At 44.2% G+C, this 60,948-nt stretch overlaps 1 protein-coding gene across 1 annotated transcript; it reads left to right on the top strand.

The window, feature by feature from the left end:
• The first annotated feature begins 5,009 nt into the window (after nucleotides 1-5,009).
• Nucleotides 5,010-45,989, top strand: zc4h2 (zinc finger, C4H2 domain containing). Its single transcript, XM_078210348.1, has 5 exons — nucleotides 5,010-5,175; nucleotides 25,752-25,923; nucleotides 32,764-32,936; nucleotides 35,614-35,776; nucleotides 44,464-45,989. The coding sequence occupies exons 1-5, from the start codon at nucleotides 5,123-5,125 to the stop codon at nucleotides 44,575-44,577; spliced, it is 675 nt and encodes a 224-aa protein (XP_078066474.1). The 5' UTR covers nucleotides 5,010-5,122; the 3' UTR covers nucleotides 44,578-45,989.
• The last annotated feature ends 14,959 nt before the right edge of the window (nucleotides 45,990-60,948 follow it).

Raw genomic sequence — 60,948 nt, 5'->3', positions numbered from 1 at the left:
AGGAAGGTGTGTAGAGCTCACTGAGCCGGGAATTCTAGGGGGGATGGGACCCCAACGGGAGGAGACACATGGGAACTACCCACAATGTTTTAAGGGAGAGGGATGGGGGTGCGTGCATGCCTTTGTCCCTAAAAATGATTCGTGCGCTGAGGCACATTGTGCTCTCCAGGAGTGCCGGGTCCGGGAAGGACACTTCACTTGTGACTGCAAGCAACAAAAATGCATTGCAGTCACTGCGGGTAGGCAGCTTATGTGTGGCAAGTGCAACGGCACCCACGTAAGCTCAGCCTCGGGGACATACCCATTTGATTCCCACCAAGAGGTACAATCAAGTGGACAGTCCCGGGGGAGGGAAGGTTCCACAACATGGGACCATGTGGTCAAACGACCCCGGGGTAATGCATGTTATCGGGTTAAAGAAGGTTATGTGTTTTTATTCAAAAATGTATACATGACGGCCACAGACAGGCCTCCAAGGTTCTTTTCTGTAGGGACAATCAGACCTCTCATGGTTCCGTGCCCAAGCGAAGGGCATGTCCAGAAACGCATAGTGACCAGGGCCATCAGCGCCGACTGGCAGGCCCCTGTCACATTAGGATCTTCTTTGGGGTATGGATTTCTGGGGACACTATCCCTAGGGGGCGCCGCAGGGGTGATCAGTGCCAGTAATAGGAATTTCTTCATATGTGGACTTACCATCTTAGGAAACAACACCCTACAAGCACTGGGTGCAATTGACCAAGAACTCGCAGAACTCAGACTATACACACAGCAAACGAGATATGCAGTAGACTATCAGCTAGCCAGACAAGGAGGGGTATGCACCATCGTCAAAGGAAAATGCATCACATATGTACACGACGAGACATTAAACATAACAGCAGCCATGTCCGGGATACAAAAGCAATTGGATAGCTTTAAACAGGGATTTACAGGGACTGATGGGTGGTTAGGGCGGCTGTTTAACACAGTTTGGGGAGCATACATTATGAAGGGATTAATTTTAGTAGTAGCCATCCTGTTCACACTCTGCCTGGGCCTAACCTGTATTAAAGTGATATGTGCAAATATTGCATCAAGAATGCTACCCACTGCCAGTATCCAGATGCAAGAATTTAACCACACCACAGAGGAAGAGGAACAACGGCAAGGACGACATATGTACAAGTCACTGTACCTCTGAAGATCGTCCATGGGGGGTCAGCCATGAATGGGACCCCCTGGACGAAAGGAGGGACTGAAGTAGGCCATTTTCCAAAAGCCATATTTTTATTATCTCATCAATATTCACCTCATTAAACATATTCATTTATTGGACTGATTGGCACCATTCATAACGTGCCCACAATGCAGAGGGGAACACCCGAATGGACATTCATTTAAATCCCCCTCTGCACAGCTGAGAGACCTTTAATTTCAAAGCCGACAAAAGATCCTTATTCTGCCCAGCAACAGCACGAAGCTGCATTTTAAACTGGCCTTTGGCCAGAAGATCGGGATATCTGCGAGTCAAGACCTGGAGTGGGTTATATGGCATAACCGGACTGTCAATAAAATATTACAGGAATAAAATGGCCAAGGCAGGCAAAGAAACTTAATAAACTAGGATAAAAAGAATAAAAGATTAGATTAAATCCCCCTACACACAGCAGGACAAAATGACATTAACACCTAATCTCGCAAGCATAGAATACAGACACAAAACAGTAGAGGTCGATGTAGATAAGGGGACACATCGAGAGGATAATGGGAAACACATTAAAACACCGGGGCAAGAACAGGCAGTCCCATTAACACGGACACACACCATACAGATGCAAATTGACAAGTCTCTCAGGGAACTTCCTGACCAGACAGGCCACTTTATAAGTATTGTAAAAATGTATGAGCAATTGTTCCCGCTCGAATTTGGATCCCTATAAATATCCAGAGCAAATGTATAACTATTGAGATCAACGTGGCCAAGCACTGTTTCTAAGCGGGTTACGCGGTTCTCCCTGGGATCCCAGTAATTGTACAATAAAGAAAAACGCTTTGAACATTGCCTTGCGACTCGACTTCCTTGAATGCACTGGTACAAGGGATTTTTCCCTACAACAAAAACAATCAAAGCACTTAAAATGATTAAAGAATTTGATAGGGTAGGAACACAGAAACTGGTTCATCTGGCTGGGGAGTTCAGAAGATTAGGCTGCAATCTCAAAATTAGAGGTAGGTCATTTAGGAATAAAATCAGGAAACATTTTTACTCACATGGGTCATGGAAGTGTCTAAAACATGCTCTCCCAAAAGTCGTGGATGCTAAGTAAATTGAAATTTTCAAGACTCAGATTGATAAACCTTTGTTAGTTATGTCTATGAGGGGATATGGAACAAAGTTAGGTCAATCGAATTGAGTTACAGATCAGCCACAATATAACTAAATGGCAGAACAGGGAGTTTGAGGGGCTGAATGCCTACACCTTCCTATATTCAATCACAAGTGAGCACAATTATATAAAATTATCCTAAATTATTCTTTCATTAATTAAAGTCTGTCATCAGTTACAGTCAAGAGCTCCCTGAGCTATGTCCATTATGTCCAAAGTTTTCAAACGGTTCTGTGAGTCATACTTGGGTCTATACTGTTTTGGTGTTTAACCAAAAAGTGCATAGTAAAGAACCATCGGGAATATGGACAGCCCATGGAAAGTGATGGTCAGACTGAGGCTTAATCAATCAGTTTGATGGGAGGAATTGTACTATTTGGCAAATAGTCGCATTGCTGGTATATATTCATGCTGAATTCCTAAAAGCTGCTTTAGGAAAGTGGGGGTGGAAGGAAAGAGGACAATATTAGAGAACAATGCCAAGAAACATTGACCTATCTTGCAGGACTCTTCTGAGGTTTGATGTACACATACACTCAGTGTTGTAGAGCACAATGTGCCTTCTACCTGGAAGTAGGAAGATCTCAAAACTATTAAGAATCTTGCTGATATCATTGGCACTAAGTTGAATCTTTTTTGGTTGCTAAAGATCAGAAATTCAGAATCATGGTCAGTCAAATTAAGCAGTAACTGGAATTGCTGGACTTACAATAGTCACATCAACAGCAAGAGGACAGTAACTTTGGAATAAATCATAAACAAACTAATACTTGTGACCTATACGATAGTTGCAGCTCACCATTTCCAATCCCTTTTGGTGTAAGGTGTCTCACTGGGCTAAATTTTCAACTTTATTTCAAAGCAAATGAAAACCAGATAGTGTCTATAATGGGTTGCTGTTCTACAATTCTGGATTAATGCCCGAGTTGGAAGTCCACTCTTGTTTAGGCAGCTGACTTTGTTACTGGAAAAATCTTAGGCCCAGGATTGTTTCTAGTCATCTCTTGTTTTATGGGCTCCTATAAAATTAGATATAATTCCCCCCAATGCCATAGTATTCCAAATCCCAGAAGGGAAACTTGAAACACCTGCCCTCAACTGTATTTTACAATTTGATAAACTGTGAAAAAAGATTTGAAAACCAGAGAACAATATCCCGAATGTTTTATTGATGATTGTAAATAAAAATGTTTATTAAATAATGAAATAAACATGAGGCCGTCCTCATGTGTGTCATGTCCTCATAGTTCCGCACACATGAGGACGGCCTAAACCGGGATGTTGGATTTATGTCACATTATCAGTAACCCCCACAGCTTGCCCCTGGTCTTGCATAATCTCACCAGCTGTTCTGTCTGGAGACAATACACATCTCTTTAACCTGTGTTTAATGTTCCCTCCAACCACATTATCTGTACCTTTTAAGACCTGGCTGGCTTTAGAGATTTGCATTCTAATTAGTATTCTGTAACTTGATTTCTGTGTCTGTGCACTGTTGGAGAACAGATAACCACTCCATCTGACGAAGGAGCAGCGCTCCGAAAGCTTATGGTATTTGCTACCAAATAAACCTGTTGGACTTTAACCTGGTGTTGTGAGACTTCTTCCTGTCATTATAAACAGCCTTCATTTTAAATAATTTTTAGGAATATATAACCAACAGAACACATCCAATTTACTAGATTTCCTTGATTTTTCATGCTATCATGATTTTTGCTGACACCTGTTACACATTTACTAATTAGAGCTGCTAAATTCAAAAACATGCTATGGAAAAGATTTATGACCAAAAAGTGTGAGATAACCACAAACCCATTCAAACCCGTACACAAAATCAAAACTGTACATACAAATATTGCCATCATCTGAAAGGACAGCATAATTGAGGAGTCCACGCACCCCGGACATTCTCTCTTCCACCTTCTTCTGTCGGGAAAAAGATACAAAAGTCTGAAATCATGTACCAACCGACTTAAGAACAGCTTCTTCTCTGCTCCATCAGACTTTTGAATGGACCAATCTCGCATTAAGTTTATATTTCTCTACACCCCAGCTATAACTGTAACACTACATTCCGCACTCTCTCCTTTCCTTCTCTATGAACGTTATGCTTTGTCTGTATAGCATGCAACAAACAATACTTTTCACTGTATACTAATACATGTGACAATAATAAATCAAATCAAATCAAAAAGACATGTTAAGATTTTGGAGGTAGACTTTTCAGATGAAAAGGCTACACTCAAAATGTTAACCTGTATGTTGTCTAGACACCGACAGCCCAGTTTTCTTTTTCTGGTATTTTCCGTCTTTTGCGATTTATTTTTTCAAATCTAATGTGAAACATATGTGGCTTCTCTTTTAAAAGAACGGGAAACACCATTAGTAATTTCTAATCTAAAATAAGAGGCCTCACTTCAAATCGGTTCCACTTTATTGATGAGCGGTTTATAAATAAGGGCTGGAAATGAAATGCAAGAAATTCACTTATAAAAAAAGCAGAGAGCTTCATTATCCCCGCTTTCCGCGTGAAGTCCTGAAGGACAGGAAGTGAGTGAGGGGATTGTATGGAGCCTGCCGGGACTGGTAGTTTATACTCGGGGGTTTTCTTTCTGTTTTCTGCGGAAAAAACTGCAACTCCCGGCTTCCTGCGCCTTGCGCTCACTCGCTGCTTGATGTATGAAACAGCACAGGGAGAGGAGTTCTTTTGTTAGCATTTTTCAGATTCTTACTGCACATCAGCTGGAAGCAACATGACCGACGAGCAAGAGATCATGTGCAAACTGGAGAGCATTAAAGAAATAAGGTGAGGGTGAAGTATTTAAATGCTCCTTTAAAGCATTTCTTTAGCACCGAGAATGCGATCCAGACAATATTGTGGGGCTTTATAAACCCATTCGCAATGGTGGTATTCACTCTCGATTCTCCTCTTTTAAGAAGTCTGTACACATTATTCAGTAGATGCACTTGCACCCCGACTCGAATGGATTTGCGGACCTGTCAGATTTCGCTCAGAGTAAATATTAAGCTTATTTTGAACAATCTCACTCTCAAACAGAACTCAGCCTGTTTCAAGTGAAGTCACTGATCTGTTTCGCTCTCTCATCACATCTCTGGACAGGTCCCAGATGTTGACAGTTCTGAGCCTAGATGTTATGTAGCATACAGCAACCACATTGCAACCGCTTATTGTTACCACATCGAATCCAGCCGGAGAATGGTGCTTTCTACCAGAACCTTTCGGCGCTAGTCTGTGTATCCTGCCACGCATACTGATTCCGTTACACAATAGAGCTACAGAAACAACAGATGTTGCAGATTTGTTTTAAAAGTCCCCGTTATTGAAATGTGTTTACCATTCGGGGGCGGGGGGGAAGGGGGTGGGTGACGATCCTAAGGCAGGTGGTATACTCTGAGTCACCTGGAAGATGTAAAAATTGGCAGTGAACTTTTAATATCTTGCATTGAGTAGTTAAAATAAGATCCTACCAAATCAGTTTTCAGGCCCGCAGGAGGCTGTTGGGCAGTTTTAAAGTATATAGTGATGTTGTTGTGGAGTGCAATGTAAAACTGGACATTGCATTTTTAATGCAGATTGGTCTGGTGCTATAGAGATGAAAGTAGTGTCTTTAGTTGACGGGTAGGGGAGTAACACTGACAAAACAAAATCTAGAATGGAGCCCAAAGATGGACTGATGCCTAAACATGTCACCTTTCTTGCAACAATTTCGATTTAATCAGTACAAGATGTAGTGCATTGCATTTCTTTGGAGATTGAGAGGGGGACGCTGGTATTTGGGCTGCTTAGGGTCTCCATAAATTTTGCCCAGGCTTGTGCTCTGGAGAGGGCATTCCAGTTTTCACTCTGAAGCATTAATACAATGTGGGACACAGCAGTTGTGAGTAATAAGCCAAACTCAATTGGTATAGAGTGTGGTTGTTACAAACTGACTCTGACAGTGGGAGGGGTTCTCATGTCCCACTGGCCAGCCACAGTCAACCTCAAGTTAGACAGTCCTCCGACTATTAAGGTGCTTAATGGCCCATGTTCCCCCTTCTTCAGTAGGTGTTTGGAGTTTAGAGTCTTTGCTCAACAAGTGGGCAGAATCCATTGCACCAGATAAATACATGAAAGAAGATCCCAACTCTTTGTTTCGCAATCTGGAGCATCTGGGCCATGTGCTTGAGACTGACAGATGACTTGCAGATAGTCAATAATGCACACAAGACAGCCATGATCAACATGGAACTTGATAGATTGAATATTGACATAGTTTTCCTACAAAAGACAAGGCTCACCAAAGGCTGATACTGAAAGAAAAACATTACAAGTTAATCTAGCAGGGGAAGATTTCAGAGGAAATGAATGAGCAAGGTGTAGGCTTTGCTGTATGGAACTCACCATTCTCAATGATAGAACCCCCACAAATGTTTCAGAACATGCTCTCTGCAACAACTCTCAACTCAAACAGTTAACTTCATGGTTATCTATTCTCCAACACTGTGCTCCACTACAGAGGGCAAAAGACCACTCCGATGAGGAACTTGTCATTGCTATTAGCAGAATCCCTAAGGCAGAATTTCTTTATCTACTAAGGGATTTCAACACGGGTGTGGATATAGACCATGAGGCATGGCTCTCTTGCCTTGGACATCATGGATTGGGAAAGATAAATGAGAACAGATAGCTTTGTGTAATTCAGAAGAAACCATGCCGAAAAGTGTCCTGGAGGCATCCAAGATTAGGGCAGTGGATCTGATCAGCACCAACTATGACTCTCCATAGAGTATTCTGAACACCTACAGCCACCACAGCACCCACTGTGATACAGGTCACTCCCAGGATTAGGATGCAACCTTTGAAGATTTTTCGTTCAAAGCAGATATGTTGTCCTTGTATCAACGTCAGCATAATACCAACCCAGATAAAAAAAAACAATAGTTCTTCTGCTTGATTGAACAGACATTCTCTGATATTCCCTAACCGAGTGTAGAGTGAAATGGAACATACTTCAAGACACCATCTACACCACCACACACTCAACATATGGGAAGCAGAAAAAAGCTGAGGATAACATCACTGTGATAGAACTGTCATTGAAGCCAAGCAGTCCACCCTCATTAATTACAAGAGAAATCCAAACGAGAAGACTCTGAATGCACAAAGAGCCATTTGAAGTACAGTCCAACACATTGCTAGGCACCAATGACTATTGGTTAGAACTTTTCCAGAATATCCAGATGTCCTTTGACAGAGGGAATGTCATGAGCATGCGTGAAAGCATCATAAAGGCAACGGGGGTGGGGGGAGTGCAGAGAACGGCTGTGTTTCCGTGAGCTCTGACATCCTGAGGCACAGCCCGTAAGCACCTAATCTTGGAGTGAAAACTGAGTATCATTTTCCTGGAAGATTTCTGGTTAAATTTGGAGACAAAGTGCTGAGTAAAGTCTTGAAAACCTTCGCTAGAAAGAAGCAGTTGGAAGTAGCCAGGGTGGAGCTGAGCCCTCCATATGGTAATTTGTCAGTGAGCAGAGCGGCTCTTGACCCGATGACATTGAAAGTGTTGTAAATGATGACGGTCTTTATGATTAAAGTTAGAGATGACAAACTCAGCTTTTTGGCACAGACGTTCAGTGCTCATATTGCTGAACTGCAGAGTAACAGTAAGCAGTTTGATGAAGTGGAGGAAAGAATCCTTATTGTCGTGAATGCTACTTCCTCAGTTGGGGCCTTCTTTCAGTTCTTGGAAGATCCGCTACATGGTATGTCAGATATCCTCATTGATCTGGAGAGCTGGGGTTGGAAGAGGCATGTCTGTGTGATGGGCTCTCCACAAGGATCTGAGGGTGAGCTTCTAGCTAAATGTTTTGAGAATTGGCCATGTTTTTTTAATCTCAACATGAAAGCTGGGTGAATTAATCTTAAAGGGGGCATGTCGTATCCTGTTTTCAAGGCCTGACCCCTGGCCGGTTATCATATGTTTTGATAGCTTCATTTGCAGACGTTTCGATAAAGCTGGAAAGCATCTGGAAGCTATCTGACTGCAGTGTGCTCTGTTTTATCCAACTACCCTGAAGATGATATCTGATGGATCCTTAAGGCTGTTCGACAATCTTACTGAGGCTTTGGCCTCTCTAAACTCTGTGGATAGTAATAATTTGAATGCACAATCTGCAGTTCATTACTAATCCTGGAGTTTATCCTTTGTTGTTAAATTATTTTTTTGATTTTGTGACATTATCATGCTGACAGGGCTGATCGAGTACATGAGGATTGCGGCAAATTTTGCCTGCTATCCTTTGAAAACCAGGGACATCCATTTGTTTACAATAGAGTGCATCCATCAGCATGTTCCTTTAATTACTCCAAGTTTAAGACAAAGATGTGATCTTACTATATCCTCATTATGCCAGGGATGCAAGGTGGCACACGGGAACAACCTGCATTGCTTCTGGTCCTGTGTCAAAATTGAACCCTAGTGGTTTAATATCCTTAAAAAGCTTGAGAGTGTTGCGGAGTGTGCTAGGTCGGATGTATGGCACTAGGGCTGTGCGATACTTATCTGTCTTTTCTTATAATCCTTGTATTTATAATGGTGGTATATATTATGTGGTATCCTTTACTGTTGTCATAGCTAATATGACCAGCGCTACTGTGGGGAGATGGATGGGTGGTTTGATGAAGAGGTTGCGAATATGGCCCAAGAAGTCCTCACAGCTGGTGAGTAAAACCCCCTTAGAACTATTGGTGTCATGTAGTTTGTTCTTGTATTTTTGGAGTCAGAAAGAACCTCGGATGGACTCCTGTACAAGTGCAAACAGAGTGCATATCCTGGGAAAGTACATTGTTTTCTATCAGTGGTGCCCGTGATATAGGTGGAGAAGAGGGAAATATGCTTTGGTGCGTACCTTAGCGTGGTGTGAGAATCTTTGACCGATCAGCCTTTTCTATACTTGTATCAATATCCTATATTCTCCTTGGCTGAATACACAATGGCAGTCACTACTTTGAAAATCCTGGAATGTAAGTTACGTGGCTCCGTCTCTTGTATCCTGTAAGTGAGGGATGCACTTTTATGCCACGTACTCATGGATTTATCTTGTTCTTCCCAATCTTTGAAACATCTTTGTTGTTTGTATCTTTGAAGGCACCATTTGTAAAGAATAATCCAAACCAACTCTGTTGGTCCTCTCTTGTCTCTTTCTGTATGCATATGTGGAAAAAAAATCATGTTCTACTGTATCAATCCTTGAAGATTGGTTATGTTGGTTGGGATTCTCCAGCCACATTCGCCCTAAAACCGAAGAATCCTGCCCGAGGTCAATGGACCTCTGCGTGGTCCGTCCCCCTGCCCGCTACAATTCCCGGGACAGGAGAATTCCAGCTGTTTATAAAAATGGCAAAATTCTTCAATAAAAATATATTTGAAAAAAAGGCAATAGGTCCATCACCAAAGAAGACTGCTCCCTAGAAAACAAAGACAGGGGAGATCATCACTAAACAGTTGGAGAAATGGGTGGAACACTAATTCTACTCTAGGGAGAACACTCACCGTGGAAGCTCTGGACACCCATAAAAAGCCTGTCTGTCATGACAGAGCTGAAGAGTAAACTTACAATGCAACCACAAAGCTACTGATGCGCTTGCCATGGGCAAAGCTCCAGGTGCTGATGTCATTCCACCCGAGCTCATAAGCACTTGTAGCATCTGCCCAAACTTCTCTGTGCTGCTGGAGGGAATGGGCAGTGCATGAGGTTCTGTGTTTTGCAAAGATTGTGATCCTGTACAAGAGCAAGGGTGACTGCAGAGAATGCAACAATTGTGGAGGCATTTCCCTGCTGATGGGAAAAGTATTTGCCCATGTTGCCATTGTCAGACTGCAGATCTTGGCTGAATGCATCTATCCCAGATCGGCAATTGACATCATCTTCCCAGTCCGACAGTTGCAAGAGAAATGCTGTGAACAAAGGGGATCACTGTGTATTGCATTCATCAATCTCACTAAGACATTTGACCATGTGGGTCTATTTAAGCTGCTGGAGACAATTGTCTGCCAGCTGAAGCTGCTCATTGTGATCTCCTCTTTCCGTGATATGGTGGGTAAAGTCAGCCATGACGCAATATCCGAATCCTTTGAGATCCTCAGTGGGGTCAGAGGGTTGTGTTCTAGCACGAATATTCTGTGCCATATTAATTTTGCTGCTGTCATATCCCTCCAAGTCATCTACAGAAAGTGTCTACTTATTTACTGCAGCTGACAGAAAGTTGATCAGCTTTGCTCAACTGAGATCCAAGACAAAGGTACACCAAAGCCTCATCAGAAAGTTGCCCTATGCTTGGAGTGCCATAGTAGCATTCCATAACAAAGAACATCTTCAGCACCTAATAGATGGATTATCTCATGCCTGTAAGGTGATTGCTTTGATCATCAGCATCAGGAAGACAGAAGTCATGGTCCAAGATGTTCCCATTCACCATCTATCATAATTGGCAATGTAAGACTGGAAGGTGTTGATCGTTTCACATATCTAGATGCCGCAATCACCAGCAATCTGTTTCTCGATGATGAAATAAATACACACGCCACAAAAGTTGAAGCTGTTATGTCCAAGCTGAGTAAGAGAGTGTGGGCCAACAGCAACCTGACTGAGAATACTATACTGCAAATCATCTATGCCTGTGTCCTTCATGTACTCCTGTACAACAGAGAGACTTGGACAACATATGCAAGGCAGGAGAAAAGGCTGAATAGTTTAAAAATTCACTGTCTCAGATGTCTCCTCAGCATCTCTCGTTAGGATAGACTCACCAACTCTGAGGCCCTGGAGTATCCTAATTCCATCAGCATAAGCTCATAGTTAAACTATCGCTGCTGATCTATGCTCCTTCGGCCATGTTTGTTGTTGAAATGAAAGTCATATACCCAATGATCTTCCGCATGGTGAACTGACCACTGGGTTAACAGCTCCTGGGCTTCCATACTTCTGCTACAAGGACACCTGGAAGCAATGTTAAAATATTAAAATGGCAGACATTGGCTCTGACAACTGGGAGACAGTCACTGACAGCCATGACATTGAAAGCTGACTTTTTGGAAAGATTTTGTTGGAAACAAAATGCACAGCTGGCCGAGAAGAGGGCCCAGAGAGAACAGGGAGCAGCGGATCATGCACCTTCTCAGCCACTGCCTTCCTCTACAGAAAATGTGGCAGAGATTGCCATGGCAGAGTGGGGCTCCTGAGCCTTACGAAGCAATGGTTAACACAGAATTGACCACCATGGAGCAAACCATTGTCTTTTGAGATGTAAGGCTGCCACTGAGGTAATATCTTTAGTAATACCTCGCTATAGAAAGGTTATCACTGATAAGTTGACGAGGCAAAACATGTCAGACAAGTTAACTGATTGAATATGATTGGTAATTTGGTCAAGTTTTAGTAAGTCAAACATGGGTGGCATTGACCATGAGTAACTTGGGACAGAGTGCATTTTCTGTTGTTGTCTGAGTATGATTGTCATCCTGATACAGTACATTTGCCTGAATATGAAAAGACTTTTTCTTCCACAATGAATTTAAGATTCTGATGCTGTCACAGCGCAATAAACAAGAGATGTTTTTCCCTTTTGTTGAAAGTTTAACCAGGTGATTATTTGTCATGGCCCAAGGCAGGTCAACAAGCTGACTAACCTCCATTATGATGCCCAAGGGTGGCATCGGAGCACCTCGTAAATGAATCCTAGGCACAAAATGTCTCTTTCTCAGTAATATTAAAGAATCCACAAACCAAACAGTACCATTAACTCAGAATTTCTATTTAATGGCTTAAACTGAAAACATTGAAATAATTGAAATCATTTTTTTTTCCATTGCCATTTATATTTCATAGTTAGTATTTTCAAATTCTTCTGCCAGGTCACGGTCGTCTGCGTATTTTCACAGGAGCCAGAAGAAAAATTAGACTCCCTGGAACTCCTTATAGAAGGGTAGTTTTATAGGAGGAAGCTTGTTAGAGGCATTTCTAACATTAAATGACCTTTGTGCCAGAATTTTGTAACTTTTTATCTGTTCATATTATAAAAATAATCTTGTGTTAAGTGAAGAGAGGAAATGGCTAATGAGAGTAACCAATCACAATGACTTTCAGGATATGGTGAATGAGAGTAACCAATCACAATGACTTTCAGGATATGGTGAATGAGAGTAACCAATCACAATGACCTTCGGTTTCATTAATGTGTGACACCCCTGTGGTCATTCTTCCAGCTGCAGTTCCTTCGAGGGGTGTGATGCAAAAAACACGTATTTGCCTTAAAGTTACCATTTTTTCTTTTAATGACCTAGAATCATAGAAACCCTACAGTGCAAAAAGAGGCCATTTGGCCCATCGAGTCTGCACTGACCACAATCCCACCCAGGCACCAGCCCCATATCCCTACATATTTACCTGCTAATCCCTCTAACCGACGCATCTCAGGACCCTAAGGGGCAATTTTTGGCATGGCCAATCAACCTAACCCGCACATCTTTGGACTGTGGGAGGAAACCGGAGCACCCGGAGGAAACCCACGCAGACACAAGGAGAATGTGCAAACTCCACACAGACAGTGACCCGAGCCGGGAATCGAACCCAGGTCCCTGGAGCTGTGAAGCAGCAGTGCTAACCACTGTGCTACCGTGCCGCCAAACCTGCTTGGCAAATTTTCATTTTCATGTCAAAATGGGGTCTGTTGGAAAGAAAGGTGCAAATCCGAGATTCTAAAAAGAAAATTGATTTGGTGCCCCAATGATGAAAAAGTAAAGCCACCAGCAGCCTCAGTAAAAGAAAAGGACAATGCCATTCAGATGAGAAGGTGCAAGATGCAATTCCTGCAATAATAGGATTTGCGTGCCAGCATTTGCTGTCTTGACTCGTATCCGCTTGGTTCAGGGACTGAGGGTTTGGCTATCAGCATCAGGAGAAGATGGAAAAAAATTGGAACAAAAGAAAACTTAAGAAATAACTTTGCATTCTCCCTGTTTTCCTCAATGTAAAAACCACCAGCATCTGTAAAACCTTAATTTATGCCAGAAGCAGGCTCTATTGCAATACTTTTCCACTTTCATCAGCTGATACAAGCTGAAGTTACCATGCAAAGCATGGCCACTTCAAACAGGTGCCAGAGGGAGTCCAGTACTTTGGAACTAAACTCTCAGGAGAGGTGCGAACGAGGCATGTAATTCCAATAGTATGACATTTATGTAGCGCCTTTTAATCACCACAGCACATCCCAAAGTGCTTTACAGGCAGTAAAATACTTCTGAAAAGCAGTCACTGTTGTAATGTAGGAAACAGCAAACTTTCTTTAACACAGTAATTTCCTGCAAACAGCAATGCAAAATGATCAGATTATCTATTTTGGTTAATTGAGGAATTAATATTGACCAGGGCACTAGGGCAAAGTCATGGAGCAATTTGAGAACAAGGAAGAGAATTTTAAATCAGGACTTTGCTTTAACAGGAACCAATGCAGGTCAGTGGGCACAGGGGAGTGGGACTTGTTGCAGGAGAAGGCACAGGAAGCAGAGTTTAGATTAATTCAAATTTACATAGGGTAGGATGTGGGAGACCAGCTAGCTGTGCATTAGAATGGCTAGAGGTAGCAAAGGCATGAATGAGCATTTCAGCAGCAGATGAACTGAAATAGATGCAAAGTTGGGCCATGTTATGGTGGTAGAAATAGGCTGTCTTGATGATGGCACAAATATATAGTTGGAAGCTCATTATGGGATCAGTTGTGACACCAAAGTTGTGATCGTTAATCACATACTTAGTCACAGGCCTTTTCCAGGGAGAAGGATGGAATTGGTAGTAAGGGAAGAGAGTTTGGAGTGGATTGGAAGACGATGGCTTCAGTCTTCCCAATACTTAATTGGAGGAAATTTCTGCTCATCCAGGACTGGATGTTGTATATCAGAATGACAATCCAGCGACAGTAGAGGAGCTGCGAGAGGTGGTATTGAAGTAGAGCTGGGGGTCATCAGCATGCATGTGAAAACTAACCCCTTGCCTTTGGATGATGTCACCAAGAGGCAGCATATAGATAAGGAATAGGTTCCAGGGATAGATCCTTCGGGGACACCAGAGGCAATCATGCAGGAGCAGGAAGAGAAGCCATTGCAAGTGATACTCTACCTATGATTAGATAAGAATGGAAACACGTAAGAGCAGTCCCATCCAGCTGAATGACAGTGGAAAGGGGGCTGCAAGGAACAAGGAGAGAAAATTGTCAGCTCAAATAGAAATATGTATGATCAGATAGTTATTTCAGAGACATGGTTGCAAGATGACAGGCTGGGACCTGAATATTCAAGGTCACATGGCATTTTGGAAGCACTAGGAGTTAGGAAAAGGTAAAGGGATAGCTCTGTTAACTGAAGATAATGTTAGCACAAGAAAGAGAGATGACTTTCGTTCCACAGATCAAGATGTAGATTCAGTTCGGGTAGAAATAATAAATCTCAAAGGTAAGAAGTCACTTGTGGGAGTAGTTTGTAGGACCCCTAACAGTAACCACACTGTTTGGATGTGATATACAGGAAGAACTAATGGGAGCTTATGAAAACAGTATGGTGATAATCATGAGTGGTTTTAATCTACATATAGATTAGATGAATCAGATTGGCAAAGGCAATCTTAAAATAAACCCATAGTGTTGGGACAGTATCTTAGAGCAGCACAATCTATAACCAACCAGAGAGTAGGCTATTCTAGATCTGGTAATGTGCAATGCGATAGAATTAATGACCTCATAGTAAAGGTGCCCCTAGATAGTAATGACCATAACATGATTGAATTTTATATCCAGTTTGAGGGAGAGAAGAGTGAGTCTAAAACTGGTGTTTTATACTTAAATAGGGGCAAATATCAGTACATGAAGTCAGAACTAGCTGAAGTGAACCTTGGAAATAGGTTAAGGGATAGGTCAGTGGATGTGGAGTAGCAGAGGCAGACACTTAAGGAATTATTTCAAAACCTTCAGCAAAGATACATTGCAGTGAGAAAGAAGAGAGGAAGGGTGCACCGTCTGTGGCTAACTAAGGAGGGTAAAGTTAATATCAAATTGAATGAAAAAGCATACAGTTCCATAATTCAGAGGATTGAACGGAAAATAATAAAAAAAGCAAAGAATGACTAAATAAGTAAGTATGAAAGAAAGCTAGCTAGAAATATAAAAACATTGGATGGAATTTTCTGGCCAATGGCGCACCTCCACTAGAAATGGCAAAACCCATTGACTGATTTGCTTTATTATTGTCACATGTATTAACATACAGTGAAAAGGATTGTTTCTTGCGTGCTATACAAAGCATACCATTCATAGAGAAGGAAACGAGAGAGTGCAGAATGTAGTGTTACAGTTAGAGCTAGGTTGTAGAGAAAGATCAATTTAATGCAAGGTAGGTCCATTCAGAAGTCTGATGGCAGCAGGGAAAAAGCTGTTCTTCAGTCATTTGGTACGTGACCTCAGACTTTTGTCTTTTTCCTGACGGAAGAAAGTAGAAGAGAGAATGTCCGGGATGCGTGGGGTCCTTAATTATGCTGGCTGCTTTGCTGAGGCAGCGGGAAGTGTAGACGGAGTCAATGGATGGGAGGCTGGTTTGTGTGATGGATTGGGCTACACTCATGACCTTTTGTAGTTTCTTGTGGTCTTGGGCAAAGCAGGAGCCATACCAAGCTGTGATACAACCAGAAAGAATGCTTTCTATGGTGCATCTGTAAAAGTTGGTGAGAGTCGGAGTTGACATGCCAAATTTCCTTAGTCTTCTGAGAAAGTAGAGGCGTTGGTGGGCTTTCTTAACTATAGTGTCGGCATGGGGGGACCAGGTTGTTGGTGATCTGGACACCTAAAACTTGAAGCTCTGAACCCTTTCTACTTTGGCCCCATTGATGTAGGCGGGCATGTTCTCCTTTACGTTTCCTGAAGTCGATGACAATCTCCTTCATTTTGTGGACATCCAGGGAGAGATTATTGGCACCGCACCAGTTCACCAGATTCTCTGTCTCATTCCTGTACTCTGTCTTGTCATTGTTTGAGATCCGACCCACTACGGTGGTATCATCAGCAAACTTGAAAATCGAGTTGGAGGGGAATTTGGCCGCACAGTCATGGGTATATAAGGAGTATAGTGGGGGCTAAGAACACAGCCTTGTGGGGCACCGTTGTTGAGGATGATCATGGAGGAGATGTTGTTGCCTATCCTTACTGATTGTGGTCTGTGAGTTAGGAAGTTCAGGATCCAGTCGCAGAGGGAGGAGCTGAGGCCCAGGCCACGGAGTGACAGACGATCCCACTGCTGGCGAATGGCATGCTGCTTCCCACTGTGAGAAACACACTATAGGGAGGCCAGGAAAGTGAGACCAGAAACAATTGCAGGCACCATGGAAAGGACCCAGAGAAAACGTATTAGAACTACATGCACAGGTATTAGAAATAAGAGAAGTTAGAGTCCAAGGGAGAGGATGAAAGCGAGCAGCCCACAGGTTGTTTCATCTGCTGAAGGCTTTCTGGACATTGCCAGTGTCACTTGCAGTGGTTTCAATGAGTGTCTGGATTAAAGGAAATGTTTCTCTCTTCACATTTCCCTGAGGGTGATTTGTTTATTTCTCATCTTCACAATGGAATGCAGCTTTGCATTTTTAAGCAGTTTGCTCTCAGTTTAAACTGCAAAAGTTGTAGTCAGTTGAAAGATCATATTTTCAAAAATTAAGGAGGGTGGCACAGTGGTTAGTACTGCTGCCTCACAGTGCCAGGGTCCCAGGTTCAATTCTGGTCACGGGTCACTGTCTGTGTGAAGTCTGCACGTTCTCCCCATGTCTGCATGGGTTTCCTCCGGGTGCTCCGGTTTCCTCTCACAGCCCAAAGATGTGCAGGTTAGGTGGATTGGCCATGCTAAATTGCCCCTTAGTGTCCAAAGATTATGCAGGTTAGGGGGATTAGTGGAATAAATGTATGGGATTTTGGAGATAGGGCAAGAGGTGGGCCTGGGTCATATGATCTGTTGGAGAGTTGGTGCAGACTCAATGGGCCAAATGGCCTTCTTTTACACTGAGGGATTATATGATAGCCTCATTACACCTTTTAAATCGGCCATATTCAACCTACTCAATGTCTCCTGCTGCTTTTTACTTACTCATTCTAATATAACTTTTTCCAATGAAGGCTCTGATTTTTTTTGGTAGAAGTCGATCCACAGGAGCAGAATTCTTTACTCGCCAGATCATTTGTGAGACTATTCTTCATGACATGTATTACAGTTGAGGCAAATTGAAAACAGAAAGTACTCTACAGATCATTAGACACATCAAAAAGAAAATAAGGATGTCAGGAGACTGAGTGAGTGCCAGATTGAACAGGGACCAATTGTAATAAAAATATAATGAGGAATGATGCAAATTATTTGCATCTGCTCTGTTGCATTGCCAGAATCGGTTTTAGGATAAATCCTTGGAAAATGAGAATACAAGTCTGTATAAAATGAGAGAAAGCACTCAAATCTGTTCTGTTCAGAGTCCTGACATTGTTTATAATCTTCATTTAGTGTTTTGTGATTGCTTAGTCTTTGTTTGTTTCTCATAAACTCGTTTCCCCACTCCCCACAGCCACTCTTCCATCAATCCCTGTCATGTCCAAATAGTGAAATTACATGCCTTGTTCTCTCCTCAATTTAGAGTTTAGCTCCAAAGTATTGGATGTCTTCTAGCACCCATCTGAAGTGGCCATTGTATCTTCGGCTTGTATCGTCTGACGAAGGTGGAAAAGTGTTGCGATTGAACCTGATCCTAAGTCTAGGTTTTACAGATGCTGGTTGATCATTACAGCTGCATTCAGTTTTTTACATTGAGGAAAGAAAGGAGTCATAATACAGGCCACAAATTTATTTTCTTTAATTTTCTATTGTTCCAATTTTTCCCCATCTTCTTCTGATGCTGACAGACAAACCCTTCAGTTCCTGAACCAAGCAGCTGTGAGTCGAGTCAGTAAATGTTGGCAGACAAATCCTATTATTGCAGGAATTGCAACTTGCATCTTTGCATCCGTACTTGATTTGATTTATTATTGTCATATGTATTGGGATACAGTGGAGAGTATTGTTTCTTGAGCGCGAGACAGACAGACATACCGGTCATAGAGTAAAGTTTATTTATTAGTGTCACAAGTAGGCTTACAGTAACACTTAATGAAGTTACTGTGAAAATCCCCTCATCACCACAGCCCGGCGCCTGTTCGGGCTCACTGAGGGAGAATTTAGCATGGCCAATGCACCTAATCAGCACGTCTTTCGGACTGTGGGAAGAAACCTGAGCACCCGGAGGAAACCCACCCGGACACAGGGAGAACGTGCAGACTGCATAGACAGTGACCTAAGTTGGGAATCAAACCCGGGTCCCTGGTGCTGTGAGGCAGTAGTGCTTGCCACTGTGTCGTCCTAGTATATAGAACATAGAACATAGAACATTACAGCGCAGTACAGGCCCTTCGGCCCTCGATGTTGCGTCGACCAGTGAAACCAATCTAAAGCCTCTCTAATCTACACTATTCCAATATCATCCATATGTTTATCCAATAACCATTTGAATGCTCTAAATGTTGACGAGTCCACTACTGCTGCAGGCAGGGCATTCCACCCCCTTACTACTCTCTGAGTAAAGAACCTACCTCTAACATCTGTCCTATATCTCTCACCCCTCAATTTAAAGCTATGTCCCCTCGTGTTAGCCATCACCATCCGAGGAAAAAGGCTCTCACTACCCTATCTAATCCTCTGATCATCTTATATGCCTCTATTAAGTGACCTCCTAACCTTCTTCTCTCTAACGAAAACAACCTCAAGCCCCTCAGCCTTTCCTCATACGATTTTCCCACCATACCAGGCAACATCCTGGTAAATCTCCTCTGCACCCTTGCCAACACTTCCACATCCTTCCTATAATGTGGCGACCAGAACTGTACGCAATACTCCAAGTGCGGCTGCACCAGAGTTTTGTACAGTTGCAGCATAACCTCCTGGCTCCGAAACTCAATCCCTCTACCAATAAAAGCTAACACACCGTACGCCTTCTTAACAATCCTATCAACCTGGGTGCCAACTTTCAGGGATCTATGCACATGGACACCCAGATCCCTCTGTTCATCCACACAACCAAGTATCTTACCATTAGTCCAGTACTCTGTATTCCTGTTACTCCTTCCAAAGTGAATCACTTCACACTTTTCCGCATTAAACTCCATTTGCCACCTCTCAGCCCAGCTCTGCAGCTTATCTATGTCCCTCTGTAACCTGCCACTTCCCTCCGCACTGTCTACAACTCCACCGACTTTAGTGTCATCCGCAAATTTACTAATCCATCCTTCTATGCCCTCATCCAGGTCATTAATAAAAATGACAAACAGCAGTTGCCCTAAAACAGATCCTTGCGGTACACCACTAGTAACTGAACTCCAGGATGAATATTTCCCATCAACCACCACCCTCTGTTTTATTCCAGCGAGCCAATTCCTGATCCAAACCACTAAATCACCCTCAATCCCATGTGTCCGTATTTTCTGCAAAAGCTTACCATGGGGAACCTTATCAAACGCTTTGCTGAAATCCATATACACCACATCAACCGCTTTACCCTCATCCACCTCTTTGGTCACCTTCTCAAAGAACTCAATAAGGTTTGTGAGGCACGACCTACCCTTCATAAAACCGTGCTGACTATCCCTAATCAAATTATTCCTTTCCAAGTGATTATAAATCCTATCTCTTGTAATCCTTTCCAATACTTTGCCCACAACAGAAGTAAGGCTCACCGGTCTATAATTACCAGGGTTGTCCCTAAGGGGACAACATTTGCTATCCTCCAGTCTTCTGGCACTGTTCCTGTAGACAATGACGACCCAAAGATCAAAGCCAAGGGCTCTGCAATCTCCTCTCTAGCCTCCCAGAGAATCCTGGGATAAATCCCATCCAGCCCAGGGACTTATCTATTTTTACCCTTTCCAGAATTGCTAACACCTCCTCCTTATGAACCTCAATCCCATCCAGTCCAACAGCCTGCATCTCAGTACTCCCCTCAACAACACTGTCCCTCTCCAGTGTGAATACCGACGAAAAATATTCATTTAGTGCCTCTCCTATCTCTTCAGACTCCACGCACAACTTCCCACTCCTGTCCTTGACTGGCCCTAATCTTACCCTAGTCATTCTTTTACTCCTGACATACCTATAGAAAGCTTTAGGGTTTTCCTTGATCCTACCTGCCAAAGACTTCTCATGTCCCCTCCTGGCTCTTCTTAACTCTTTCTTTAGGTCCTTCCTGGCTAACTTGTAACTCTCAAGTGCCCTAACTGAGCCTTCACGTCTCATCTTAACATAAGTCTCCTTTTTCCTCTTCACAAGAGATTCAACCTCTTCAACCATAGGGGAGAAGGAAAGGAGAGGGTGCTGAATATAGTGTTACAGTTATAGCTAAGGTGCAGAGAAAGATCAGCTTAATATATGGTGGGTCCATTCAAAAGTCTGATGGCAGCAGGGAAGAAGCTATTCTTGAGTTGGTTAGCACATGATCTCAGAGTTTTGTATCTTGCTGCTGATGGAAGAAGGTGGAATGGTTTTGTCTTTTTTAAGATAACTGCTTTCCAAAAATGCTGCATATTTTCAAATATATAAAAATGATATCAGTCTACATAATGAAAACTCCTTGCATCCAGTACGTTCATGATAGCTTACTTTTTCAAAGGCAACACAGCTGGAAGTATAGCCTCAAAACATTCACCTACCAAAGTTCAAATTAAAAGAATTATGTGATTTACCAAACAACTAAACGTGAGCATGTCAGAAACTACCCAGAGGAATAGGTAACCTGCAAGAACTAAGCAATCAAATCTCGGAGTCAGCTTTGGCTCAATGTTAACGCTGTCCCCTCTGGATCCAAACCCCACTGTAATGGCTTGAGGGCATAAATTTAGGCTGATGCTTCAGTTCTGTAGAGAGGGCTTACCTTGTTGGAGGTGCTGCCTTTTAGATGAGACTGCAATCAGCAAGGATAGGCAACAACAACACCTCCATGATCATCCTCAATACTGGTGCCCCACAAGGCTCTGTCCTCAGCCCTCTGCTATACTCCTTATAGACCTATGACTGTAGCCAAATTCCCCATCAATTTGATTTTCAAGTTTGCTGACGACACCACTGTAGTGGGTCGGATCTCAAACAATGATGGGACAGAGTATAGGAATGAGATAGAGAATCTGGTGAACTGGTGTGGCAATAATAATCTCTCCCCCAATGTCAAAAAAATGAAGCAGATTGTCATCGACTTCAGGAAGCATAAAGGAGAACATGCCCCAGTCTACATCCAAGGGGACGAAGTAGAAAGGGTCGAGAACTTCAAGTTTTTAGGGGTCCAGATCACCAACAACCTGTCCTGGTCCCCCCATGCCGACACTATAGTTAAGAAAGCCCACCAACGCCTCTACTTTCTCAGAAGACTAAGGCAATTTGGCATGTCAGCTGCGACTCTCACCAACTTTTACAGATGCACCATAGAAAGCATTCTTTCTGGTTGTATCATAGCTTGGTATGGCTCCTGCTCTGTCCAAGACAGCAAGGAACTACAAAAGGTCGTGAATGTAGCCCAATCCATCATGCAAACCAGCCTCCCATCCATTGACTCTGTCTACACTTCCCGCTGCCTTGGCAAAGAAGCCGGCATAATTAAGGACCCCACGCACCCCGGACATTCTCTCTTCTACCACCTTCTGTCGCTAAAAAGATACAAAAGTATACTAAGAACAGCTTCTTCCCTGCTGCAGTCAAACTTTTGAATGGACTTACCTTGCATTAAGTTGATCTTTCTCTACACCCTAGCTATGACTGTAGCACTACATTCTGCACTCTCTCCTTTCCTTCTCTATGAACGGTATGCTTTGTCTGCAGAGTGCGCAAGAAACAATACTTTTCACTGTATGTTAATACACATGACAATAATAAATCAAATGTTATAGAGGCTCTGTCTGCTCCTCAGATAAACGTGAAAGATCCCACACCATTGATCGGAAGCAGAGGAGGGGAATTCTTCCAGTGTTTGCCCATTATTTATTCCTCAATTGACACTATTAAAGCAGATTATTTAGAAATTTACTTCATTGTTGTTTGATAAATGGGCTGGTCAACTTTCCTTTATATTGCAACAGTGCCTGCACTTCAAAATACTTCATTAACTACGTAGTGTTTAGTAATGTCCTGAAAGGTGTTCCACATGTACCTTTTCCTTATTTTCTCTTTTTGTAATTACCATGATATGCAATGCAGACAGTCCTCAGACTTGTGACACAGTTGGTTCCTGAAACCAAGTTGAAGTTGAAACGTTGTAAGTCGGAATGAGTTTTCCCATAGGGAAAATGTTCTAAATGGGGGATTGGTTCTTGAACCCTATTTTCACTGAAAAATAATGTTCCCTTGCTATCAACATATGGCTGTGACACTATGAACAGAGGTATAGAATCACCCCTTATTTGATTTTTTTGTAGTTTTGAAGAGAAAACCAATTTATAATGAATGTTAAGTGAGCTCGTAATACCATTTGTCAGAACTCAAATGTCGTAAATGCGAGGACTGCCTGTACAGAAAGTTTTACAACATCAATTAACCATATTCTCCAAACAACTCTTGTTCAGCCACCGTTTTCCCACTTTACCCAAGTCAGTTCACATAGAATAACATGGAATATACAGCACTTCAGACCCAAGGATGGCATGGAGGCACAGTGGTTAGCTCTGCTACCTCACAGCGCCAAGAGTCCAGGTTCAATTCTGGCCTCGGATCACTGTCTGTGTGGAGTTTGCACTTTCTCCCCGTGTCTGCGTGGGTTTCCTCCGGGTGCTCCGGTTTCCTCCCACAGTCCAAAGATGTGCGGGTTAGGTTGATTGGCCATGCTAAATTGATCTTAGTGTCAGGGGGATTAGCAGGGTAAATGTATGTGGTTACAGGGATGGGGCCTGGGTAGGATGTGGTCAGTACAGATCTGATGGGCTGAATGGCCTCCTTCCGACCTGTAGGGATGCTGTGAACTGGCCTATGCCTATATTTATGTTCACTTTTTAGTCTCATCTAACCTCATTAAGATTTACTTATTCTTTCCTGCCTCAGGTACCCATTTAGACTCCTCTTACATGCGTTATGCTATTTGCCCAACCACTCCCCATGGTAGCAAGTTTCATTTTCTAACTGTGCTCTAGGTAAATAAGTTTATCTGGAATTCCTTAATAAATTTATCAGTTTATGTAACCAGAAATTACATTTATTTAGGTACATATTAAATGAAATAATCCATGCCTATAAAATTGGTTATTTAATATTAGAACTGCTGGTAAAAGTTTCTGCAATATTGTCCTACTTTTCTTTCAGGGATTGGGAATCTGTTAGAAATTCATCTGAGTTTTGGAAGTTCCAGCTCCTGTTGACAAGTGCAGTCTGTGTGAGAGAGAGATGCAACATGGCAATGTACTTACACTTCATATCAAAGGACCATGACTGCATGTTGGAACATTGACAAATAACTGAACATTGGTGGCAGAAAAAAATTAATAATTAAGATTTAATATATTTCCAATGCCTGGTATACTTTAAACTATTAATTGAAAACTTTCAAATTAACTGCATTGTGTGACTTTTTTTGCGTCTCTAAGAGAGGTTGATTATTGCACCAGGACCATGCTATTCGTGAGCAGGTCTTGATGATACAAATAGCTTGGCCTATGAACAAAGATAATTGGTGAATGGTATCCTTTTTCTTTTAAAATTAAATCAGCTCATGTAGCATTGACCAAAAGAATGATTTGCTGATATTAATTTACCTTTAGTAATGAGCAGGTAACCCATCACAGCATAGTGTGACTGGAGAGGTGAAAGTTTATTTATTAGTCACAAGTAGGCTTACATTAACACTGCAATGAAGTTACTGTGAAAATCCCCTAGTCGCCACACTCCGCCGCCTGTTCGGGTACATTGAGGGAGAATTTAGCATGGCCAATGCACCTAACCAGCACGTCTTTCAGACTGGGAGGAAACTGGAGCACCCGGAGGAAACCCACGCAAACATGGGGAGAACGTGCAAACTCCACACAGACAGTTATCCAAGCCAGGAATTGAACCCGGGACCCTAGTGCTGTGAGGCAGCAGTGCTAACCACTGTGCCTCCCGAAGTGTTTAGGAAGTTAAAATTAGACGAGCAGTCATGTGGAATTCTTTCACTCAACAGAGCAGAGGGTTGTGGAATGAAGCAGTGAAGGCTGCTCGCTTTTACTCTAGGAGGTCACATATTTCAGCATTGTTTTCATCGAACCAGCCTTGCTGGTGTTGACAGTGCTCTGGGCACATAAGTCTAATACAGCTGACTTTATTTGATCCGGTTATTCTGGAATTGAGTTGGATGTGTGAGGATTTTTTGCATTGGTTGCTAGCTGATTTAGGGCTGAGATATTGATATCTTTCCTCTTGGACTGTTTAGGTCTTCGGTGATGTCTTGCTGGTAGGTACATGTTCTTCACCAATTGAGCAATTCAGGGCTTGGTAACTGGACCCTGGTCAAAGCCTGTGCTTGACTTCGTTTAATGTGGGGGCTTTGGGACGTTGTTTTGTTCACATGATCTTGATGACTTGTGGTCATATTCTGAACAACAATGACCGAGATCAGCTTGCCCCTGCACCTTGCCCCTTTGTGGCCAGGGAGACGCACGATCTTCCTTCACCCATTCTACCATTGAGGACTTTTTGGATGCGCTCTGTCTGGCACTTCCCCTGACCTTGCTGGCATTGGATGGCCTGACCAGGAGCAAGGAGCCACTTACAGTCTCACTGAAGGGATCGTTGGAATACACAAACTTCTCCACTTTGACAAAGTGATGACCCACGAAGGTTTGTCTGTTACATCTAAGTTAAGGTGTTCAAACTCTCCTCCAGGATATGAACCTATTAGGCTGATGTACCACAAGGCTGGAAATGCTGTTCTTCAGATAGGACATTAAGCTGTGGCCTCATTTATCCCTTTTCGACTAGAGCAGATGAATTTCAAAGATCGATTTAAAGATGCATTTCTATTTTACAGAATTTTTCTCATCTGAATGTGTTGATGATGGGATGTTATGATTCTACAGGTGCTGACAGCCTTCTAACGCCACGGTCATTGAACAGTCATTGTGATCTCTTGATAAAATTGAATTGCTTCAATGTAATAAATAGTAATGATCTCATATCATGTGAAACACGACGATGGAGTGTATGTCTGAAAGCAAGTCTTTGGAGCTCTGCATCATGCTGCTTTAAACTTGTTTGTATGGAATTGACATTGCAGAGCTAAGACGGTGCAAATGGAAAAGATTAAAACCCGGTTGAAGGCAGAATTTGATGCACTGGAGTCTGAGGAAAGACACCTGAAAGATTACAAACACGAAATGGATCTATTGCTCCAAGAGAAGATGGCTCATGTAGAAGAATTGCGACTGATCCATGCTGATATCAATGTGGTATGTTGATAGCATATTGCATATAATTGATTTTTAGCCTCAAGAAAGGGGACTGTGACAAAAATGGTCATTAAGAGTTAGTGTTGCAATCGATTTATTCAATTTTGGTGCCAAACAGGTCCAAGCTTATTCTGGGTACAGCTATAAAAGTGGTCTTTTTCATAGCCTGGTGTTCAAGAAAGTATTCAGGTCATTCAGTTTTAAGTGTCTAATTGAAAAAAGCAAAATACAGCAGGTGCTGGAAATCTGAACTAAAAACAGAAAACACTGGAAACAGTTAGCAGGTCAGGCAGTGCCTGTGTAGAGAAGCAAAGTTAATGTTTTGGGTCAATGACCTTTTCCCCCACCGTTCTGCTGGAAGGCCATCCACCTGAAACTATGGGGGCGATTCTCCCAAAAGTGCTGAATTGGTTGGAGAAATGTTCTAGATCACGACTGTTTTCTCAGTTCAACTTCTTACTCGAATCTCCACACTCTGTGCATTGCAAAGATCTCAATCGTGAACCTCATTAAAAACCCAGGGGCGCGGGGCCTATTCACGCCAGAGTCTGACAGATCTGGAACTCTGTGCATGCGCAGTGGCCCCGATCTGTCAATCTCCCCGTTTGCTGGCCAGCTCGATCGCTGGCCAGCCTGGGACCCCTGCAGTGCTGCCCCTCCAATCCCCCCACGGCCCGATCGTGGCCCACACAACAATTCCCGGGCAAGCCCTGCCCTGGAGTGCCGTACTGTCCAGCTCGTCCCCCCCGCCCCCCCAGCAGCGGCGATCCCCACACACCCCTCACCCTGGCACAGCCCCCCGGGAGACAGGCCCCCCCCCTCCCCCCCCCCCCCCAAATGGGCAGGCCACCCCCCCGAGCTCGCCCCAATCGCTGCCCTCCCTCCATCCCAAACCGATCCCCATGCAGAGTGGCAGTGGGATCACCCCACCCCCACCGATCACCCCAAGGCCCTGTCCACAGTAAATGCAGTTTGCATGCACCGAGAGAGAGAGATGTCTTTGAGTCAATGTTAATAAGCCAAACGAACAGATTTCCACAGGGATTGGTACATTAATCAATTTTCAATCTTACCTCAGGTGGCCTAACAAACATCCATGGCCGAGGTTCTCCCACAACAAAACTAAGTGCCCAATACCCCCGTTTTCCCGCCACTTTTTGGGCGTATTTACAAGAACAAATCTTCAACGCTCTGGGCAATACTGTTTGAATAACAATGCCCTACTTAGAATATCATAAAACTGTCAATCAACAAACAGCCATTGAAACGTTCCTTTAAGAAACTCTTCCCGTGCTCATTAATCTGCAAAAATAAACAAACAACCATTGAAAAACTTTTCAAAACGTACAATCCCACTCTCTGCTTATAAGCTTGTCAAACAAGCAATGCACACAGTCCCCTCCACAGCTGTGTCAACATTCTCTGCTGAGCTGCTATGAGTTTAAAGGCCACAGGCGGTTGGTTTCCTCCCACTTCACATTGTGCAAGCTCTTGCAAGGTCTGGCAGAGGTGGTCCATTGTCCCTGGAGTGGCTGTTTAGCCAAGTGTCATCCTCCAATGGCCTAGAGGTATAGGTCACTGAACTGGTAAATCGCAAACCTGGAGCAATCATCTGGGGCTCCAGATTTGAATCTCATGATGGTAGACTTTGAATTCTGAAATAAACCACTTGTGACAGACGAGCCATAGCTGATTGTGTGAGGAAAGAATTAGTATGTCCAGTGCATTCATGGATGGCACCAGCCCCCCACTGCCTGATGGCCTGGGGGGGGCCCCGATTGCCCCCCCTTCATTCCGGCGGGATCTCCCGTTAGTTCCCCAAATGTGGGGAGCTACTCTAAACCCTGCCAGAATGAAGGACTCCTGGCGGGTGGGAGATTCGATCAGGACTGGCATGTTCCTGATAATGACATTGAAAACATATTTAAACTACATTAAAAACAGATTCAAATGACTTACCTGCGTTCCAGCGTGGCTTGGTCTCCGACTGTTCTCCGTCTCTGGGAGATGTACATGTGTTCCCGGCGCATGTGCAAATCTCGGAACAAAGTCGACGACGCGCATCTCCCAACCCGACCCGCCAGAAAAGTTGCGGGTCGTGATGGGAGAATCGTCGCCCATAACTCTTTTTCTCTTCTCCCCAGATGCTGCCTGATCTGCTGAGCATTTCCAGCATTTTCTGCTTTTATTTCAGGTTAACAATCTTGTGGGGTTTGTTTAAAACTGTCTTTCCTAACCTCTATTTGAATTTAACAAAAAAATTGATTTGTTTGGTCCTGGTGTATTTTGTTCTCTATCTAACTTGTTCAAAGGGGCAAGTCTGTCTGAAGCCTTCAGAGGGTGAAATTAGGCAAATAGCTTCCTGGAAATTGTGAAAAAGAAAGTGTCCGTGTAAGAACATAGTGTTGGTGTAGCTATTGCGATTTTATTTTCTAATTTTTACAGGAAATATTAAAATCTAGTTAGTACTGCAAAATTTATGTTGTTTTATTAGTATTTTTCAATTATTCCATTACTGTTTCATGTTGTTTGGGATTTGAAACCTAAATTACAGTTCACTGTTGTGTTATTTTCCACCGTTTTCCTCAATTAATCTTCTGCGACTATCTAAATCAGTAAGCCAAAACAAAGCGAAGAAGTTTCCCTGGTTGCTCCCATGTTAAACTTTGCTATCAGGGCAACTGAAAGTATTCTCTGGGGCATAACTGATAGTTCATCCTGTGAGAGTGGCTGATAGTGAAACCAAAAAAAAACTGGAGAAGAAGAACATTGAAAACAAAAGCGCAGATTGGAGCTGGAACTTCAGAATTTCAGGGTTTTATTTTTGTCCACCTATAGGATTTAATTATTTGTTAAATTTAAGTGTTGTATTTTGAAACAATGAATTTGCACAGGTTTAAAAAGCAACAGTTTGCATGCACCGAGAGAGAGAGATGTCTTTGAGCCAATGTTAATAAGCCAAACGAACAGATTTCCACAGGGATTGGTACATTAATCAATTTTCAATCTTACCTCAGGTGGCCTAACAAACATCCATGGCCGAGGTTCTCCCACAACAAAACTAAGTGCCCAATACCCCCGTTTTCCCGCCACTTTTTGGGCGTATTTACAAGAACAAATCTTCAACGCTCTGGGCAATACTGTTTGAATAACAATGCCCTACTTAGAATATCATAAAACTGTCAATCAACAAACAGCCATTGAAACGTTCCTTTAAGAAACTCTTCCCGTGCTCATTAATCTGCAAAAATAAACAAACAACCATTGGAAAACTTTTCAAAACATACAATCCCACTCTCTGCTTATAAGCTTGTCAAACAAGCAATGCACACAGTCCCCTCCACAGCTGTGTCAACATTCTCTGCTGAGCTGCTATGAGTTTAAAGGCCACAGGCGGTTGGTTTCCTCCCACTTCACATTGTGCAAGCTCTTGCAAGGTCTGGCAGAGGTGGTCCATTGTCCCTGGAGTGGCTGTTTAGCCAAGTGTCATCCTCCAATGGCCTAGAGGTATAGGTCACTGAACTGGTAAATCGCAAACCTGGAGCAATCATCTGGGGCTCCAGATTTGAATCTCATGATGGTAGACTTTGAATTCTGAAATAAACCACTTGTGACAGACGAGCCATAGCTGATTGTGTGAGGAAAGAATTAGTATGTCCAGTGCATTCATGGATGGCACCAGCCCCCCACTGCCTGATGGCCTGGGGGGGGGCCCGGTTGCCCCCCCTTCATTCCGGCGGGATCTCCCGTTAGTTCCCCAAATGTGGGGAGCTACTCTAAACCCTGCCAGAATGAAGGACTCCTGGCGGGTGGGAGATTCGATCAGGACTGGCATGTTCCTGATAATGACATTGAAAACATATTTAAACTACATTAAAAACAGATTCAAATGACTTACCTGCGTTCCAGCGTGGCTTGGTCTCCGACTGTTCTCCGTCTCTGGGAGATGTACATGCGTTCCCGGCGCATGTGCAAATCCCGGAACAAAGTCGACGACGCGCATCTCCCAACCCGACCCGCCAGAAAAGTTGCGGGTCGTGATGGGAGAATCGTCGCCCATAACTCTTTTTCTCTTCTCCCCAGATGCTGCCTGATCTGCTGAGTATTTCCAGCATTTTCTGCTTTTATTTCAGGTTAACAATCTTGTGGGGTTTGTTTAAAACTGTCTTTCCTAACCTCTATTTGAATTTAACAAAAAAATTGATTTGTTTGGTCCTGGTGTAGTTTGTTCTCTATCTAACTTGTTCAAAGGGGCAAGTCTGTCTGAAGCCTTCAGAGGGTGAAATTAGGCAAATAGCTTCCTGGAAATTGTGAAAAAGAAAGTGTCCGTGTAAGAACATAGTGTTGGTGTAGCTATTGCGATTTTATTTTCTAATTTTCAAACAAGCAATGCACACAGTCCCCTCCACAGCTGTGTCAACATTCTCTGCTGAGCTGCTATGAGTTTAAAGGCCACAGGCAGTTGGTTTCCTCCCACTTCATATTGTGCAAGCTCTTGCAAGGTCTGGCAGAGGTAGTCCATTGTCCCTGGAGTGGCTGTTTAGCCAAGTGTCATCCTCCAATGGCCTAGAGGTATAGGTCACTGAACTGGTAAATCGCAAACCTGGAGCAATCATCTGGGGCTCCAGATTTGAATCTCATGATGGTAGAATTTGAATTCTGAAATAAACCACTTGTGACAGACGAGCCACAGCTGAATTGTGTGAGGAAAGAATTAGTATGTCCAGTGCATTCATGGATGGCATCCTGTTTCTCCCAGGTTGCAAGAGGTGCAGATTTGAGCAGCCTTCCATGACCCATTGAGATCTACCATTACACGCAAGCACCCCTGACAATTGGTTTTGGACTGCCGGGCAGTTTCTCCTCTTTGTTGTCACACTGCTGCCTGAGTGTGGCTTCCAATCACACTATAAACTATAGTCATCCTCCCCCGGGTGCAAAGCCCTTCAGGTCGCATGAGGAGAGACGCAGCCCATTCCTGATTCCCGTACTCTGCCCTGACAGCCCGGTCTCTTATGGGACCCCATCTGTGTAACTCACAGTTGCCCCAGTGCTTAGTCTCTTATTTTCAAGCCCTCTCACAATCTGGCCAGTCTCACCCATGAAGGGAAATCCCTCAGCTGTGATACAGACAGGAATCCAGGAAGGAGGATACAGGAAGTACTACCTGCATAGCAGTCTGCACAACCCCTTTAAAGCAAGGGGCACCCCGAAACGATTAAAATTGTTCATAATTATTGCAGTACCTTTCTACAAGCCCTCATTATTCCTTGACTTGTACTCAGACCTATAATGTAGCTACTGTTAGGGGTCTATAAACTACTCCCACTAGTGAGCTCCTTCTTTTGCTATTTCTTACCTTCACCCAAACTGATTCCACATCTTGATCTTCTGAACCCACAGAATTCAAAACATTGGAATCTTTGAAGTTACCTGACTAGATGTTAGTCATCTGTTGCTTTTTCAAAGGCTCCAAGGAGTTTCAGTTCAATAAATTTGGCATCAGGCCAGAGTTTTTCAAAGTCTCAACAAATTCCTGGACTTTAAATCAATGTAAAACTCAAAACATAGTGCCCAGATGATACATTTTAATCAAGTCCCAAGTTCTATTGAATGCATAAGAATACTTTATTTGCTGAATAAAGTACTCGAATGAGCGTGAACATAACACTGGCCAATTTAATGGTCACCTACTATTTATGGCGAGAATCCAATGATCAATCACTGCATCCAAAGCATAATTTAGTCTTCATGCACCATTACATTATGACTTTTGGAGTTGGTAAGACCTTTTAAACCAACCTGTCAGAAGGCTCCTTACTCACTTGCAGGTTTTCCCCAATGTTCATGTGTTAACTTACCTGGCGTTGTTCACATAGCCTTTTGGAACCCACCTCCTTGTTGAAAATACAAATATCAGGGAAAATTGTTTTTGCAGTAGGCATTTAAATGGCAATCCCGACGTCACTTCACCTGGGTATTAGGTCACGACCTACCAAATTTCCTACACTGGGCATCCATCAAAATTTGCCTGGTAAGTTTATATTTGTGGCCCCACATATCTCCAGTTTGAGCCTGCCAATGTGGCTTCCCTCTGGATGTGGGAGAGGAAAATCTGGCCAAGCTCTTGCACCTGATTTTCAAAAATAGATAACCTCCTGGCTCCTGTGTTGGAAATGATGATGCTGTATGGCTCATGCCAAATCAACAAATTAGCACAGATTCCCATTCCTGATGGCTATCTAATAATCCTGCTGGAAAAGATGTGTTTAGATGGCAGGAGAAGGCACAGCTATCACACAGGAGGTATCGGCATGGTGGCACAGTGGTGGGGCGGCAAGGTGGCACAGTGGTTAGCACTACTGCCTCACAGCATCAGGGACCCGGGTTCAATTCTGGCCTCGGGTGACTGTCAGTGTGGCGTTTGCACATTCTCCCGTGTTTGCGTGGGTTTCCTCCGAGTGTTCCGGTTTCCTCCCACAGTCCAAAGACGTGTGGGTTAGGTTGATCGGCCATGCTAAATTGACTCTAGTGTCAGGGTGTTTGGCAGGGTAAGTGTGTGGGGTTGTGGGAATAAGGCCTAGGTGGGATTGTGTTCGGTGCAGACTCAATGGACTGAATGGCCTTCTGCACTGTAGGGATTCAATGATTCTATGAGGTATATTTCCCACCAACGTCCATTAATCTCAGACTGAAGTGTCGATACCTAGATAAAGCTTTGTACGCCTCCCACAGCATGTGGAACCATATCCCACTGCCCACTAGCAGAAAGCGCTGGGGGTGGAAGGAAAGAACTTGATTCGTTTGCTTCAGTTAATAGAGATTTCCCCCCCTCTGTAGATGGAAAACACAATAAAACAATCTGAAAATGACTTAAATAAGCTGCTTGAATCTACAAGACGCCTGCATGAGGAATACAAACCTCTTAAGGAACATGTGGATGCTTTGAGAATGACTCTGGGTTTGCAAAGGTTACCGGAGTTGTGCGAGGAAGAAGAAAAGCTTTCCCTTGAGTAAGTATCTTTGATTTGATGATGCACAATTTTTTTGGCATCTACTGTTTCATCCTCTTATTGAAAGTTCAAAGCACAATTCTAATGTGAAATAGGTTTGGGCAGTTAGTAGGGAAACTGTCACAGTGGTAATGTCGCTTGTCTGGTAATCCAAAGGTCCAGGTTGGTGTGGTGAGGACATAGGTTCAAATCCAATCCGGGCAGCTGGTTGAATGTAAATTTAACTAATAAAATCTGGAATTGAACGTTAGATTCAAGATCATCATTGAAGACTATCAGTGTCACAAAAAACCATCTGGTTCATTAATGTCCTTTAGGGAATGAAATCAGCCTTCTGGAATGGCTTAGCATGCCACTGAAGTCAAGGACAATTAGATATGGGCAACAAATGCTGGCCTTGTCAGCGATACCCACATCCCACGAAATAATTCCGAAGAAGAATCATAGACTCCCCATAGTGTAGAAGGAGGCCATTCGGCCCATTAAGCCTGCACTGACAATCCCACCCAGGCCCTATTCCCGTAACCCCACATATTTACCCTGCTGATCTCCCTGACACTAAGGGACAATTTATCATGGCCAATCAACTTATCCTGCACATCTTTGGAGTGTAGGAGGAAACCGGAGCACCTGGAGGAGACCCACGCAGACACGGGGAGAACATGCAGACTCACACGGGCAGTGACCCAAGGCCAGAATTGAGCCCGGATCCCTGTGAGGCAGCAGTGCTAACCACTATGCCACTATGCTGCTCCTCTGTCCTTCTTTATGAACGGTATTCTTTTTTATAGCATGCAAGAAACAATACTTTTCAATGTATACCAATGCATGTGACAATAATAAATCAAATCAAATTAAATAAAATGTGTCCTGGAGTGACCCAGCTCCCAACTTCCAAGCCTCTTTGGGGCTACATGGTTTCTGATCTCGAGAATGCTCTATCTTACGGGCCACCTGATTCTATTCTTAAAAATAAAACTTTGACACATGCTAATGTAATGTAAGTATTTGTGTATATACATAGATTGCACATTTAGTTGAGGCTGAATTTATTTGGTTACACAGCTTACATTTGTCTGCTTTTGCTTTTGTGCTGCAAGTTTTGTTCGTAGTGCAGCAGGTGCACAGACTGAGTCTTATCCCTTACAGGAAGATGTGCTGTCTTGGAACTGTTGGTCATATGTCGAGATAAATTTATAATTCCCTTTCGTCCATATTGCTCTCATAATACAAAGCTAAGTGAAAGGAGGCTGGGATAACTTAATTAACTCAATCAGCTTAAGGTATTTGAACTGTTGGTGTGAGAAATGGAAAATGTGATCTTGCTGGAGAAGGTGGAACTGTTTTTCCGAAGGTAGGATAGAAACCGTTGTTGAGATGAATCTCTCTCTGCCCTGTCTGTGTTGTCAGATTGCATGTCCAAAAAACACTCTCAAATGATCCTCAAGTTCCCTCAGTTGAATATTGGGAGGACCAAAGGTGTTAGGAAGAATCTTATCAGCTGCAGAGATGGCTTTGGAGGTGAGAGTGAGGGGAATTTTAGAAAGGTATTCGACCCCACCTCTGAGAGCTCTTGCTGGCAGTGGCTGATAGCCAATGAGTGGCAAATATGTTGACCACTGGGGCAGATGTTTTATTACACTGTGCCAAACATGTAAACATTGGCCCATGTCCACAATCCTTCTCAAATGCTTCTTGATAGCTCAGTATGCAGAGACATTGCTCAATATAATATTAAGACATACAGATTAGAAACTCCATTTCTAGACCTGTGTTGAACAGCTGATCTCAGGCAGGACAGCAGTTGGACATTATAATTGGCCTCAGTGCACTTGGCATATTGAAGGGATAATCAAGGTCTCTGCTTCTGAGTGCGACTCGTGCAAGTAAGTACACATGTGGATTACAGACAAGGACAGGATCAGGCTCAATTATTATGCTCTATGAATAGCTTCTCAATGTTCACTTTGTAGCCTTGCCTTGAGATATGTTTTACTCCATAAAAGGCAAATTATATATTATTTGTGGGCAGCATGGTGGCACAGTGGTTGGCACTGCTGCCTCACCGCACCAGGGACCCGCGTTCAATTCCGGCCTGGGGTCACTGTCCGTGTGGAGTTTGCATGTTCTCCCCGTGCCTGCGTGGGTTTCCTCCAGGTGCTCCGGTTTCTTCCCATACTCCAAAGATGTGCGCATTAGGTTGATTGGCCATGCTATATTGCCCCTTAGTGTCAGGGGAATAAGCGGGGTAAATGCGTGGGATTGCGGGGATAGGGCCTGGGTGGGATTGTGGTCGGTGCGGACTCGATGGGCCAAATGGTCTCCTCCTGCACTCAAGGGAATCGATATATACATATGCAAGTTGTTTTGGGGAAGGGCCTCATGAATAAAGTCCTGGAAGGTTGCCAGCAGCCATAGAAATATATCCCAACCAGAATTGCCTTTAGGTTAAAGTGTATGAATTAGGCTTTTGGTTATGTACCCAGTGCTTTTGGATTTTCAGAGTGTGGAAGATGAAATACTAAACACTGCAGGATCGCCCTACTGGAATTGTTATTAATAACTGCCTGAATATCTAGGTGATTGTGAATATTTTAATCTTGCATTGACCTCTGAAAATACCTGAGGACTTTTGACGATGCCAGTCAGTATGAATTTCAATGTTTTTGCTGTTTAGTTACTTTGAGAAACAGAAAGCAGAGTGGCAGACAGAGCCTCAGGAACCGCCTATCCCAGAATCACTTGCAGCAGCAGCAGCTGCTGCCCAGCAACTTCAGGTGGCCAGGAAACAGGACGCTCGGCAAACGGCCACATTCCGACAACAACCACCTCCTATGAAGGTAAAAGTTTGTCATGATTGTTTAATAAATTGTCTAAATCCATTGTTCAAATGCTGCCTCGTAGTGAATCGGTCCCGTCGCTATTTTATATAGTGAAAAGCAAAAATGTATCCTCAAGTTTCAGGTCAAGACTGGATACCCATGTGCATCAAAGACAAACCACGTGTGATCTTCTGTCTCTGCAAAGCCACATTTTAAATCCACCAAGGCTGTGCATTGAATTGTCTGGACATTGTAACACTTATTTTGTTTGGGCGAATACTTCCACTGTTCTTTCCTAATGTCCGGGATGAATTTCCCCGTTCCACCTGCCACAGGAATCGTAGCAGACGAAGGGCGGACCATGGAAAGGTCCATTGACCTCAGGTGGAATTTTCCGGTTTTGGGACGAGTGCGGCTGGAAAATCCCACCCATTAACCATTAGTAGTAATAAGGCATTTATTGTCACATTTTATATGTGGAATGTGAATTAAATGGTTAAACATTGGTAGTGAAATGGCATCTTAATCGACATCTTGGTGCGCAGTGATTCATTGACCCATTGCAACTCCGGGTGCTCCGGTTTCCTCCCACAGTCTGAAAGATGTGCCGCTTAGGTGCATTGGCCGTGCTAAATTGTTCCTCAGTGTACCCGAACAGGTGCCGGAGTGTGGCGACTAGGGGATTTTCACAGTAACTTCATTGCAGTGTTAATGTAAGCCTACATGTGACACTAATAAATAAACTAAAAGTGTTCGGAACATGCAATCCACCAAATAAAGACAAATTAACCATTTATTAATTTATCTCCCCTTCTCCTAACTAATTTGAGGGTTTGGAAAGAGGCATACATTAAGTACATAGACAGCAGAGGGGCACGTTATGAGAGAATACAAAGAGATTTCAAGAATACAATGAGGAAGACAAAGGGGAACTGTGATATTTAATTATCAAGGAACACAAAACAAAAAAAAGGTGGAATATTTTGCAGGCACTTCAATGAAGAAAGGAAGCCTGTATGGTAGTTGGACCATCAAAGGTTAGACAGAATAATACCACAGTGGTGCAATAATTTCTTCACTGGACTGCGGTTTGACTAAAGACTGCTTAACAGGCCATTTAGACACCAAACTGTAACAATGATGTATTGTAAATGTACAGTAAATGGTGCTATTTTCTGAATTAAATCACAATTGAATCAGACACAATTCTTTGTATATTCACCTTTACATAGGGATTTATTGGTGATCACTGAGTCTCTGGTCTCTCAATCTCTCCCTGACTGCAGACTGACTGCTTAATTTAAGCAATGCAGTATGAGAAATACATTCCAAAGTAAAGGAATGGATGAGATTTAAGTAAGGTTCCCTTAAACTCAAACAGTTGCCAATTGAGCATATATGTTAATGTAACCACAGGATACTTCTATTCAATAAAATATTTAGCAACACTGGCCCCTCCATTGACACTTTTTTTATTTGTTCAGCGGATATGGACTTCACTAGCAAGGCCAGAAATTATTACCCATCTCTAATTGCCCTTGAGAAGGTGGCGCTGAACTGGTCAGACATAACCATTGATTGATGAAAGAAAGCACTCTTGGGCACACCTAATCCATCAATTTTTTCAAGTTGGGACTTGTCATCCAGAAGAGAGAAATCCTGGATAGGTTTTGTGGTCTGTTGGAACCGGAACATGTGGAATTGTACCAATGGAATATCTGAGCGTTGGCAGTGACCAGAGGAGGAACATCCCGAGCCTGAATTAAGAAAGGAAGTGGGCTTTTTCTTTCTGAGACTTTCAAACTTGGACTAACAAAGGAATCAGGACTCTAATGAAGCACGGAGAAGATACACAAGCAACAAAACATATTGAATATCCACCTTTAGTGGTTTAGGAGAAACTGCCTGAGGAGACATCTTTTGCAAATTAATATGGTACAACAAAACAAGAGCATGCTGAAAATTGGAGCTGTTGATGAAAGCTGAATGCAGAGAAGGTCTTGTGTTTGATCATCGGAATTGCAACACCAACGCAACACAGATCAACTTTTTTGGATTCATCTATTCTGACACAGGTACAAGTCCTGACCCTAGCAAGCTGGAAGATGTTAGTGCAATGCTCAGACCACCAGATGCAAATGATCCGCAGTGTTGCCTAGGTTTGTTTAATTTATTTCAATCTATATGCCTAACTTTTCCCAAAACGCCTCATTGCTTCATGAACTTTTGTAGAAAGAAGTACCTGTTGTATTTGCAAGTGGATCATCGACGCATATTTTTAATTACCTTAAAGTCATTAACTGATGGACCATCAACTCTACTGTTTTGTCATCTGGCTGAGGAGACCACACTTGAGAGGTTGATGCATTCCAAAAAGAACTTGGAGCATGCCTTCTCCAGAAAGTGAAGCCTATTGCCTTTATCTCCCATGAGTTTGTCCTCTGGCAAAGCTAATTACTCAGATATAGAACTTAAAATCTTGCCACTGCTGCTTGGTATCCAGTGACGCCACAGCTACTAATTTGGAAAGACGTTAGTTGTGGAAACGAACCATAGGCCACTTGCAGTGATCTGGTGCAAACCACTGATTTGTGCACCACCAAGATTACAGTATTTACTGTTTAAAAGCTATGATTGTGACGTAAACTACACACTGGGTAAATCCACGTTCACATCTAACACCCCAAGCCATCTACCTAACCAGTCAAAAACTGCAGACACCTCCCTAAATCTTATGCATTTTTGGCAATCTTCGTGCCAACCATTACAATAGGAAAACTCCAATGATCCTGTATTTTTGAAGACAATGACTGGGGGATGGCTAAAGCGCTTCAAGAACATTGCAGGGGTTGTAAGCTAATTTTGGCGCTATAAAGACGAACTTGGATTATCTCTAGAAGTCATCGTCCGAGGATCCATGCGGTCTGAAATCCTCCAATCGTTGCACCAGGCGCACTTGAGAATCGATTGAATCAGAAGATTGGCCGGAGAGATGGTATATTGGCCAGAAATCCATCAAGATATTGAAAAGGCCATGAGGGAATGGGTAGCATGTCAAACCTTCCTGCCAAACAACCAGGGAGAGCCACGATTGCCTTATGAGATACCCACACCTCAATGGACCAGACTTGTAAGCCGTGGAGATGATTTTTTGATTGTAATAGATTACTTTCCAAATTACACTTTGTCTCTCAGTTACATGATACATCTAGTGCAACCATTGCAGACACATTAGTTTGATCTTCGGTCTATTTGGGGCGCCACAGGAAGTTGTTTCTGATAATGGAACCCAATATACTTGTTCTGACCTGGTGGGAGGGATAAACTGGTTTACCTCTTTTCCCATGCTCCCTTTAGTTTTGATGTGGAGATGCCAGCGTTGGACTGGGGTAAACACAGTAAGAAGTTTAACAACACCAGGTTAAAGTCCAACATGTTTATTTGGTAGCAAAAGCCACACAAGCTTTTGGAGCTCCAAGCCCCTTCTTCAGGTGAGTGGGAATTCTGTTCATAAACAGAGCATATAAAGACACAAACTCAATTTACATGAATAATGGTTGGAATGCGAATACTTACAACTAATCAAGTCTTTAAGAAACAAAACAATGTGAGTGGAGAGAGCATCAAGACAGGCTAAAAAGATGTGTATTGTCTCCAGACAAGACAGCCAGTGAAACTCTGCAAGTCCAGGCAACTGTGGGGGTTACAAATAGTGTGACATGAACCCAATATCTCGGTTGAGGCCGTCCTCGTGTGTGCGGAACTTGGCTATCAGTTTCTGCTCAGCGACTCTGCGCTGTCGTGTGTCGCGAAGGCCGCCTTGGAGAACACTTACCCGAATATCAGAGGCCGAATGCCCGTGACCGCTGAAGTGCTCCCCAACAGGAAGAGAACAGTCTTGCCTGGTGATTGTCGAGTGGTGTTCATTCATCCGTTGTCGCAGCGTCTGCATAGTTTCCCCAATGTACCAGTTGTATTAGTTGTAAGTATTCGCATTCCAACCATTATTCATGTAAATTGAGTTTGTGTCTTTATATGCTCTGTTTATGAACAGAATTCCCACTCACCTGAAGAAGGGGCTTGGAGCTCCGAAAGCTTGTGTGGCTTTTGCTACCAAATAAACCTGTTGGACTTTAACCTGGTGTTGTTAAACTTCTTACTCCCTTTAGTTTTGGCAGAGGCTTTGAATTTAAAAGGATGCAAGATTGCCAATCAGTACGTACCTGATTGTGCAGTTTGTAAGACTTAAGCCAGACAGGTATTCTTATGTTAAATATGTAACGGGTTAGCTTTATTCTGCTGAAACCCATTCGGGCAATAAATACTAAAGAATGTACAATATTTTTTAACTTGCCACCAATGTGCACAAACACATACTCAAACCCCAAGAATACTGAGAAAATACCACATTACAAATGTTAAACTTGGCCAAGTTAAAGTGCAGATTGCTAAAAAAAGAAAGCCAATAACGCTTCAGTGATTGTATCCAGAGCATTGGTTCTTCAGTTGAGGCAGTTGGTTTAAAGTTGTGGTTGGTTTATCCCTTTTCTCCTCAAAAGAATGGCTTTCAGTAGAGAGTCTCTGTCTGCTGCAGGAATGTAGACACACTTTTAACTCAGCAGAACAGGTTTCAAAGATTGGATGGAATATTGCTGAGTGAGGGTGAGATACATCCACTCACTCCAGCAGCTAGAATATCTCTGCCAAATCCCAAATTCAAATATTCACACGAAAGGTTGCAAAGCATGACCTCTCCATGTCGGTTGTATATTCTAAAAGGAAGTTAATCAGCTCATGTCTGGCGCAGATCCGCTTTGCCATTGTGATACCGGGGCTGATTCACTTTTAACATTCCAGCAATTAAGCCCTGAATGCTTCATTCTTCCATTTTGATAAGATGGGAAGAAAGCTTTTCCAGTCTTTCTTTCTGAGGCCTCCATGGATCATACAACTCCACAAAATGTACTCTGGCTACAAAGATGCAAATTGGCAGCATTCTAAGTCTATGTCCCTTTTTACAATGTTTAATATGGGAAACCAGCCGATGAGATATCAAAATAATTCCATTTAGCACATCTTTGTGACACACTGGATGACCCTTTACGGTGACGTGTGAAACGTGGGGAGTCAACCATATCACTTCATCACTGTATTACACCAGATCCAACGGAATAGCGCAGTGCCATCAAACAGAAGACGATCTGAACATGATCACATTGCATCTTAGAGTGACAGCACCCCATGCAACCCTTCCCTCACCTGTGGAATTGGTATGTGGCAGACAAGTAGGGACAATCCTCCCAGTTATCACTCATTGATACTTGAGTACATGACGCTGGGATCAAAAAACAGGGGAAGGTGAAAGAAACCCACAACCAGCATGTAGATAATAAATTACCCAATCTGAACATCAGACAGAAAGTTCAAGTATAACACCCAACTGGTGGCATATGGAATACAGCAGAAATTGTCAGTATATGACCAGAAATGATTGTAGCAATTCAAACACTAAGTGGCATGATAGTGTGACAAAACAGATGTCAAATCAGAATAATACTACAATCAAACTCTGAACAGTCCTATTGTGAAGAGAACACTGTCTAAGATGCAACACAAACAAGGCAATCCTAAATAGCATTTTGAATACATACAACAGTCTCTAATCAAGATCACACTGTCTAAATCTGGATGGGTAAGCTAACAGCTGGTGTGTTTCAGAGACTTGTGAATTTATTGTTTTGTATAATCATTTGTTCAGTGCTACAATCTCATTTAATATTGGACAAGTCAGATCCCAGAGTGAAACCTGACTTGATACTTCCTAAGTTTCTTTTCAAATTCACAGGAGTCTGCTGATGAATGTTTAACGCCAAGAATAAAATATTTATTAAACAGGAAAAAAACTATTACAGGAGACAAAAAGGTTAGAAAGTTCCCAATACACAGGAAGAAGCTACAAATTCACACTATTCCTTGACCCTAGCAATAGCTGTATCACCTGAACCACTGAAGGGTTGTCACTAGTTTGACACCAAAGCTTTTTGTTTGGGACCGGCACCATTGCAAACGGTCCACTTCTGGAGAATTCCTGAGCATTCACCCGATATCTTCACCCCACTGATTCTCTCCCCGGATATCCAAAACCACACTATAAACTCCGTCTCCCAATAGCACGTCTACTAAAGCGAATTCTGCAAATGATGTTTCATTCAACTACTGTCCCTATAGTCTTGTAATGTTTTCTTCTCAAGAGAGCTGAACATCCCTGCCTTCACTCTCTGACACACTCTAAACTCTCACTTCTGTCTTTTTTCTATGACTGTGTCACTTGACCTCTGTCACTCGGCAACAATAAAGTTTTTTTCGACTTTGTGCTTTCCTCCTACAGTCACAGGACCTGACCTTTCAGTCAGGAGTTCATCCAGACATCCAGGCACCAAGGTTCATACGTAAAACCTAAATGAAACTGGAATCCTTTTTACCTTATTTAACACACAAATACATATATTCAACTTGAAAATTATACTGAAAATGTTATCTTTGTTGTCGTATAAATAGCTTGATTCTTTAAAGGCAAAGCTTTAGCTTCGAAAAAAGGGAATGTTATGATATATGATACACTTCCTTAAAGGTACATGTATATCTTAAACTGCTGCCAATCACTACCACCTTGAGAGGATGTGATGTATTAGTCCCATGACTTCTGTTCAGTTCACTGCAGCAGATGGTAGGAGTAAGACGTGTACTTAGCCTCTGAGTTAACATTATTTGGATATAGTCTTATTTCCAAATAAAGAAGCCACATTATTGTTTTACCGATCTTTGCTACATTTACGTTGAAGAGAATGTAACAGCTGGGATGGGTAGAGTGAGGATGACAGCAAGTTGCAGTTCTGGAGAAAATGAACTGATTGATTACCTTTTTATAGAAAGGCAGGCAAGCCATCACATATTGACAGCTTCGCCATTATGATCTTCCAGTTGCCTAAGTGATACTCTAGGATCAATAGCACAAGTGATAAGATTCTTGCCGTGATTGTGTGTAGAATACAGAATGAAGAAGATTGGAGAGAGTGAACACACTTCAACTGTAAAAGTCCCATCTATACCATTATAAGATTGGTTTCTTGATACTTGTGTTATGTCTGAGAGAGCATTTAGACCTGATTGCACTGAAATGTTTGTGATTACAGGCCTATGGCAAATGGTAGCAAAGGTAGGGTTAGTTTGAGGTGAGTATTGGATTCATTGCATCATGTAGTTTGAAATTATACTAGGAACATAGGACTTAGGAGTAGGCCATCCGTCCCTTTGAGCCTGCTCTGCCATTCAATAAATCATGGCTGATCTGGTTGTGATCACAACTTCACTTTCCTGTTTGCCCCCCAATAACCCTTGAGCCCTTTGTCTATCAAATATCGAATTAACTCTTCCTTGGATGAATTCAATGACCCAGCCTCCACTGTTTTGTGGGGAAAGAGAATTCCACATATGAATGATCCTCTGAGGGAAAAAAATTCTCCCCATCTCAGTCTTAAAGGGGAAAACTTATATTCTTCAATTGTACTCTTCTGGTCTCCCTCATAAGTGGGAATATCCTCCCACTATCTTCCATATCAAGTCCTCTCAGGATCCTATGGGGTGAATTTTCCCATTCTGCCTGCCACGGGAATCGACACGTGACTTGTAGCGGGCGAGGGATGGACCATGGAAAGACCTGTTGACCTCGGGCGGGATTTTCCGGTTTCGGAGCGAGCGCGGCCGGAAAGTCCCACCCATCATATTTCAATCAGTTCACCTCTCATTCTTTTAAACTCTAATCTGTATAGGCCCAACATGTTCAACCATTCTGCATAGGGTAAGCCATTCATCCCAGGGATGAGACAGTGAACCTTCTCTGTACTGCTTGTCGGAATTCTACTGCCTCGCCTGCCATGGAATCGGAGTGAGCGAGGGGCAGACAACGGAAATCTCTGTTGACCTTGGACGGGAATTTCCGATCTCACTCGAGCGAGGTCGTAAAATCCCGCCCTATATATAGAATATATATAGAAACCCTACAGTGCAGAAGGAGGCCATTCGGCCCATCGAGTCTGCACCGACCACAATCCCACCCAGGCCCCACCCCCACATATTTACCCGCTAATCCCTCTAACCTACGCATCTCAGGACTCTAAGGGACAATTTTTAACCTGGCCAATCAACCTAACCCGCACATCTTTGGACTGTGGGAGGAAACCAGAGCACCCGGAGGAAACCCACGCAGACACGAGGAGAATGTGCAAATTCCACACAGACAGTGACCCAAGCCGGGAATCGAACCCAGGTCCCTGGAGCTGTGAAGCAGCAATGCTAACCACTGTGCTACCGTGCCGCCCTATATCTTTTTTAAATTAAGGGGATCAAAGTGGTACACAAATTCCAGATGTGGTTTCACCAAGGCCCTGAAAAACTGCAGTAAAATTTCCTTACTTTTATATTTCATTCCATTTGCCTGCATACTAACCTTTGGTGATTCATGTACCAGGACACCAAATCCTTCTGCACCACTGAATTCTGCAATATTCCTCCATTTGAATATATTGCGTTCCATTCTTCCTGTCCAAGTGGTCAGGCTCACGTTTTCCCTATTAGTTACAGCTGAGCAATCAATATCTGTGTTGCTCTATGTAGAGACATTAACTGTTTTGTCTTTGTGCCCACAGGCTTGCTTGTCTTGTCATCAACAAATCCATCGGAACGCACCCATCTGCCCTCTTTGCAAAGCAAAAAGCAGGTCTCGTAATCCCAAAAAACCCAAGAGGAAGCAAGACGAATAATAACTCCTTTGAAATGTACACAAATTAACTAAAGTTTAAATGTGGCAATGTTACTCAAGCGCAAAATGAAGTGTTATGTAGTTGTTTTATATTTTCATGTGTTGTAAGCACAAAGCTGTATTTTGCTTTTAGAAAAAAGAAATCTTTCTTGTGCCAATAGCAACTTATCCAAAAATTGTATTTCAGATAATATAGAATAGAATTTGTCAAATTGTTTAAATATGAATGCTCACGGATATTTAATTAACAGAAGGGAAAATACTGAAAGTAGCGTATGGAATATTACTTGGGCTGAAGTGTAGGAAAACAGTCCGCGTGGATGTATTGAGTTTGTAGATGTACATTAAGCCATACCATGGTTGTACAATTTGCTGAAACGCAAGTCTTACTGAATTAATCAAATTTAAAAGCTGTGCATTAGTTACCATTTTGGAAGAACAAGCATTTGTTACTTGGACATAGCCTAGAAATTATACAATGCCATATTGACAAATGACTGCTTAATGTAATTGTATGAAATTAACATGTTAGTCATGGTTTAGTGATGTAACATGAGCCTCTCTGTGGATCAAACTCCATGCAAAGACTTTGAGCACATTACCTGGACAGTGTTGGTAAAGCCGTCTTTTTAAGTTGAGACATTAAACGAAGGCTAATTTCAGGTGGATTCGAGCAATTCTAAAGATAGTGGGCGCGATCTCACTGGCCGTTCATGCCACACTCCTGCTGCAGCAAAGTCAGAGAATTTGGCGGCCAGCCAAATCTCCGTTCCCTGCAGCAGGATGGGAAAATCATTCCGGCCGTTATTTGAAGAGGAGTCGGGGAGTTTTCCTGGTCTCCTGACCAATTTTTATTCCTGAACCAACATCACCAAAAGAGGTCATGATCTCACTGCTATTTGTGGGACCTTGCAGTATCCAAATTGCATTACATTTCATACATTACAACAGTGGCTACGCTCCAAAAATATTTCATTTTCAGTGAAGCACTTTGGGGAATTCTGAGTTTGTGAAAGTTGCTATATAAATACATTTTTTAAACCAAATTTGGATAGCAAGCAGGAGAATTTCATATGAATACTATTAAGTAATTTTATATAATATTGCAAACAGTACAGTTTCTAGGCTTATTAGAGTAGAAAAAATAGATTAATTGTCTCAATAGTCCAACTAAATGTGAGAAATTATTCCAAAATTTGTAATTGCTTTGTGCCTTTTTATTAATTTGCAGAGAAACAACGTTTATCTGAATTTTGAAGGCATTTGTCTAAATTCCATTCTACATCCTCACTTGTACATAATAATCTGTGGTATAAAATAGCCTGGGTTTTTCATGAAATAAAACAAGAAGATTCAATTGTAATAAGATAAGAAGTTTGTTATTCTTTTAGTCAATAAACCGACCCTCTCTACAGTTCTGTTTTATGGTCCCCTTTCACAAGATAGCTACAGACAAAGAAACACATTTGTTAATTTTAGCTCAATCATCCATGAAAACATTGGGTTGGATTTTCTGACCTCTCCCACAGCTGGGATTCTCTGGTCCCACTGCAGTGAACGGGGATCTGGCGAGCGCCAAATTCTCCGTTCTCGCTGGAAGTGGCGGCAGGGCGTGAACGGCCGGAGAATTCCGGCCATAATCTACATTGCAGGTTCTGATTTACCATCGCTTTTAAGTACTTATACCATATGGGTCCAGATAGGTGAGATCGCAGCTGACAGAAGACAGACCGTGTCGGTGGAATTCTCCCATGCCCCTGCCGGCGGGTTCAATGGCAGCAGTGGGGGGGGGGGAAGCATTTGGCGGGAGACCCAAAAAATTGGTTTTACACCAACGTGAATGTCCCACGGGATCTTGCAGTGCTGCCTGCCATGGTGGATTAGAAAGCCACTGGAGGCAAGTCAGGAACTGATTTATCTCCTGCTAATAAGATGCAGAAGAAAGCCCGGCTACTCACACCCAATTTTTTGCGACACCAGCAGAAACATTCGCCAACGCAAAACATGCCAGGAACAACGTGGCGTACAGATTTCGGGACTCAACTGCACAGTGCCTGGGGCTGCATCTGGAATTTGCAATGGAGGCTCCCAGCAACCCTGGAATAACACAGCAGTGGGTGGGGGAACAGCTGCAAGTGGACCTTCCAGGCAGCACGGTGGCACAGTGGTTAGCTCTGCTGCCTCACAATGCCGGGGACCCTGATTCAATTCTGGCCTTGGGTGACTGTTGGGAGTTTGCATGTTCTCCCGTGCTCCGGTTTCCTCCCAGTCCAAAGATGTGTGGGTTAGGTTGATTGACCATGTTAAATTAGTGTCAGGGTGATGAGCGTAAATATGTGGGGTTACGGGGATAGGGTCTGGGTGGGATTGTTGTCGGTGCAAACTCGATGGGCCAAATGGCCTCCTGCGCTGTAGGGATTCTATGATTCTATGAATCGATGTCCTGGTGGGGGGTCCATCTTTCAGCCTCAGAATGTTCCCGGAGATCTATCTTCTTTCTTAGGAGATTCACCTTCCAGCCTGAGTTCTCCCAGAGATCCATCATCATTTTCAGAAGGTCCGACTTCTTTCTTCAGGAAGGGATCAGTGATGTTGGGCCCTTTTCAATTTGGCGTCAGGATACAATGGTAAACAGTGTGCCATCAGGCCTGTCCCACCACAGAAGACGGCGCCAAACACCCAGTTACATAATGAATGAGGTCAGGGCCAGAAGATTTGGTGAGTTTTCCTGCCAGCCTCCACAATGGGAAATTCTCCACCTTCTTGCTCCCATCATGGAACCTAATCCCAGAGAGGAGAATTCCCTTCTGTTTTAATACCATTAGGATTGGCAGATCAATCCACCTTAACAACAATAATCCTGACTCGAACAGCTGATTTCCGCTGGTTCAATTTTAGCATCACCTCTGTTCTGAGAAAATTTGAAGGTGGCTAATTGTGTCTTAGCTTAAACAATTCAAAACTTGCAAAGCCGTAACAAAATTTATTTAACAAATAAGACATAGAACAAACTAACGTACAGCCGACCGGAGACTTCCAAAGGATTAAATAGTTCTGGGAATAGAGCTACAGAACCTCTCCAAAAGATTTGATGTACATAGTGAAATACAGATCAACTATAGTTTTTTCGAATCAATAATTCCACCTTTCATTAACTTAAAATCAATTTCATTTAGTAGCCATTCCTCAATACAAATCTCTGTCAAGTACCTCAGCCAACTGTATGATATTTAATAACATGGTGATCTCATTCATCCAGCTAATACGGACGTACTCTGACTATTTCCCTGTTGCCTGGTGACAGCAGATGCTACTGTAAGGTCAAAATGGATGTTCCCACTGGCTCACCGACAAGTTGAATAGACTTGTGTTCCTGCGTCCGGAGACACATCTATCCTTGTGTTTGGGCAGTGAATGCATCTATTCATTAATGTTGCAACATATGTTCCCTTATAGACATGACTACTGTCCTCTGGATTTAAACCAGACCTCTGGATTTAAACTATTGACATTTACCACAATGTCTTTCGGTAACCCTGCTTGGCTAAAGTGAACAATACTTTAAAATACATTTAAAATATCAGTATATATGTTTTGAAATCATAACTACTTGTTTTGATTGTCTTACTGCATTCACATATGTGTAAAACTGTTTGTGTTAACTGGTCTAAGAATCATTTAACTCCTTACTGATCTCTCGTCCTCTGAAAGACTGCATTCTGCCTATGAATCTTATTAGCTGGTTCTTCAACCTCTATTAATCAGCATTGGCAATACAGCATTATCTTAAGTAATAAAAACAGATGCAAAGTAAGCATCTAATATCTGCCATATCCTGGGACTTTACCCAAATTTGCTCTGCACAATCTTTCAAAGGTTCTATGTGGTTCTTGGTCATTCTTTGAATGCTAACATAACTAAAAAAGGCCACACCCATCATAACCTTTCTCATTGCTTTTTTGGTCAATCTGAAAGCAGATTTTATTACTCATATCTTTGTCTCATACCCATCCCTAATCTCTTGAGAGAGGTTTTGCTTATATATAGGAAAATATTTCCAGCATTATCATTAAGCTATTCCGCTTTTGTTTTACGATGCACTGTCCTTCCAATCTGAAGGACCGACATGGCTCCCTTGTCCCTAAAATAGGCTTTAAAAGCACTCAATTTTTACACTTAGTAGAGTAATCTCCACTTGATATAATCATCCAATCAGCCAGGGCGGCACGATGGCACAGTGGTTAGCACTACTGCCTCACAGCGCCAGTGACCCGGGTTCGATTCCCGGCTTGGGTCACTGTCTGTGTGGAGTTTGCACATTCTCCCTGTGTCTGCATGGGAGAATTCCTCTGGATGCTCTGGTTTCCTCCCACAATATGAAGATGTGCAGGTTAGGTGGATTGGCCATGCTAAATTTTCCCTTAGTGTCAGGGGGACTAGCAAGGATAATAGAATAATTGTGGGGATGGTGCCTGGGTGGGATTGTGATTGGTGCAGACTGGATGGGCCGAATGGCCTCCTTCTGCACTATAGGATTCTATGAACCATCTCCAAATCATTTTCTTATTTTCATAAATTTGTCTTCCTGTAATCTGGTAAAGATTAAGGGCAGAATTTTCCATTCTGGAGATGAAGTCCAGTGTCAATGGGAAAGGCAGCGGGATTCCCAATGCGTGGCAGGACGAATGAATGTGTGCAAACTTCTGCAAGTTAGCTCATTAATTATGCATCTACGTGGAGCTTGGCAAATCACGTGGCAGGGTGGGCAGGATGTTGTCCACCCCACTCTGCCCGAGCCCTCAGATGTGCCCACCTCCACCCGATGTGTAGCAGCGGCTATGATGTGCTCACCAGTGGGTGACCCAGGTGCCTCAGCACAGAACATGACCCACTGTCGTGATAGTCTGTGTGTTGGTGGGTTGTGTTGTTGCCTGTGCCAATTCACTGGTGCTGTCCTCAGACGATTCTTCAGGGCCTTCCTCCACGGTGTTGTCCGAGGTGTCCTGGGGAGTTTATTCGGGAAGAAGTCTAACAACACCAGGTTAAAGTCCAACAGGTTTATTTGGTAGCAAAAGCCACTAGCTTTCGGAACAGGCTGTTCCGAAAGCTAGTGGTTTTTGCTACCAAATAAACACCTGTTGGACTTTAACCTGGTGTTGTTAGACTTCTTACTGTGTTTATCCCAGTCCAACGCCGGCATCTCCACATTGAGTTTATTCAGGAGCAGAAGAGGGGGTGGGGGGGGGGGGGGAAGGGGGGGCGCCGACATCCGAAGGACCTTGAGTATCAGGGTCCAGCACTGTAAGAAAGAACACACATTAGGGGAAGGGAGGGGAAACAGCCCACACAGCAGGGTATTTACTTTAAAGAAGACTTAGGAATAGGGTTCAGCTGATGCTCACTTGCTTGCTGGACGCCGATCTGTCTGTCCATGACCATTCTATGCTCCACGCCTCCCCCCCTCCCCTCCCCGGCCAGATCCAGGGCGCTCTGCTCAGACACCATCAGCAGTCGCAGCTCGGGGGTGCACCACCATCATGAGTTTTCTCCCTCCCTCAGTGATTATGTGCGTTTTTCCTCTTTGGGGACATAAGGGGGATTGAAAGGATGATGATGTATGGAAGGGGACGGAGTGCAATGTATGTCGGGGGTGGGGTGCTCGTGTGGGCCATTTCGGGACTATGCTTCCCCTGGGTGTGTGCTGTTGGGGGGGGGTGCCACACGGGTTGGAGTCAGTACTGGGGAAGGGGGGGGGGCGCAGTTGGTGGTTGCCCTTGAGGTTTCTGTGGATGGTTTCACATTGTAAGCACAGCACATGTACTGGTTTCAGAATGGATTGCACACTCACCTTGCTGCCTGAAGAAGGTCATTCATCTTTTTCCGGCACTGGTCTGCAGTCCGACATGCCAGTGTGTGGTGACCCACTGTAATTACATGTTGTATGCCTGGACACACCTATGCTGCACCTGGCCTGAGACTCCTCCCTTTCCACCTGAGACTCCTCCCTTTCCACCAGAGCGAGGTATAAAGGTGATGGTTCCTCCTCCTCGCCTCAGTCTGGGCCAGGTCAGCTACAAGGGTGTGCTCCTGTTTTTTGCAAATAAAAGCCTGTTAATTCACTCACTCACTAGAGTCCTCGTATCGTGATTGATAGTGCATCAATTTTATTCGCAAAGAGAAAAAAAAACAGAATGGAGCAACTTCGAAAGCCCGATACTTTAAACCTGGATCCGCAAGCGCCCGGGGCCGCCAACAGCTTCAATCACTGGCTGAAGTGCTTCGAAGCCTTCCTCGGAGCCTCCACTGCCATCCAGTCCGATTCAGACAAGCTGCACGTGCTCCACGCCCGGGTAAGCGATGCGGTTAATGCCACCATCTGTGACGCAGAGACGTACAGGGACGCGCTAGAGCTCCTAAAGAGTCAATACAGCCAATAGACAAACGAAGTCTACGCCAGACACCTTCTGGCTACCCGAAAACAGCAGCCGGGAGAATCAAACGCACAGTTTCTCTGCGAACTACGTGCGCTCAGCAGGGCCTGTAACTGCAAGGCTGTATCTGCTGCGCAGTATACGGAGGACTTAATCCGCGATGCCTACGTTACGGGCATCGCATCCAACTATATTCGGCAGCGCCTGCTAGAACAAGGTGGGCTAGAGCTACCAAAAACTGTGGCACTCGTTGAATCCCTAGAAGTGGTATCCCGTAACCTCGAAGCGTACACACCCGATCACGCGACATCGTGGGCCTCACGGCCACTACCACCCACTAGGAGGGCCACAGACTTACGCCACACCGCGCCCCACCAACGACTCGACTGCTGCGGCTGTTGCAGGCCCAAAGTGCTATTTTTGCGGTCTAGGGAAGCACCCCCGACAACGCTGCCCGGCAAGGGAGGTGTTCTGCTCTGGGTGCGGAAAGAAAGGCCACTACGCTAAAGTCTGCAGGGCAAAGTCGGCCTCGAAGCCAAACAGCGCAGCGTGCGACCCGAGGGAACTGAAAATCCGAACGCCATCAGCTGCGTGTGAGTCAAGGGAGCTGCCATGTTGGACACCATCGACCACGTGTGAGTCAAGGGAGCCGCCATTTTGGATGCCATCGGCCGCGTGGGAGTCACGGGAGCCGCCACCTTGGACGCCGTCGGCCGCGCGCGAGACAAGGGAGCCGCCATTTTGGACGCCGGTCGAGAATTCTCCAGGATCCACGGTGGCAGCGGTCCAGCTGGACCAGTCTCGTCCGCATCAGCGCGCCAGTTCCATGATGGACATCCAGGTAAACGGCCACATGGGAAATTGTTTGTTTGACTGTGGGAGTACGGAGAGCTTCATCCACCCCGATGGATGTGCGCCGCTACGCCCTTTCAGTGCGGCCAGTCAAGCAAACCATTTCCTTGGCCTCAAAGTCCCGCTCGGTGGATGTCCTCGGGTACTGTGTGGTGACCCTTACGGTTCGGGGGACCGACTACGCAAATTTTAAGCTCCTGGTACTGCCACACCTCTGCGCTCCCGTACTCCTAGGGCTCGATTTCATGACCCATCTTAGGAGTGTCACATTGCAGTACAATGGGCCTCTTCCCCCAATCTCCATCTGCAACCCACAGTTCCTAGACTGCCCACCGCGCACCACTTGCGGCCTTTCAACCCTCCAAGTCACCCCTCCACCGCTATTCGAACACCTCACCCCCGAGTGTAAGCCCATTGCCACTAAGAGCAGGCGGTACAGTGCGGGGGACAGGACCTTCATTAGGTCCGAGGTCCAGCGGCTCCTGAAGGAAGGGATCATTGAGGCTAGCACCAGCCCCTGGAGAGCGCAGGTGGTAGTGGTCAAAACTGGGGAGAAACACCGGATGGTCATCGATTACAGTCAGACCATCAATCGGTACACGCAGCTGGATGCGTATCCCCTTCCGCGCATATCCGACATGGTCAATCAGATTGCGCAATACCGGGTGTGCTCCACGATTGACCTCAAATCGGCTTACCACCAGCTCCCCATCCGCCCGGAGGACCGCAAATATACGGCTTTCGAGGCGGATGGCCGCCTCTATCACTTTCTTAGGGTTCCCTTCGGAGTCACCAATGGGGTCTCGGTCTTCCAGCGTGAAATGAACCGAATGGTGGACCAGAACGGGCTGCGGGCCACCTTCCCGTACCTGGATAACGTCACCATCTGCGGCCATGATCAGCAGGACCACGACGCCAACCTTAATAAATTCCTTCGTACGGCCGCTCTCCTAAATCTGACCTACAATAAGGAGAAGTGTGTCTTCCGCACTCACCGCCTCGCCATCCTGGGGTATGTAGTGGAGAACGGGGTCATCGGCCCCGATCCTGACCGCATGCGCCCCCTCATGGAACTTCCCCTTCCCACCACTCTTAAAGCACTGAGGAGATGCCTGGGCTTCTTCTCATACTACGCCCAGTGGGTCACTAATTACGCGGATAAGGCCCGTCCGCTTATCAAATCCACCCTTTTTCCCCTGTCGGGAGAGGCCCGCTCGGCCTCTGACCGCATCAAAGCGGACATCGCGAAGGCCACGATGCACGCTGTGGACGAGTCAATCCCCTTCCAGGTGGAGAGTGACGCGTCTGACTTCGCCCTGGCCGCCACCCTTAACCAGGTGGGCAGACCCGTAGCCTTCTTCTCACAAACCCTTCAAGGCTCGGAAATTCACACTCCTCTGTCGAGAAGGAGGCTCAGGCCATCGTCGAAGCAGTGCGACACTGGCGCCACTACCTAGCTGGCCGACCTTGCTCACGGACCAACGTTCGGTGGCTTTCATGTTCAACAACGTGCAGAGGGGCAAGATTAAGAATGATAAGATACTGAGGTGGAGGATTGAGCTCTCCACCTACAATTATGATATCTTATACCGGCCCGGGAAGCTCAATGAGCCTCCGGATGCTCTGTCTCGCGGAACATGTGCCAGCGCACAAGTGAACCAGCTATAGACTCTCCACAATGACCTCTGTCACCCGGGAGTCACCAGGCTCTACCACTTTATTAAGGCCCGTAACCTGCCCTATTCTGTTGAGGACGTCCGGTCTATAACCAGACACTGCCCGGTCTGCGCGGAGTGTAAGCCGCATTTCTATCGGCCGGACAGGGCACACCTCATAAAAGCCACCCGCCCCTTTGAACGCCTCAGCGTCGATTTCAAAGGGCCCCTTCCTTCTTTTGACCGCAACATCTATTTCCTCAACGTTATAGATGAGTACTCCCGATTCCCTTTTGCCATTCCCTGCTCAGACATGACCTCAACCATGGTCGTCAAGGTCCTGCACGGCCTCTTCACCCTGTTCGGTTACCCTAACTACATCCACAGCGACCGGGGATCCTCATTCGTGAGTGATGAGCTGCGTCAGTACCTGCTCTCTAAGGGCATAGCCTCGAGTAGGACTACCAGCTATAACCCCAGGGGTAACGGGCAGGTAGAGAGGGAGAACACGACAGTCTGGAAGGCCGTTTTACTAGCGCTACGGTCTAAAGGTCTTCCAGTCACCCGCTGGCAAGAAGTCCTCCCCGATGCACTGCACTCAATTAGGTCCCTCCTGTGTACGGCTACCAGTGCCACGCCCATGAGCGGATGTTTGCTTTCCCTCGGAAGTCCTCCTCGGGAATCTCACTACCGTCGTGGCTGGCGTACACAGGCCCCGTTCTGCTCCGGAGGCATGTACGACCCCATAAGTCGTACCCCCTGGTTGAAAAGGTCCAGCTCCTCCACGCCAACCCCCAATATGCCATGTGGCATACCCCGATGGGCGGGAGGACATGCTCTCTATCCGGGACCTGGCGCCTGTGGGTGCCCCGGAGCCCACTATGACCCCCCACCCCTTATCCCTAGGCCCCTCTGTTCAGGTAGCACCAGGTTCGCATACATCTTTGCCCCTTGTATGCAGCTCGCCTGAGCCCCCGGAGTCACCACGCAGGACCCGACCAGAAGGGACGACGGCGGACTCGAGCGGTTCCACCCTGCCATCGGAAAAACACCTCAACCGGTACTGCGGCGGTTGCAGCGACTGATCAAGCCGCCCGAGAGGCTGAACCTGTGAGGGGACGACGCCTTACTTCAGTTTCGTGACTCATGTATATATATCTTCATACCTCTGTACATATTGTTCCACCCACTCCCGCCGGACTCTTTTTTTAAAGAGGGAGTGAATGTGGTGAACCACTGTAATTACATGTTGTATGCCTGGACACACCCATGCTGCACCTGGCCCGAGATTCCTCCCTTTCCACCTGAGACTCCTCCCTTTCCACCAGAGCGAGGTATAAAGGCGATGGTTCCTCCTCCTCGCCTCAGTCTGGGCCAGGTCAGCTACAAGGGTGTGCCCCTGTTCTCCGCAGATGCTGTCAGACCTGCTGAGATTTTCCAGCATTTTCTGTTTTTGGTTCAGATTCTGCATCTGCAGTAATTTGCTTTTATCTTTGTGTTTCAAAGTAATTTTTTAGAAATCTTAGAAACCCTACAGCACAGAAAGAGGCCATTCGGCCCATCAAGTCTGCACCGACCACAATCCCACCCAGGCCCTACCTCCATATCCATCCATATTTACCCACTAATCCCTCTAACCTATGCAATCCAGGACACTAAGGGCAATTTTAGCATGGCCAATCAACCTAACCCGCACATCTTTGGACTGTGGGAGGAAACCGGAGCACCCGGAGGAAACCCACGCAGACACGAGGAGAATGTGCAAACTCCACACAGACAGTGACCCAAGCCGGGAATCGAACCCAGGTCCCTGGAGCTGTGAAGCAGCAGTGCTAATCACTGTGCTACCGTGCCGCCCTTAAAAAAAGCATATTATGCTTTGTTTAAAGCATAATATGTCAAGATGATTAAAAGTTGTAGCTAGTAATGCTATCGCTAATAGATAGTAAGTAAAAGTTTGCTGAGTGAGCAACTTAAATAAATTCTGACAGGTTGGTCTCCTTTTCCTCCATGAATTACTTATCCTTTATGCTATCTTTGCAGTTCATCATTTTCACCAATAAGGGGCACCTTTGAGCTTTTAAATCCTGTACAGACAAGAAACAATCTGACTTAAACAATGTCTGGTCTGAGCAGAATTCTTACAAACTGATAGATAAAAGAGCTTTCACAACTTATTTAAGAGGTGCTGGGGTTAAACTGGATAATTCTGGGATACAAGCACAGAAATTGCCGTTTTGCAATTAAGTTGTGCCGTTAATTGAAATGCAAGCAGGATAGCAACTTCGTACTGTCCGCATGTTACCTTGAGAGCATGCAGCCAGTGGTGCCTGCTGTTTTCATGTATTAACCTCATGTTACCCTTCATTTTGTACCTGGATTCAGCATTGTACGCACAGCACCATGCCTATGAACATCTTTACCCAATTCCCCTCATTACCCAGTCCTGGCTACATAACTTCCATTATAGACTGGAATTCTAAAACTCAGCCAAGGCCAGCATAAGCTCACAATGTTGCAAACAGCTGGGCTTCAGAGGCAATAATCTTGTGTCTGCCTTTGCTTAACATTGGCTGAGATCTTGAATGCTGACTTGAAGGAACTTCTAAGATTGCAGCGTTCATAATAGTCAACTGTACCTTTGAAGCTTCTGTCATTGTATTGGCGTTGAAAATACTACTTATTAGTTTTCTTACACCAAAAAATGTACCTGACAGAGAGGAAATTGTAAGATTTAGTGTTGTGGTGGTGTACTTCTTGATCAATTTCACTTAAATCTAGCCTTAAAAAAGAGGTGTATTGCAGTTACTAAAGGTTCTGAGATCATTGGGAATACTGCTGTGCAACAGTCAATAACTGCTGACCTTGGGAAAGTGTGGGCACCAAGGTTTTTAGATATTGCACTGGAGATCTTGGTTGGAGAGGTGTACAGAGGAATGATATCTTGTACTCTAAGAGGGCCAGAGATTCTTCCAGATTTATTAAGAGAAAGCAGTGGCAAGAGATAGAGGAGAGGGTCAATGCTATCAGTAAAACTGCAGGAATATAAAGTAAAGTTTATTTATTAGTCACAAGTAGGCTTGCATTAACAATGCAATGAAGTTACTGTGAAAATCCCCTAGTTGCCACACTCTGGCGCCTGTTTGGGTACATTGAGAGAGAATTTAGCATGGCCAATACACCTAGCCAGCATGTCTTTTGGACTGTGGGAGGAAACCGGAGCACCCGGGGAAAACCCACGCAGACAAGAGGAGAACGTGCAAACTCCACACAGACAGTGACCCAAGCCGGGAATCAGACCTGGGTCCCTGGCGCTGTGAGGCAGCAGTGCTAACCACTGTGCCACCATGCCACCCCAATATGGATGTAATGCAGGGAGAAGTTTAATGATCTCATATCAGTGGTCAAGGACAATGAATGCATTTTCCAAAGCCATATCCTAACAACTACACCAGTAAACTCCAGCCCTGGGCAATTCACCACAACCCCGTCACTTAACGACAAACAACCTCAATCAATTAGGACTCACAACTAACTTGCTTTACCTTACTCTCTCACAACTGACATTGTATCAAATCTCACATCCACACCTCACAGTTTACACCAACTGCAGATATTCAACCATGACACCACACCATCCAAACATACAGGGCCCTGTGTTACCATTTCGATTCTAAGTGCTGGGTGGACTTGAAACTGGGAGTGTTTCAGATCTGACTTAAAGACCTGTTCTCAGGCGCCCCACATGCATTCTGCTTGAAAGAATGTCAGCAATTTCGAGTCGTGCTGCACAAGCCTGTGGGCAGGGCTTAACGCGCCGAAAATCCTGCAGCTCTGATCGACGCCTCCAACTGCGCATGTGCAGAAAAAAATGATAGAATGCTGCTCCCCTGCTCACATTGCTCTTGGGTCGGATAATGCCTCTCCCTGGCCCCCACCGACATTGTCCCACCCCCACAACATTGCTGACATCCTTATCTCCCCATCCCCCTCCACCACCCAGATTGATCAGAGGCCCCTTCCCCCCCCCCTTCCCTCTCACTGATCTCAGGCAGAGTGGCAACGGACCCCTCCTTCCCCCTCACTGACCTCAGGCAGAGTGGCAGCGGACCCCTCCTTCCCCCTCACTGACCTCAGGTAGAGTGGCAGCGGACCCCTCCTTCCCCCTCACTGACCTCAGGCAGAGTGGCAGCGGACCCCACCTTCCTCCTCACTGATATCAGGCAGAGTGGCAGCAGACCCCCCTTTCCTCCTCACTGATCTCAATAGATTGGCAGCGGACCCCCCCTTTCCCCTCACTGATCTCAGGCAGAGTGGCAGCAGACCCTCCTTTCCTCCTCACTGATCTCAATAGATTGGAAGCAGACCTCCCCTTTCCCCTCACTGATCTCAGGCAGAGTGGCAGCAGACCCCCCTTTCCTCCTCACTGATCTCAGTAGATTGGCAGCGGACCACCCTTTCCCCCTCACTGATCTCAGGCAGAGGGCAGTGGACCCCACCTTCCTCCTCACCGATATCAGGCGGAGTGGTAGCAACTCGATGGTAAAATCTGGCACAATTCAATGGTAAAATTGGGCCCACACTCTCAGTCCTATTTCACTCTTTCTTGCAGGAGGTGGTGCACAACTGGCGCAGACAGAATTAATGGGGTGGGGGGTGGGGGGGGGGGTAAATGTCTGAACATTTTAACTATGTTGAGAAGAAAGTCATGGTTACTTTGGGAAGGGGAAATATTGGAATCCCTTCCCATCCCTCCTCTTCCTTTGTCTTTTAACAATGATTGTCTTCATGATCTGCCTGTTTTGCGTGCTGCCAGAGTCACAAGCCCCCTTTAACAAATGTTCCAGCTGTCGTATATCACAAGATCTAAGCATTTTGTTATATTGAGGAAGTGTAAATAAAATTGTTCAACAATGGCTGCCTGTAACAGACGATGCAGTGCTCTTACTCAATCCAATGCACAACAGAAATCTGACAACAAGACAGGGATGGAATTTTCTTTTACATTTTGTTTGAGAAATTAAGAACTGAAGAACTGTGAGACACATTTGGAAATCTGACACTGGTTTTGACAAGTCTGAGCAATTGTTTAAAGTTTATTTATCAGTGTTGCAAGTAGACTTACATTAACACTACAATGAGGTTACTGTGAAAATCCCCTAGTCGCCACACTCCGGCGCCTGTTCGGGTACACTGAGGGAGAATTTAGCATGACCAATGCACCTAACCAGTACTGTGGGAGTACTTTCGGACTGTGGGAGGAAACCTACGCAGATACAGGGAGAACGTGCAGATTCCGTACAGACAGTGACCCAAGCCGGGAATCGAACCCGGGTCCCTGGCACTGCAAGGCACCACTGTGCCACCGTGAAAATGTACACATTGTGTTCAGGTATATAGTGAATCAGTCTGGTCCGTAATTGAAAAAAATTGCACTGAAGAGATAACTAGGGACAATGGGGGAATTCAACCCTGACAAAGAGGACTGGTGGAACTCTACCTTATTCAGCTAACTGTGTAATCCTCATTATGAATGAGGATTACGCAGTTAGCTGAATAAGATAGAGTGAATAAGATAGCAGATGAGGATAAAGGGTACATATTTCCCTCACCATGATGGGGCAAGATGCTTTCGAGGTGATGTCTAACCAATGTTACCTATGGGACCGCAGTATTATGGGCTATTCTGAAATCAATGCAATTCTTGACTCAAATTGTAGAATGGCTAAAAATGAGCTTGCACTGAGAGTTACATTCTGTGAAAGGAAGAAGTTGGCAAGTGAGACTGTTACGGTCTTGAAGTAAAGAAACTCTCTCATCATTGTGAGTGTTGTGTGAACTTTGAACTCCGTAGAACCATTGAACCATAGAATTGATACAGCATAGAAGGGGGCCATTCAGCCCATCTCGTCCATGCTGACCCAAAGACATCCACGTGCCCTTTCTAATGCCATCTTCCAATCTCAGAGACACATTCGTGTGAGACCTAAAAAACAATAAAACCCATGACAAGCTTTTGAGTAAAGGGAATAAGCTGATGCAGAAGGAAACTTGTGGTCAATCTATAGCCATGGAAATGGCAGAAAGCAATTTTAAGGGAGTTCTTTTCCTGAGTCGGCAGGGGAGGTCCACGGGATATCAATGGGATCCAGTCCAGGGCAGCCAAGTTCACAGTCGCAGAGTTGGAAGTTTAGATGTTACCATTGCTGTTGTTACCAGTTAAATGCCTTAATCTTCAGTCAAAGTGCCATGCCTATGAGAATGCCGGTCGTATCCAGACAGTGTGCAGGTGGAGCGAAACAGTAAAGTTCCAGGTTGCTATCAAGCTCCAGGTCGAGGTCATGCTAGATGTAAAGTTAGTTCATGAGTCTGAAAATCCTTAAATGTGCAAACGACAGATGTGGAAACAGAAGTTGATTTTATTGAGCAGGAAAATCAAGAATTGTCCTCAGTTAGAGAACAAAGAAATCAAATCATGGAAGATGAGAGTAAAGGGCTGAAGATATAATTCCAGTAAAAATGAAGGTAAGAATTCACAACTTATTTTCATTGTTAATACAATTGCAACAGTGAATGCTATCTCAGAAGGAGAGTATAAAAAATCGCCAAGCCACATTCTCTTACGGATAAGTGGTGTGGAACTGTTTAGTTATTCCATCTGCAGTATTCTAGTGTTAGCTCAAGTTTATGTTAAAATGGAATACTATGATACATTCTGTTACTTACCACTGGCAATAACAGGAGGGAAAGAAATCCCTGATGTGAAAGAATTGACTTAATTAAGAAGAAAGGGTTCAACTGGGCTGAGTTATTTACAGTACGGATCAGTAGTGAAATCGTGCTTTACGAATCTATTGGAATTCTTTGAGGATGTAACTAATAGGGTTGACTGAGGAGGATCAGTGAATGTAGTTTATTTAGACTTTGAGAAGGCTTTCGACAATGTCTCACATAACAGACTACTATGTAAGGTTAAAGCACTTGGAATTGCAGATAATGTCTTGAGATAGATAGAAAGCTAGTTAACAAACAGGAAGCAAGGAGTTGGCATAATTGGGTCTTTTTCTGATTGGCAGTCAGTGATTAGTGGGGTTCCGCAGGGATTTGTGCTAGATTTGGAAGAGGGAACTGAATATATTATCTCCAAATTTGCAGATGATACAAAGTTGGGTGGGAGGGTGAGCTGTGAGGAGGATGCAGAGATGTTTCAGTGTGATTTGGACAGGCTGAGTGTGTGGGCATGTACTTGGCAGATGCAGTATAGTGTGGATAAAAGTGAGGTTATCCACTTTGTAGCAATAATAGGAAGTCAGATTATTATTTGAATGGGTGTGAATTGAGGGAGGTGGATACTCAGCCAGACCTTGGAGTCCTCATGCATCAGTCGCTGTAAGTAAGCGCGCAGGTACAGCAGGCCGTAAAGAAGGTAAATGG

Source organism: Mustelus asterias, chromosome 4 (assembly GCF_964213995.1).
Source record: "Mustelus asterias chromosome 4, sMusAst1.hap1.1, whole genome shotgun sequence".
Lineage (NCBI taxonomy): Eukaryota > Metazoa > Chordata > Chondrichthyes > Carcharhiniformes > Triakidae > Mustelus > Mustelus asterias.
This window is presented reverse-complemented; position numbering and strand designations above follow the sequence as displayed.

Coding starts and splice junctions, on each gene's coding strand:
- zc4h2 (XM_078210348.1), top strand. CDS start 5,123: ATGACCGACGAGCAAGAGATCATGTGCAAACTGGAGAGCATTAAAGAA. Junction 32,937..35,613: donor GAAGAAAAGCTTTCCCTTGA/GTAAGTATCTTT, acceptor TTTGCTGTTTAG/TTACTTTGAGAAACAGAAAG. Junction 35,777..44,463: donor AACAACCACCTCCTATGAAG/GTAAAAGTTTGT, acceptor TTGTGCCCACAG/GCTTGCTTGTCTTGTCATCA.